Source organism: Myotis yumanensis, unplaced genomic scaffold (assembly GCF_028538775.1).
Source record: "Myotis yumanensis isolate MYYU_CA2020_CCGP unplaced genomic scaffold, mMyoYum1.0.hap1 SCAF_5, whole genome shotgun sequence".
Taxonomy (NCBI): domain Eukaryota; kingdom Metazoa; phylum Chordata; class Mammalia; order Chiroptera; family Vespertilionidae; genus Myotis; species Myotis yumanensis.
The window spans coordinates 72,588,725-72,659,829 of NW_027223756.1; the positions used below are offsets into that span (position 1 = coordinate 72,588,725).

A 71,105-nucleotide genomic window follows, 5' to 3' on the forward strand; every position below is an offset into this window, starting at 1 on the left:
AGTGGGAGTTGCTGCTGATAGTCTGAACTCCAGCCGCTGGTGGGTGGAGTGTGAGCTCTGGGCTTGGCGGTGCCCGACGGGGGTTCTGCCCCCTCCACGCAGGCAAATTGCTGACAGTGGCAAAGCCACGTTGCCATGCTTATGGGAACATTGCTTAGGTTTCGAGTTAAAAAAAAAAAAGAAGAAAGAAAGAAAGAAAGAAAAGGGTATTTGGATTTGGTTTCGTCTAGGCTAGGGTTTGGCAAATGCGTGTGGCGGGGCGGCCGCTCTGGTCCAGGTCTGGGCGGGGAGCGTGCAACTAGCGGGGCGTTAGGACCCGGTGCGCGTCTCCGACCCCGCGCGCCCAGGTCCCGGAGCCGCGGGAGGAGAGGCTTGAATGGGAGGCTGGAGGGGATCCGGCTGAAAGGGCTGCCGGCGGAATAGCTCTGCCGTCGCCAGGCAACCGCCCTGACGCAACGCAAAAAAAAAAAAAAAGTCCCTTAAAAAAAAAAAAAAAAGAATAGTGCTGAGAATTCACGAGCACGAGTGAAAGAGAGGCAGGAGCCGGCTTAGCCCCCGAGGCCGGGCCAGAGGCTGCGGAGCGGGGAGCCCGCGTCGAGAGTTGGAGGCGGGGACCTCGGTGACACCCCTGGAAGGGGCCTCTGAGCACCCCGGAAGGTGGGTTTGCGGCCGGGGCGGAGACGATCCCAGGGCTGGGAATCGGGCTGGGGGATGTGGCTGTGGCCGGCGGTGCTGGCCGGGAGGGGGCTCGGGGCGCGCAGGTCTCCCGGCGCCAGGGGCGGGAAGCAGCCTGCCTGGATCTGCGGGGAGCACTGATCTCAGGGCGCTGTAAGGGCACACCCCACCTCACCGGCCTCTGGGACTCTTCCCTCGGGGGGCGTGGGACAAGTGGCTGGATTCAATCTCCCAAATCGCAGCTGGCCACCTCCAGGGTTAAGATCTGCGTGGAGATTTGGGGGTACCGGGTCTGAGAGGGAGAAGCCCCACTCAGCCTCTCCAGACCGCTGGTCATCTCCAAGCCCACCCTGTCCGTTCTGTCTACTTCAGACTCAGTGACAAAGTTCCTGCCCCGAGCTGCATTTGTAACTCAGGAGACGTGACCAACCCACTGAGGGCACTTGGGCCCAAGGGTGCTCTGTAGGGCTGAGGCCCATGTGATGGGGGGGGGGGGGGGGGGGGGAAATGCACAGCCCAAAGGGCCCGCAGGAATGAGCAGGCCAGCCCTGAGGTTGGGAGAGGGCAGGGAGTTCTGTAGTCCCTGGGAGTGAACAGGTGTCTCCTCCCATCAAGGCAGGTGGGATGTTCTGCTTTAAAACACACACACACACACACACACACACACAACCCCCTATTGCCTGCATCTGGTTTTCATTCGCCTTGGTGTGTGTGGTTCCTCCTGAGAAGGTCTGGAAGGCAGGTTGGTTTCCACGAACTCCCAGCCATTCCTGGTGAGTCTCAGGTGGGATGAGCCCAGGTTCCCATCCACAGGGCCATCCCCAAAGTGCTCAGGGAGGCCAGGCTCTGAAGCAGCTTCCCTTCTGACCCAGGCAGTCCTGCTGCCCACCAGGCACAGATGGGGAGTGCAGAGTGTAGGCAAAGTCCTGGGAGAGCAGAGGTGGCGCGCACCTCTGGCCTGACCCCATCCGCAGGGTGGGAGCTGCTGCCAGCATGTCTGAGGGGCTTGGCAAAGCACCCTCGGGCTGTATTTAGAGGGGAAAGATGACAGCTCTTCTGTCCCGAGTGCATTTACCAGCCAGGCACTGCTTGAGACGCCTTCACATCTGTTGGTCATTTTATCTTCACAATTGTCCTTCCAGGGGACATACTATCCCCATTTTGCCAACCAGGCTGGAGAAATTTAGTAACTTGGTGCAGTTCACGTGGCTGCTGAAGAGCAGAGAGAGTCATTCAACCTCCAGTGCCTGACTCCTAACTAAGACAGTGCCCTTAAAGGATGGCTGCTTTAGCGATCCCAGGAAAGAGACCTAGAGGGGGGTGGAAGCCCGTCTCACCCAGAGCTGTGTGACTGGCTCGTCCTGTGACCTGGGAAGGTTCTTGCCATCTCCAGAGACCCTGTGGAGCCAGGAAAGCCATTGCTTGTACCAGGAGTCTGAAAGGGCCTGGCTCGCTTCTGCCCTGCTGACCTGAAGCAGAGAGAAGGGTCCTCTCCTCCCCCCCCCCCCCTTTTTCCCTTTGCCCATCTGAAGACCCTCAGGTTCTCGTGCACTTGTTCTCATCTCTCCTTGTTCTCTCAATTACATGCATGGATTTCCACTAGATTATCAGTCCCGCTCCCGTATTCACCAGTGTGGCCTCTAATAGGAACTCTGGCCGGGAAGTAAATCAAGGCAGAGCCTAAGAATTTCCTGAGGTAGATCCACAGAGGCCCAGGCCAACGAGGAAGAAACTGCTTGTTAGGCTGCTCACACACTGGGGTAGTTTTCCATAGGTAAATTTTGCTAGGGGAGAACTCCGTTGGCCCAAAAACAGCATCTGGAATTCCCAGGACACGCTGGGGGTGTGTTCTCCCCACAATGGCGCTTTGCTTGACTGGGAGGTTGAGCTATTTGCAAAGGTAGAAGATGAATGATAATCTGAGCAGTTTGCTCTCTGGTTTACAGACTAGGGGTGGGGGAGTCCTCACTGATGAATTGGAAACTCTTTAGGATTAACCAGGATGGCTCTTAAAATGAAAATGTAGCCTAGGATTTGGATAGGGGAGAGGAGTTAGGCAGGAAAGGCAAATTCTGAAGCAGACCTTGAAGGGGTGAGGATGCGTTGAATGAGGACAGTGGGTGACATGTAGGCCTGGCTAACTTTCTGATCAGCCTGCAGAATGTGAGCTGCTGCAGAGGGTCAAGCTACCAACTTGAGTTGGGAAGGATACACATATGAGCTTCTCCATGGTTAGGAGAGTGGCCCTGGAGCATGAAAGCCCAGCACTTCCCCGTCTTTATCCTTCCTCTCCCCCAAGACACACATACTTCTCTCATTGATGAGGAAGGAAAAAAGGGAGAAGGAAGGTGGGCAAGAGGAGAACTTAGAGGCTTGGGCTGCCCCAAGCCCATCTTCTTTCCTCCTGAATGCTGCCTGACCTTCCCACCTGCACCCTGCAACATGCTCACCCATGAAAAACTCCTTGGAGAAGGGAGTGCAAAGAGCAGCAGCCCATCTCCCAGTGGGCCCTGCCCATCAAGGAAGAGCTCTCCCATCTCTAGTGGTAGAGGGGTAGTGAGCTCTCCAGCATCAGGGGCCTCTTCACACCTGGGTCCCTGCCCAACAGGCTTTGCAGAGCCCCAGGAAGGTGTGGAAGTTCAGTTTCTCCCAGGGTGCAGACTGAGCCCCATTTCTTCAAGGCAATTTCTCTAGTATGGCCAGAAATTCTCCTCGGGTATTCTGGTCAAGTGTGGGAGTTGGTAATGGGTCCCCAAAGACTTCCTCACAGGGCTTGTCCTGTGGGAACTCGAAGGGAAGAACTGATTTTCCAGATACATCATGGGCCCAGACAGTGACCTTTGCCTCAGCCACAGTTTCAGGGTTTCTTGAAGATGGAGCAGCATTTCCTCATTCCAGAAAGCCAACAGAGCCTGTGAGTCTGACCCAGGGTGACCTGGAAGGCCAACTGGGGAGTTCTCAGGGGGATGAATACCCAGGAAGGTTCTGGATCAGGATCCTGGACTGGAGGCCAGTGAGGCCCTGGTGCCCCTGACCACCATCAAGTTAAAAGAGGCACTACCTCCCTCTCCTGTGAGCATTGACATGTGCTATGCTCTGGAGACAGCACCATACTGTGAACTGACCTGAATCCATTTGGTCACAACTCTCAGGTTTTGTTTGTGTTGGGTGTTTGGTTTATTTGTTTGACAGCAGCCACTGAAAACTTTGAGGACGTGAAGGCAGACCTCGTTATCAAGCCGAATAAAAGCAAGCCTTTGACCAAATTCTGCCACATATGCAGATATTTTCTGAGCAACTATTTACTTGCAAATGGGTCCAGCAGCGCTCACACAGCTTGTTCAGTGGGCTAGTTGCAGCCATCTGCGTCTCTAGATGCCCTGACTGCATATCCCTTGAGGTCTCACTGCATTCTTTCACCTGCTCTTACAAGAGTCAAGTGTGTCTCAGAATTCATTTGGCCAACCCACTGTCTTGAATACCTCTGCTTTCACCAAGGAGAATGCATTTCTAATGTTTACTCTGCTAATTATCAAATGCCTGGTATTGAGCCGACAGAAAGACAGCTAAAGTGCTGGCCATAGTCCACTGGAGTGGGGTGACAGGGTTATTAGAGGCCAAACTAAGAATTTGCATACACTCTACTTCACTGGATCCTTCCAAAGCTTTGAGGTAGGTTCCATTATGATCCCCAATTCATGGATGAAGAACCTGAGAACTATGGGGTTAAATCAATGACCCAAGGTCATAGAATTACTAAGTGTTCTTAGTAATGTGGAAGGAGGTCACACGTCCTGCTTTCTGTTCTGCTTGTGCGGTGCCTGAGCCAAATGTCCCCTCCAAGCCCCAGGGCCGGGGCACCTTGGGTGAGTGGCAGGCAGCACCAAATGTTGCTGGTCAGGCTGTGCCCAAGCTGGAACCACCCTCAACTCCCCATCCTGGAGTCATTAGGACGGGGCCCTGCCCACACACGGAAACTCCAAGGGCCCTTCAGCCGCCTGGGAGGCTGGCAGGTCCAGACATAGTATGAAAGCGAAGTGACTTGCATGAGCACGGAGCACACCATGAGACTACTTAGGAAGTCCTCGTGAAACCATTGAGTTGGAACTTGCAGAGTGAGCGAGAAAGCCAGTCATCAGAACAAACCCACTTGAGCTGGGACTTGTTGATTCTGCTCATTTGAAGTTGGAGCCAATTATCCTGTGGGTCGGGATAGTCCTAAATCGGTCTTGTTTGGGGGACTGAGACAAATGCCAGTCAGAAGACACCGTGTAGGCTGCATCCCGCTGCGGGAGGATTGTGCATCCTTGGTGTCCTGAGCCGTGAATGGTTCCGCAAGTTTTAGCCAGCTGTTCCCTGTTCTCATAGCCAGAATACCGGCTCAAACTGTGCCTACTTTGATCTCTGCAAATTGCTTTAAAGGCCACCCTGTGTCTACTTTCTGCTCCCTGATCCTTGCTGCCAGGGCCTTTGGACAGGAAGTTTCTATGGTCACATGCAGCCGTTGGCAGGGATGGCCACAGAGGCTGCCTCTGCCCTTCCCGGACATCTCTGCCTTGTCAGGTGTTTTCATGGAGGAAAACCTTGCTTCATATTCTTCCTTTCCCAGGGCTGATTCCGTGCCTCCCCACCCAACTCTCAGATTCCCAGGCACCTTTCTCCTGCCTGTCAGAGCAAAGCAACCCTTTTTTAGGGCCTCACAGCCTTGGAAAAGCCACCATGGCAGAGACTCTGGGTAGCCCGCAGCCCCCTCCCTGTAGCAGCCTGCACTTTCTCCTCTCCTTTCAGTGAGGCAATAAATTAGATTAGATCTATGGCTCCCGGGAGCCAGGGTCTCCCCCACACCAACAGGGAACACAACTTTTTCTTGGTGATTTCCTCGGCAAATTCTTTCACTGGGCAAAATGATGGGAAAGGTCTCCACGTTCCCAGCCTAAGGCAGAGGCCTGTGAATCTGCTCTAAGCAGCCAGGAGCAGCACCCATCAATTATTCAGCACAGACTGAGAGCTCTGAATGTGCAAAGGTCTTAACAAGTATTTTTTATAGATTCTAGCCTCACAATAGCTTAGTGAGACGAAGCAAGGTTTCCCTGTATTTGAGACAACAGAAGCTCAACCTGGAACCAAGATCAACCCAAGCCAGTCAGCCACACTAACGGTGCTGTGTGACCCTGGCAAGTCTGGCAACTTCTCTGGTTTGTGGTTGTTCTGTAATAACTCTCAGGAAGGTCTCTCCGGCCCAGGCCATCCTGTGTGTGTGTGTGTTGGGGGGGGGGGGGGGGGGGCGGGGGTACAAGGGGAGGCGGAATCTGTATACTGCAGTGTGATTTCAAAATGTTAGCGATTGCTCTTGTTGTTTCAGGTGTGGAAACAGATGTTTTGAATACGCTGAGGTACAGCCATTAGCACAGGATGTTGCAAACCCACCTGCACTGAGTGACACATCCAGGAGTACAGGTAGGTCGGTGCCTCTGCCTCTGCTCCCGGTGGGTGTGGCTCTGAGACGTGATGACAGAGTCTATGCTGTGGTTTAGAGTCTGTGCTTGGGGTACAAGGAAGTGTAAAGGCCATTGCACCAAAACACATTTCTGAGGGAGAGAAGTGGGAGCTTTCGAGGGGAAGTGAGTTGCCATAGTAACTGAAGGTGGGATGGGGCCTTGGGGCTGTCTCCCAGGCCAGGAGCTCTCCTCTCTCCTGCCCCTGGCTGGGTGTCCAAAAGGGTTGTCTCATTCCCATCTCCCAGCAGTAGTGCAGAAGGTGGCCTGGGGCTGTCTGGAGCAGGAGAATCAAGGGGAGTGAAGAGCTTTCTCCACGAGGCTAAGAAAGATGGACCCTGGAAACTTCAGGTTTAGATCCTTCCAGCTGAGCTACCTCATCTGAAAAGACACCCTGTTTCTATGCGTCTATATTTAAATCCTATGAAAATATCCAGATGGCCTTGCTTGGCCAGGTGTTCATCCAATGGACCAGTCACTCTTGCCAGAGTAAGACCTAAAAGGAATGTCTGTCTGGGTCACATGAGTGTTCCTGGGGGTGGTGGCAATGGGCAGGGAGCTATAACTCACAGTCCCTTCAGATCACCTGAAACAGGGGTGGTGCCCACAGAGGGATGCTAAACAAAGACATAGCTGACCGCCTAACAGGTACATCAGAAATGTAACTAAGTCATGCAACGTAGGAAGACGAGGGTCAGTACCCAAGACTGGTGTAGAAAAGTACTAAAATTTTGTTTGGAGAGGAAGTGGTCAGTTCCATTCAGAAAGAGCAATGACTGTAGAATGAGGTGGTGAACTAGGCTCAAAGACTTAGTAAAATTCAAACATGAGTTTATGGGGAAAGGATAAAGCATAGAGTTTAGACCAGCCTCCCCCAAATCCCTGTTCCCGCCCCCTAATTCAGACTCACTAGAAACATCTTGATCTTGCAAATCTTACCCATGAACCTGCAGGAGGTCTTCTGGGCAGGAAACCACCTGGATATGTGAACTATTCAGGCTAGAATTTGTTCACTGATTCACAACATTGCAGTCTCCAGCGTTCATTGAACATCTGCTGTTTGCAGAGGCCTGTGCTCAGGACACAAAAGAGAAAGTAATATCCTTCCCATTGAGGAGCTAGACATCTGGTCAAGGAGACAGGACACTCTCACAGTTCAAGGTCATACAGGCCAGTGAGCCATGAGCGTAATGGAAGCCAGTGCCAGAATTCAGACAAGGAATGGCCTGGAAGGTGGGGTGTCTTTGAGGGCTTAGGAGAGGAGGCAAGCCTTCAGTTAAGCCCTAAAGCAGAGCTTTAGAATTGGCGAGGATCAGGGAGTTCCCAAATGGGCGAATGACAAACAAAGGGATAAAAGTTCTCCTTTATTCATTCATCCATTCAATCACTCGTTCATTCATTCAACAAGTTTACTGAGCACCTACTATGTGCCAGGCACAGCAGTAAACACGAGAAAGTCACTGTCCTCAAGGAAAAGTCAGGTGAGAGAGCCAAGGCCTGAGGGCAGGGAACATAGCCTAGAAGAAATGGCTGGATTCTCACAATGGTTTGTTGCCGGGACAGGAGGAATAATCCATAGCTTCCAGGAAGTGGAAGTGGAGGGTTCTCCTTTGTGGGCAGCGTGCAGCCGGCAGGTGTGCTCTCCCCTGAGGTGTAGATCAAGGGCACATTTGGGAAAGACCTCACTATCATGTGCACTCTTGACACCACCCCACTTCTCTCACTAGCATCCCCCCTGCACATCATAATACAGACGCAGCATTGTAACCCACCCCTATCTTCCCACCCGTCCACAAGCACACACAATGTCCCAACACAATTCTCTCCCACCACGCACACGTAACTGGTGCCAAGGGTCTGGCCTCTGGATGTCCTTCCCCCCTCTCAGGCGCTCCCAGTACCAGCTCTGACCAAGACCTGGAATAAAGATGAGCCAGGATAGATGATCTGTGTAGAGCCAGACCAGCGGGTGTCTCCTCCTGCTTCGGTCACCATGGCAACCTCTGATGAGGAGAGAAAACACAATCTCTGGAAGCTCCTGGAAGCTCCCTGGCTCCTATGGGCAGCTCTGTGGGGCGCAGGCCTGTGTCCCCCAGCCTCTCAGCCCCAGCATTGGTGCTCCTTCAAGTCTGCAGAACACAGGCGGGGATTTCACTGCCTCCATCCAACGCCGCCGCCGGAGGTCAGTCCTGAGTCCTGGCCCTGAGCTCCCTCTTTTAGTTGAGCACCAGGATTTATGAGTAAACCCAGACCAGAAAGCCTGCCTTGTCACAGCTCCGAGTCAGAGTCCCTGGCCGAATGACCCCATATCCACCTGGGAGGAAAGCGTTATCTGCTTTAGAAAAGGAAAGTAAAAGACTGAGGTATGAGTGTGGCCTGAGCCACCCTGAATTTCTTTCTGTTTATAAAACAGGTTCTAGTCCACCGAGCCCTTCCCTCACTCTCATGCCTCTGCAGGGTGGATGCTGCATCACCCCATTTTCAAAAGAGGGGCAGAGACCCAGGCAGTGAGGCAAGGTGACTCCCCAAGTCTCACTGCTCCCACTGGAGGTGGTTCCGGTCTCAGAATGCAGACCCACAGCCTGGGGAGCTGGGGTCCCCCTTTGATATCAGCCTCTGAGCGGCTCTCCGTCACATGGGCCCTGCCTTGGTCTCAGGTAGGAGGTGGGAACATGCGGCTTTGCGGAGAGGAGGGGGGTGGCCTGGCCTGGCCAAGACTGGGAGTCAGAGTGGGGACTTCAGCTGCCTTTCCTGCAGCCGTCTGACTTCCCCCCGCCCCCCCCAAACAAGCTCTGGCTATGGATGGGGAAGGTGCTGCTTGTCCTTAGGCCACTCCTGAGCTCAGGGAATGACTCTCTCTAAGGAGGGTTTGAGGCTTAGTGACACAGGCAACATGCTCAACAGATGTGCTGGCTTTTGGGAGTGACCCCTGACCTGGTTGAGGAGCATGACAGCCTCAGAAGGGGGTGAATGCTCAGAGGTGGCAGAAGGCTCAGCAGCGGACACAGAGCCAGAGGCACTGTGCCCCCGGAGCAGGCCTGCTGCTGTGGTCTGTCTCCTGTGGGGACATTTCTGCTATGAAGCATTGGCCATACTGTGGTTAAGGATCCTGCAGGAGCTGAGTTTCCTCAGCAAGTCAGGCCCGGGGGATGGGATGTCTCCCTGCCTTCATGTGCCCACCATTGCCTCCTATCCACTGCTCTGTTGCTGGGAGCAGGGCCGGCCTGGACTGCAGGCAGGGCCTCACATGCCTGTGCAGAGCAGTCTGTGGCTCCTCTGCTGAGCGTACTGAGGGTGTCACCAAGCCTAAAACCAGAGTGTGTCAGTTTATGCACAAGGACCCATGGATGGCACTTCTGCTGGAAGGAAGAGTGTAAGTTCACATGCATGAAGTTGTTATATCCTCACCAAGCATTGCCTGGAGTAGACCATAAATTAGGAAACATAGCTATGAATGCAGATGGACTCCTGGTAAAAGCTTCTTTAAGAGGACAATGGTCACCACCCCGTGGTTCTCCCTGGAGGTGGCACCAGCCCCTCTGAAGGACACATGGAGTCGTGGGGAGGGGAGTCACCCTGTTTCATGACACTGCTCAGCCCTCAGTTATACATATTGCCTCCCCAAATGGGTTGTACGTTCCCCTAATTTCAGCCAGGGCTCTTGGTTGTAAGCATCAAAAGACAACTTATTGTAAGGTGTTCACAGAAGTGGCAGGAGGTAAAGACTCAAACAGGCAGAAGCAGGGCCGCTGGGAAACAGGAGAGAGTCCTGTGAGTGAAATGACCCTCTGAGACCGTTCAGAGAGGTGCTAGGTTGCTACCCACACAGCGCCCCACACCACTTTTGACACCAGGAGTGTGAGTTTCCACACCAACCGATTCCCCGGTTCTCTGCAGCCACCAACTGGGTAGCCAGCACTTTAACTCCATTGGACACTGTCTACCTAAAGCTGGCATCAGATTCCGCCAGCTAGGGGCTCAGTCCCACTAGACCAGTGATGACAAACCTATGAGACACGAACTCATTTTTTTGGTTGATTTTTCTTTGTTAAATGGCATTTAAATATATAAAATAAATATCAAAAATATAAGTCTTTGTTTTACTATGGTTGCAAAGATCAAAAAATTTCTATATGTGACACGGCACCAGAGTTAAGTTAGGGTTTTTCAAAATGCTGACACGCCGAGCTCAAAAGGTTCGCCATCACTGCACTAGACTGTCCCCCACATCACACATCAATCGCAAGTCCCAGGTTGTCACCTGTATTTCTAAATGACTGGCTATCAATCAGGTGTGAGGGAGGGGTGCAGAGCTCCCAAGCCCTCCGGGGCATGTTGCCCTCCCAGCACCCCCTGTCTTCCCCAACCTGGAAGCTCTCTGAATCCCTTCAGTTAGGCTTTTTTTGGAGGCCTCATTAGATAGGCATGATCTATCACCTGGTTATTTCCCCTGGTCACCAGCCCTATCCTGAGGGGCTATCCAAATGTCAGCTCATTGACATGAGCTCCAGTGGGGTCGAGAGAGCCTTGCTGTGAGTAACAAAAGATGCTTCTTTCATTTGTATCAGTATGCAGCTGTCTCAGAAGCTGGGGACAAAAAGCAGGCATTATAACACAGGTTTTCCTATCACTCTCGTCACCTAGAAGATTAAAAGCGTTTTTAGGAGCCCAGCAGTGGTAGCTCAGTGGTTAAGTGCCAACCTATGAACCAGGAGGTCACAGTTTGATTCTGGGTTAAGGCACATGCCCAAGTTGCAGGCTCAATGCCCAGTAGGGGGTGTGCAGGAGGCAGCCAGTCAATGATTTCTCATCATTGATGTTTCTATCTCTCTCTCCCTCTTCCTTTCTCTCTGAAATCAAATATAAATATAAAATGTAAATATACGTATATATTTTAAAAGGGAGCTCTGTTTCAGGAGCTGGGGATAGAGACCAAATATATTTCTTATTATATCACAACAGACCCCGAAACAGTCCTTTTCTGAGGATGGTTTAGCTAATCCCACCTTCCCCACAGGTCACATCTGCCTCCGAGGCTGGATATGGCTACAAATGAACCCCACCTGACCCTCCATTCTGCCCTCACACACCAGATTCAGAGGCCTGGGTCTGGGCACTTGATCGGCCAAGTTCAAATCACATGTTTACACCTGGTTGCCATGGAACCTGGTGGCCAGGGAGGAGGGAGAACGTGATCCTCTGGTTTCAGAGGGCAGGTGCCCGGCCTGTTTGCTCTCCCGCACAAAACAGGGAGTTCCCTACCAACAGTAAACGGCAAACAAACCAAAGACAGATATCAACAAATATTGGCCATGTTATTCTATATTCTTTGTCCAACACATGCTTGTGTTGGCTGCAAAGGTCAGAAACCCAGTCAAAGAAGCTTAAGCAAAGAGAGTATATATGCTATATAATCAAGGTCAGGTGGTGGCTTCCAACAGGGCTGAAGGCCTCTGGCTATCTCACACGCTTGGCTTGGTTCGTCAGGCAGCCTCTCTGCCTATGGTGAGCGAGATGGTGAGCCAGCAGCCCCAGCCAGCAGGGAACATGCAGCTCCAGGATGGTTCTGATGCAAAACCTCAGGAGGGCTCTGATTGGCTCAGCTTGAGTCATGTGACTGCCCTGAGGCCAGAGAGGGACTGTCAGTCCCCAGCAAGCACATGGAGGGGTTTTCTATAGGAAAAAAAATGCTCCTTCAAGAAAGAGGGAAGGGATGTTGAGTAGAAATTGCCTGATGATGCTGGACGGGGAGGAGGGCCTAGAGCTGTACGTGGGATACTGAATGGCCCTGTCTGTGTTCCAGCACCTAGTTCTGGCCCTTGATGCAGGGTGAGGCCACTCCTGTCTTCCTAGGGCAGGGGTGGGCAAACTTTTTGACTCGAGGGCCACAATGGATTCTTAAACTGGACCGGAGGGCCGGAACAAAAGCATGGATGGAGTGTTTGTGTGAACTAATATAAATTCAAAGTAAACATCATTAAGTAAAAGGGTACGGTCTTTTTTTTTTTTTTAGTTTTATTCATTTCAAACGGGCCGGATCCGGCCCACGGGACGTAGTTTGCCCACAGCTGGCCTAGGGCCTGACAGCCTGTGTCCAGGACTCTGAGGTCAGGGCAGGTCTGATAAGGACAGGTGATGAAGGTGCCATCGCAGGAAGTCCAGGTCCACTCTGCTTCCCTGAGCCTGTCCAGACCGTCTCAGACCTAAGCAAGGATAGGTCACAGTGAGTGAGAGTGTGTGTTGGGGGTGGGGTATAGGAGAGGGGAAATCTGTTCCATTTGCTCATTTAGCCCATGAACATTTAAAGAGAGCAGCACGGCGCTAAGTGCTGGAGGTTCCAGGATACAAAGCCTGGTTCTCACCTTCATGAAGCTCAGTCTGGTGGACGACACCATCAAGAAGGTCCTGGCCTGGATGGTGTGGCTCAGTTGGTTTGAGTGTCATCCCTTGCACTGAAAGGTCACTGGTTCAATTCCTGGTCAAGAGCACATACCCAGGGTGCAGGCTTAGTCCCAGGTTGGGGTGTGTACAGGAGGCAACAAATTGATGTTTCTCTCTCTCTATTCCCTTTCCCTTCCTCTCTAAAATCAACAGAAACATAAAAAGAAAGAAAAAGAAGGTCCCTGGTAGAAGTGCTGTGGCTTGAAAGGGCCAGTTAGCCTAGTGGTTACAAGCCAGGGTGGAGCCGGCTGCAGGGGTTCAAATCCCAGCTTCACCACTTAGTTCTGTGACCATGGGCAAGCTATTCAGTCGCTCCGTGCCTCGGTCTCCTTGTCTGTGCAATGGAGACAATGATGATACTTGCCCCAGAGGGTTGTTGTGGGGACTAAATCTGTTAGTGCATGTAAAGCTCTTAGAACAATGCCTGGCGTGGTGTGCTCTGAGTAAGCATTAGCTAATATTGTTGTGATGACATCATTGTTTCTCTGAAGTGCTGTTGTTGCACACACTGCTCCGGCAAGTTAAGGAAAACTTCCTGAAGGAGAAAATTCCTGAGAACTGAGGCGTAGAGGGGAGGGAAGGGCATTGCAGGCTGAGGGAACAGCTGGTACAAAGTCACAGGGCCTGAGAGAGCGTGGAATTCAGTGGGACGGGAGTGCTGGACAGGTGGGCCTTTATGGAGCAGAAATGGAACGGTTCTAGCGAAGAGCCTAAGACCGGAAGGAGCAGGCACAGGCCCGTAGGTCCAAACAGAGAGCGGGCAGCTTTCTAGTTTCTCAGAAGAATGTAGGGCCACAGGTCTGAGAGAGACAGACAGACAGAGACAGAAAATGGGCCAGCAGCCCCCTGTACCATTCCCTGCCCTCGGAGCCCATCTAGGAAGTGGGTTTGAAAGTTGTCCAAGTGAACAGATTAGGTCATCATGGGGCGAGGTGTTGGCTGAGTGACTGAGCTGCACCCACATGGCTCCTCCGGCAGCCAGAGGAATTAGCTCATGGCTGGCACAGCCCTTCCCTCCCACAGCCACCGTGGTCTGGAGCGAGCCAGGCAGCCTGCTTGAACAGCAGCCGCTGTGTGCAGAAAGGCATGTCCACACTGCAAAAAAGGCCCACATGCCCCGGGTCTGGTCCCTTGCAGGGGGTGGGTGGACTGCCTGGTGGGCCTCACCTGGGCCTGAGGGGACTATGGTCTGACCTTGTTTTTCTGGCTGCCCCAGGTCCCAGGCCTGGCTTTCCTTCTCAGGCTCTGGCATATGCAAAGCCGAGTGAGAGAAAGTGTGTAGGAAGGACTTAGGTTAGGCGTAAAGAAAGCCTGACTGTCCAGGCATTAGAGGGTCCCTCCTCCAGAGCCCACACCCTGGAAGTTCCTGGTTTGTCCAGATAAGTGGAAGCCCCTACTGCCCTTCGGCCCAGGAAGCTGGCCAGCGCTCCTCTGTCCCCTGCACCTGGCTGGCACGTCTCCTGCAGCTCAGACTGGGTCCATCTCAGTCATGCCTGGCTTGGCCTGCATGGGCGACATTCTAGCTGGGAGGGAGGGAGAAACCCCACTGGGCCCTGGGGCACTGGGACATCCAGAGAGGCAGTGCTCCCTGGTTCAGTGACCAGGAGGACAGATTCGGTTTCAGCAAATCCCGGGGAGTGCTGGGGGCGATAGGAGGCGGTCGAGGACTTGGTCCCTGCAGGCTGCACGTGACCACACCTCCTGAAGGGCTGAGTTCCTGGTCCACCACACGTGCCGTGATGATAGTAATAATCCTCAGGTGGGTACCGCTCTTTACAGTGTGCAGAGAGCTTTCACAGGTGAGTCCAGCTGATTCTCACGGCATCCTTGAGAGGCAGATGGGGAGGGGGGTGCCAGTGCACAGATTAGGAAGCTGAGGCTAAGAGGAGAGGGCTGATTCCAGGGGCTTGCATCCCACCCCAGTCCTTGCTCTCATCTCATGGCTAACACAGTCAAACCTGGGTCACCTGGGTCACCTGGGGCCCCAGGCCATGAGCTGGGGTGTTTACTAGTAAAATGTGAGCTGGAAGGGAAGGGAGTGGATATATTGTGGTGATTTTGTAAACTGGGCTTTTTCCTCTTCGCTATGGCAGACCTCGTCTGGCATGATGAAAACGCAATCGAGACCTGAAAATTGGGTGGGAGGGGGGAGGTGGGGTCCACCGACTTCATCTCAGTTGGCTTTCCAGGAAGGGAAGGGTGCGGAGATGGGCTCAGGTCAGGGGCCACCAGGATGACTGCTCAGGGCAGCCCAAAGGGGCCATCTGGGGCTATGACTGATGTGGCACGGATAGGTCTTATCATCTTAAGGATAATATTTTTTAAATTAAATTTATTGGGGTGACATTGGTTAATAAAATTGTAAAGGTTAAGAATAATACTTTTTAAAGTGTCACTTTAGAGGTATACTTTTTTGAAGTATACCACTCACCAGGTTAAGGACTCGCTATTTGCTACTTTAATCCTCACAATGACGGATGAAGCCCACAGTATTACCCCAGGGTCTGCTTCATGAGCGAGGGACCTAGGCAGTCCCGCAGGGCCCTGCGCCTGGGTTAACCCTCTGCTGTTGCCATCTTAAAAGTCTTCGTTCTTTTTAAAAGGAGCCCTGCATTCTCATTTTGCACCGAGTCGGGCAAATTCCATAGCCGGTCCTGGTGACCCCCACTTCTCAGAAGAGGACGCAGAAGCAGCGTGGTCATAACACAATATGCCCACGATCAGAGAGTTGGCTGCTCCGGAGTCTGACCCAAAGGCCCACACTCTCTGGAGTAGAAAGAGGCTGATTAGAGTCTGAAGACTGAGCCTAAGTCCTACTCCTGCCACCTGCCCGGGGCTAGGGGTGGGCCCTTCAGCCCTCTCAGCTGTGAAATGGGGTGATCCCTCCTGCTGCTCAGGGCTATTGGGAGGAGCAGTGGTGTGCACAGGGATGCTTTTATACACTCCCTAAGGCTCAGCGGATTGAAGGATCATCATTAGCTGACTCACAGTGTGCTGGTGCTCCTGTTAATGCCCCAAGTTGCCCTGACGTTGTCTTCACAGGCCTTCTCTGAATTGATTTAGAAACTGATAATTAACATAACCTCCCCCTTCCCAAGGAGGCAGCCTCATAAAGTCATCCAGTCATAACTCGCCCACCCCAAATGGGGAGACCCTTCCCTAACAGGTTCTCCCTCCGCCGTAGATGCCCTGCTGTCTTCCGTGGGTATGTAGCTGGGGGAGACGGAGGGCACATAAGACTTCCCATTAGTTTCATCGGCTCATGGTTGCCTGCAACTAGATCCTCTCCAAAAAGCATTGCTGGAAATAATCAGAGCTCCTGTGTCAGTGGGAAGAAGCCTTTCTGGGGTGAAGCCGCCCCAAGGCACACTCAAAACAGATTCTGGCATCTCAACAAAGAGGTAGACGGCGCCTGGGAGTGGCCCCAGAAAGCGACTAATTGGTCTTTACTAGAAGAGATTCTAAAGACGCCTGTGTGACCACGTGACTGCACAGAAAGACACCCATGAGAACACCACACCTAAGCCTACAGAATACATGGACCAACCTTAGTTCTGCCAATGCCCCAAACCCAGGAGATTGGTATTATGGCCCCATTTTACAGGCAGGGAAACGGAGGCTCAGCCAGCCTGACAGCACCCTCAGCGAAGGCAGTCTGATTCCACATCTGGTGTTTCTATCTAGGAACCCCGGCCTCACTCAGACCCCTTGGGGAGCTTTAATATACACGGAGTTCCACTCCAGATTAACTGAGTTCCCACCCCCAGGAGTGCGGCCTGGCAATGCACCATTTGTGGAAATTCCTCAGGGGATCCCCACCTGCGTAGTTGGAGGTGAGATCCAGGTTTCTCTGCCATCAATTGGGGTGGAATAGTCCTCTTCGTTCCTCAGGGGTGCCCCAAAGCAGGGGCAGCAGAGCATGGGAAAAGGGCAGCCAGTCTTCCTCTGGGAAGGTTACAGCACAGGCGGGCATTGTAGAAACATCTGGAACAGACAGCAAGCTCTGCTCTTCTTGAGCACCTCCATGCCCGTGTGGGAGAGAAGCCGCACCGCCTCCCTGAGTGGCCCCGCCTGTGTTTTCATTTTGCTCCCCTCCAATTCTGCCGATGCTGGGGTCCAACCCCAGTGGGTCCATGGGTCCCCAAAGGTGTGGACGGAGTCGGCGAAGAGGGAATGACACGGAGACAGCCTTCAGTTGGTCAGCAGCCTAGCCAGGATCTCTAGCCAAGTTCTGGTTAGGATCCAGCAAAGTTCTGGTCAGGATCTCCAGCCAAGTTCTGGTTCAGATCTCCAACAAAGTTCTGGTCAGGATCTCCAACCAAGTTCTGGTGCCATGTTCTCTCGCTAGGTTCTCCAGCCATGTTCTCCAGGTTCTCCAGCCAGGTTCTATCCAGGTTCTTTTGCCATGTTCTGTCTAGGTTCTCCAGCCAAGTTCTGTAGCCAGGTTCTGTCCAGGATCTTTTGCCATGTTCTCTCACTAGGTTCTGTCTCTATGTTCTGTATAGGATCTCCAGCCAAGTCCTGTCTCTAGGTTCTGTCTCTAGGTTCTTCAGCCAGCTTCTCTCGCTAGGTTCTGTTTCTAGGTTCTGTGTGTAGGTTCTGCCTCTAGGTTCTTCAGCCAGGTTCTCTAGGTTCTGTCTCTAGGTTCTGTCTAGGATCTCCAGCCAAGTCCTGTCTCTAGGTTCTGTCCCTAGGTTCTGTTCCTAGGTTCTGTCTTCTGTTGTTTTGTTACATCTGTATTTATACCAGTTGATTTTAATCCTGTCAATTTCTATTGCAAAGGTTAGGGTATTTCTTATCTCCATTCCAGGGAGTAAAGATTATGTAGCTTAAGCTGATTGTTTGTAGTTAAAGTGATTAACTACCCGCCTGGCACTTAGTTAAGGGGTTTTATCCCCTCCCTAACTTCAGGGAAAAATCCCTATCTGGGGAAACAACCTTTCTCGGAGAGGTGACCTTGGTTAAAACACATAGCGCTAAGGGGAGCAAACATATTAAGAACAGTATGCTATATACACCAGGTCCCTTGAAACATATTCTGTGCAGATGTTTCTTTCCTGCAGCGACTGTGTCAAGCAGCAAGGATGGACCGGCTTCTGGCATGCCTCGTCCTATGCCTGCCCACCATCACCCAGTGCCCAGTCCCCTCACCCCAGACAAGCAAGCACACTCTCAGTTCCAGTTTTATTTTCCTTGCAGAGACCTTTTAAAAGGCACCTACAAGTCAATAAAAGTCTCTTCCTTCCTCCTCCCCCACTTCCACACCAAGGTGGCACCCTCTCTAGGCTGCAAATGCCCTGTGTTTTCCAGGGAAGCTGTGTCTTGGACGTTGTTCCAGATCCCTTCATTCTTTTTCACAGCTTGCCTCAGCACAAATTTTTCAAACACTCCGAAAGCCAAGAAATTCCCTCCATGGTCTGAGTCAAATGGTCCTGCTCTGATAGAGCTTGTGGGTGCAGAGATGTGGTGGGAGGGGCAAGGTCTAACTCCAGGTCACTTCTCTACCCTGTGCCCTGATATTATGGGGCGAGCACCTTGGCTCAACCTTCTCCCCAGAGGTGGAGAGGCCAAGTCAGATGAGGGAGCTGGAGCCCTTGCCCAGGAGGCACTGCTGTATGGGCAGGACCATGATAACCATCTTCCCAGAATGGTGAGTCACCCTGAATTCATCGCTCTTCCTGGGCTGCAGGTCTATTTGCTTCCTCCTCTGAAGAGTGAAGTAGGTGTTGTTTTGGGAGGAAGCAGCTGAGAGTGGCTGTAGGACTGGCCTTGAGGAGCTGGTGCCTGAGGACAGGTGCTGTGGTGGGTGGGGTGGGCGGGGTCAGTGGTTCCTGGCCCCCAGGCACACCTGCGCTGCTTGGGGACCCTCAGGCAGCTGCCCTCATGGAGACCTGGAGACCTGAGCGCTCAGAATCCAACCACCTGCCCCTGTCCTGGCTAATTGCTGGGAGCTCTTTGGTGAGTCATTTAACCCCTGAGAGACTCAGGTATCTCACATGTAAAATGGGGACAAAAGCAAGGAATCACAGACTTGCAGTTAGGACGATGAACTAACAGAGGTGCAGTCACTTCATAAATCGTGAAACCCTGTACAAAGTATTGACTTATTATGAACTCCTCTGCACCAGGTTAAGGTATTAAAGTCGCCTCATGTCTAGTCCTGAAGTCGCAATTAGCAGCCTTGTCACTGAACCTGTCAGTGTCCCCTGCCCAGGAGCGCGCAGGCCCTGCTCACAGCCTTTACTGACATTGTTCGCATCCTTCCTCAGGGCCTCCCTGGACTGGCCAGCAGCTTCTCGCCACCTGCCCTTCCCCACAAGGAGGGAGCTGTTTCCCCGCCCATCTCTGATCCGCCTGCATCTCCGGGACTGATAGATCTTCTTGGCAAAGCTGCCCCAAAGATTCCTGCTAATGCCTGTCTGTTCCTGCCTTGTGCGGAGCACGGCGCCCACAGGACTCCGGAGAGAATCTTAAACCCAAAGCTTTACCGTTGCTCTGGACGGCACCCTGTGCGCTCCTGCCTAGTCCCTCTCGGCTCCGGGAGCTGCTCACACCCCAGCGATGCCCACGGGAGCCTTGGCCCCAGCTGGGTGAGACCATTCCAGAGTGGGCCCCAACCTTACCAGCCTCCAGGACTCCCTCATCACCTCCACCACCTCCCATGTCCGACCGCCCAGCAGGCTCTAGGATGTCTGTGCCCCAGATCCAGGTGGAAGAAGTGGTGGTGGGGGAAGAGGTGCTGGCGGGAGCAGCCCCGCCTCCTGATGACCATCTCCGGAGCCTGAAGGCCCTGACTGAGAAACTGAGGCTGGAGACCCGCAGGCCCTCCTACCTGGAATGGCAGGCAAGGCTGGAGGAGCAGGCCTGGCCCTTCCCCAGGCCGGCTGCTGAGCAGCGGGAGTGTGGGGAGGAAGAGCCCTCCCTGCCGCCCAGAGAGCCCAGGCAGCACCCCCCACCTAATGCCAGTGCCAGCCAGGATGCCGGGACCAGGTCCACGGGCAAGCTGGAAGGCTTTGAGAATATCGACGAGGCCATAGCCTGGCTCAGGAAGGAACTGGTAAGTGGCTGCCCCTGCAAGGATCCCAAGATGCCATTCTCTGTGTGTGTGTCTGTCTCTGTCTCTGTCCCCCTCTCTCTGTTTCTGCCCCATCTCTACCTCTCCCAAGTGCACATCTGACATTTCCTATTAAGTCAAATGTAAGCTTTATTGCCATGTAGTTACATGACATCCATGCATCAATAAGCCCCTGATCACAGGTACTTATGAAGCAAGTGTTGCCCATGAGAACCTGAGCCCATGAAGGTGTCCCCCGCCTTCCCCAGTGCCACTCCTGACGTTAGTCTATGTAGGCAGAGCCTGTTTGGTTGTCCTGCACAATCCCCAAAAAACACATCCCCACTGGGGCCTGGGATTCCCCATGAGTTGAAATAACCGTGGCTGGGGCCGGGGATGTTCTTTTTTTTTGGTTTTAATTTTCGATATTGAGACTGCTCCTTAAAACGCGCCATTCCTCTATGTCAGCGGCTCTCAATCTTTCACAGGGGTCGCCTAAGACCATCCTGCATATCAGATATTTACATTACGATTCATAACAGTAGCAACAGTACAGTTATGAAGTAGCAACGAAAATAATGTTATGGTTGGGTCACAACATGAGGAACTGTATTTAAAGGGCCAGAAGGTTGAGAACCACTGCTCTATGTCTTTAGTAACGGGGATGTAAGTTGATTTGCATAAAAGATGGGGCATCTGTGGGTTCTTTGTGTCACTGGGTGCTCAAGGGGGTACAGGTGGGGAGGGGAGATGGACCCACGGTGGCCAGGGCAGACCCTGGAAGTTGCCCTTTCAATTCCTGAGGCTGAACTGCTTTCATTTGTTTTCATAAAGAGGAACAAAAAATTATTTCCATTAATCAAGGACTCAATTTGTTGGGTTAGGGTTCATTTGAGGTTCTATTGCTTTGGGGAGCAGAGGCTTTTACTTTCTAAGTGAGCATTCCCCATTGGCTCCCTTTGGGGTAGAGAGCAGAAACAGAATTCCCTGTGTGTAAACCAGTAGGGAGTTCTTTAGAGCTTGTCCTCATCCTGTAGCATCAGAGAGAGGCGCCTCTCAACCCAGGCTGCATATTAGAATCCCCACAGAAACCTGGAAACTTCCCAAATCCTAGACCACATCCCAGACCAATCAAATGAACACCTTGGGGGGGGGGGGGGGGTAAGGACCCAGGAATCAGTGGTTCTTAAAGCTCCCAGGTACTTCACAAGCACAACCTAGGCCAGTGATGGCGAACCTTTTGAGCTCAGCGTGTCAGCATTTTGAAAAACCCTAACTTAACTCTGGTGCCGTGTCACATATAGAAATTTTTTGATATTTGCAACCAGAGTAAAACAAAGACTTATATTTTTGATATTTATTTTATATATTTAAATGCCATTTAACAAAGAAAAATCAACCAAAAAAATGAGTTCGTGTGTCACCTCTGACACGCGTGTCATAGGTTCGCCATCACTGACCTAGGGGATGGACCATTGCCACAGGCCATGCTCATATTTGTTGCCAAGCCATTGCAAGCCAAGCAGAACAAGTTGTCTGGCCAGAGTATGCTAGCAGAGAGGAGGAAGGTGAGCCAGGTCGAGGACAACCGTCGGTAATGGACAGAGTAATCCTCCATAGGTGGAGGGAGGAACATTAATTGTTAGGACTATCTTGGCTGTCAAAGGCTGTGTTGGGTGCAAGTTCCTCAGCCAGGGAATTGACCCCTCTGGGTGCAGGAAATTGGAAGAACAGATGAGTGACAGTAGGTAAGTGGGACATGCTTTATTACGAGCAAAGCAGCCAGCAACTGGCTGGTCAGTGGCAGCTTATATACACCCTCAAACAAAAGCAGCCTCATGCCAATTAGTGACGCTCGCTTGCTCGTGCTATATTAACATAAACAGGTTATCTAAGAATGCGTGGGTGTGGGGGCAAAAGGAGAAACAAGATTGGAGGGAGTCCCAGCCCTCACTCCATTACCTCTTTGATTTTTACAACAGGCCTGTGTGACTACAGTGATTGTGCCCCTTTTACAGATGCGTAAACCAAGGCTCATAGAAATCAGACGACTTGCCTAGAATCATATGATTAGTAGGTGGCAGAGCCAGAGCTTGAACTCAGCCTTCCCCACTGGGAGTAGAGCACTCTGGGGAGAGAGAGCCAGGAGATGAAGCTGGAGAGATAGCCCTCCTGCAGAGGGCGCTGCTCAGACATGCCACCCTGGCTGCAGGGTAGAGAATCGCTTAGAGCAGCGACTCAGACTCTAATGTGCATGCAGGTCACTAGGGTCTCTTGTTCAAATAAAGATTCTAATCCTAAAGATCTGAGATGGGGTCCATGATTCTGAATTGCCACCAAACTCGAAGGTGATGCTACCTTGCTGGTCCACAGACCACACTTTGAGAATCAGGACTGATAGGCAGGCAAGACTGGGGCTAAGGGACTAAGAAGGTACCTCAGAGGGAATCCCAGGGATCCCCAAGCCTGTACCTTGTGCCCTGTCCCTTTTGGCGTGGGGCTCGGCCAGTGAATGGGGTTCTTGGACCCTCTGCACTGAGGGTCCAAGAACCCAGTTCTTTCAGAAGAGGGTATGACTAAGGTCAAAAGCAACCCAAACACCAAAGGGCAATTCTGCCCTTTTAGGAGATTAAACAGTAACAAGGCAACTCGTAAAATCCTGATTGATTTAAAAACAAGATTTCAACATTTGAATAATAAACCCATTCTTCTGTTTTTAAGTCTCAGTCAAAACATTAAACTCCGTGTCATTGTTTTTTCTAATTTATCATCTGTTAACTCATTCAAGGTATTACTTCAAATTACCAATTTTTTTTAACTCAATGAAAGTAGTTGCAAATCACTTTTAAGCCCAGAATCAAGTGTTCTCTCCACCTGAGCAAGCCCTCTCTGCTGATTTGTCCGGCTCAGGTGCAGATTTGTTTTTCCCCCTGAAGTGGCCGAGAAAACAGACTAGAAATCTGTAATTCCGTCACGTGTGGCTGTTTTCCCTACAGAGAGCCAAACACTCAATATGACCGGTGTTTTGGCTCAGTTGTGGGTTTGTGCCCAGTGGTTCTCTGACCTTCATGAGGCGGTCCCAGCAGCAGTTACCGCAACCAGCAAGGCGTTGGTTGTCAATGTTGACCCTTTTAGAGGCAGGCCACGTTGGTCTGGAAAGATCGGCTTGTCCACCCCCTGCCTCTTTAAAGGCTCCCAATTGCTCCCTCAGGGGTCTCCTTTCCCTCTCACTTTCCACCAAAGGAAATGACAGTCACTCTTGACTGCCCCCAGGGACTTTCAAGTAGAATGGGTGTGTGTTTTTTTCAGGCTCCTGTGTGGGGAGATACAAGGAAGGTGTTGCTCATCAAGGTGTAGCTATTGGCATTGCCCCTCCAGGTAGGAAGACCTGAGTATTCAGACAGGGCTGCCACCTCTGCCCTAGGTGGCTTTGGGCCACCTGGCTCCTCCAGGCCGACATCCAGCTCTGCTGTTCATGGGAGACAGACTCAGAACCTGGTTATGTGGCCATTGTGCTACTCTGATATTTCCAGACTGCTCACCTGGCCAGAAGGTCGCAGCCTTCAGCTTCCCACCTTCGGTCAAGTGGCCTGGGCTGGGGTGGGGGCAATGTTCCAGGAAAGGGGAGCTAGAGAGAGCACGGCCCTGACACTGTGGAACTGAACCCACTGGCTGAATTCAGAAAATATCACAAATGCATCTGAGTGTGTGTGATTTCAGAGCTAGCGGGGAAGCGGGAGGGGGGGGGGGGGGAAGCTCCCTCTGTCTCCTCTTTTTAATCCTGCTGCAGTGTCCCCCTTGCCAACCTATAAGGCAAAGAAAAGGGAGAAATCTTCTGCTTGGCCCGTGTGATGCCAAATGAAAACAAAGCATTCCAGCTTCCTCCTAAGGGGTTGTGTTTGTAGCGATAATCCCTGGGTGTGGGCAGATGTTTTTCTTTTAGCTTCACGCAAAGTGTTGGATCCCTGTAGACAGAGCCCCTCAAAGGTGTTTATGGTTGTTAGAGAGAACAAAAGGAAACCTGACAAGTTTTCATCATTCCAGGGCCTGCTGTGGCAGGAGGCTGTAGCCCTGGACTCCACTGGCCCCTCCGTGGTGGCAGCTTGAGTTGCTCCTCCCCTGGTTAACCCTCTCCTGCCTGTGCTTGGCAAGCAGATGACGGGGCTGTCCAAGCCCAGCCCTCTGAGGCCAGTCATTTCTGCTGAATGAGATGGCCGAATGACAGTTCAAACTCACCGAGCATCTTTCGAGGGGGACGGAGGTGAGAAATGTGAAGATGGCGGCCACTTTAATGCCTTCCATCTAAGGAGCATTTTGTGGTCCCAGAGGCCTGATACATACCATTTTCTGTGAGTGGCTCGGAGGTATTTGCTATTCCCATTTTACAGATAGGAAGGCTGAGATTCAGAAACGATGAGCCCGAGGGTCACAGATGTTGACTTGCCCAAGGTCAGATGCAAGGGTGTGGCTAAACCAAGACATAGGCCTGCATGTCCTGGCTCTGGCTCCAGAGATTTTTCCTTGGTACGAGGTATAGATACATCAAATGCCTGAGTCAGGGTGGATATGATTTGTCAAAAAGCCCACATTTGAAACCCTGCAGTTGTAGAAAGGGACGTGTGTAAAGGGTTACAGAGTGCTATTAGCAATGTCTCATGACAGCCTTTAGCAGGGACAGGGCAGCCATGCCCATTCTATGATGAAAATAATAACTTGTTCAGAGCCACCAGGTGCTGGCTGAGCTGGGTCCGATCCACAAGAGAATTTCTAGTCCAGGTGACCCTTTGCTCCAGGTGAAGTCTTTTCAGTCTGTGTCGAGCCTCTCAGCCTGTCCACACCAGCGAGCCGCAGGAGGAAAACAGTGTTCTGTTCCTCTGACCAGAGGCTGGCCCTTTCGTGGTTACTACAGAATGTATAGACCAGCGGTTCTCAACCTGTGGGTCGCGACCCCTTTGGCGGTCGAAAGACCCTTTCACAGGGGTCGCCTAAGACCATCCTGCATATCAGATATTTACATTACGATTCATAACAGTAGCAACATTATAGCTATGAAGTAGCAATAAAAATAATTTTATGGTTGGGTCACAACATGAGGAACTGTATTTAAAGGACCAGAAGGTTGAGAGCCACTGGGCTAATGAAAAGAAAATAGGATTCCACCGAGTCTCCTATCTATCTACTCCAGGATTTCTGTGAGGATCAAATGAGATGAGGCACGGGAAAACGCTTCACAGACATTTGGTTATAGTGTAAACTGTTTCCACCTGGGTATAAAACAAGTCGTGTTCCTGGGCTGAAGAAACTGCAAGGAGGCTAGTCGTAGCTAGGGAGAGGAAGCTGGGTATTGCTAATTGACGTCATTACCTGGATGGAGGGAAGGACAATTAGCATATTAACCCTTTATATCAGTGGTTCTCAACCTTGGCTGCACATTAGAATCACCTGGGAATCTTTTCAAAATCCTGATTTCTGGGCCTCATCCTCTGGAAATTCTGTTTCTTTGTTAATGGGTCGAGGCTACAACATTAGTAACAAAGAAACAGAATTTCCAGAGGATGAGGCCCAGAAATCAGGATTTTTAAAAAGATTCCCAGGTGATTCTAATGTGCAGCCAAGGTTGAGAACCACTAGTGGGTATTGTGGGTGAGGCTCCAGGACATGTGTTAAAAATACAGAGCCCGCCCCGACTCTCCTTAGAAATTCTGATCCGGTACACCTGCAGTGGTGTCAGGAGTTTAACAGGTGCCTGCGGGTGATTCTTGGGCCATTGGCTCATTAACTGGTCACAGGCAGAGTGGGGAAAAGTGTAAAATTTCTAACTAGATTAGACTTCCAATTAGGTTCTACCACATCTTAGCTGGGTGACTTTTGGAAAACCAACTAGCCTAGCCCTAGGCTTTGTCATTGGAAAATGGGGTAATAAATACCCACCTGGCAGGGAGTTATGAGAGGACAGTGAGGAGGGCAGGAGAAAGGCACTGAACACCTGCCAAGGAACTAGGTTATGCGCATTCTCACACATCACATCATTCAGTAGGCACTATCACTACCCCCATTGTACAGAAGAGAAAACTGAGGTGAAGCAATTCCCTATGATCAACCAGCAGAGCATGGATTTGAACCCAGATCCGCCTGACCTCTGAACCCCTGCCTTGAACGGCTGCTACCAGCCAATTGCTCCTGTGAGCAAATGAGTAGGAGTACACTTTGTATTTCATAAAGTTTTATGCTCATTCAACACGTTCTCTCAATTCCTGAAACTCTGGGCCATTACTCTCCAAAGTTTAGTCAATTTAGCTCTCTTTCTAAGAACTCCCCCTCTCTCTTCCTTATTATAATTGAAGGCCAGGTCTGGTGGCAGATGGGTTCAGAAGGGACTGTCCAAGCCTGAGGCATGTCCTTGGCTGGGCAATTGCTTTCTGAGGATGTATTATTTTACAAGCTTCTGGACCCACCCCCTCTTCCCAGGCTGCTGCCAGGGTCTGAAAAACTGGGCACTGCCCAGTGGGTGTAGGTCATGCCCCTGTGTACGGGCCTGAACCAGTCACAGCCAGTGAGCAGACAGAAGCCGAGGAAAAGTCACAGAGAGGCTCACTCAAGGCGCCAAGTCCTTGGCAGCGTGGAGAAGGGCTCCATGTCTGTGCCAAGGGCCTGGCTTTCAGGAGCCACAGCTTTCGACTATCGAGCCAGAAGCTGCTTAGGAGAAGGCAGGTTCCAGGAGGCTGAGAAGCTTCTCTTCTCCCATCCAGCTCTCCCCTAAGGCAGGCACCCACCCAGCTCCCACCAGGGCAGGCACCCATCCAGCTCCCACCAGGGCAGGCACCCACCCAGCTCCCACCAGGGCAGGCACCCACCCAGCTCCCACCAGGCAGGCACTCATCCAGCACCCACCAGGGCAGGCACTCATCCAGCACCCACCAGGGCAGGCACCCATCCAGCTCCCACCAGGGCAGGCACCCATCCAGCTCCCACCAGGGCAGGCACCCATCCAGCTCCCACCAGGGCAGGCACCCACCCAGCTCCCACCAGGGCAGGCACCCACCCAGCTCCCACCAGGCAGGCACTCATCCAGCACCCACCAGGGCAGGCACTCATCCAGCACCCACCAGGGCAGGCACCCATCCAGCTCCCACCAGGGCAGGCACCCATCCAGCTCCCACCAGGGCAGGCACCCACCCAGCTCCAGTGACTGAGGAGGACAAAACCTCCCCTTTCTGATTGTGCTAATTCTAATAGTGCTAGTTAGAATTATGAGCAGAACCTTCAATCCTAGAGCAGGAAGGAACCAAAGGATGATCAGCCCTGAGTTCTCAATGAGGGAAGATGTGCGGAGAGATTCTATGAGGGCCCATCGGACAGCTGTTCTCCGGCTCCGGCCCAGCCCTCTCTTGTCTCACACTCATGTCAGCAGTCCCCATGGTCAGTGCTGGCCACATTTCACAGTACTCAACAGTTCCAGAGTCTTCCTGAGTGCCCAGGGTGGGCAGGGTGGGGGCGTGTTATCAAAGAAATGTGTGGATGGTCTTTCTCTGTTGCTATTGGAAGTGGGTTCTTGAAGTGCTGCTGGAATAAGTATTTCCGGAGGACACAAAAGAGGATGAGATGTGGTAGAAAGCTTTATTTGCTTGGAATTGCATCCTTTGGTTTCTAAAGTCCCATTTTCCTTAATCCAGTCCTGGAAAATGAACAGCGGGGGGTTCAGGAGAGCTAGAGGCAAAGCCAGTGTCCAGGTTTCCGTTCCATGGTGGAGCTGGGTCCAGCACAGCACCTTTTGTGTACCCATTCTCCCATCAATGGACACCTGGGTTATTGTGAATAATGCTGCTGTGAACAGGGGTGTACAAGTAGCTGTGTGAGTCCCTGCTTTCCTTTTTTTGTGAGTACACACCGGAAACAGAATTGCTGGATCGTATGGTAATTCTATGTTTCATTTATTGAGTAACTGTCATATGTCATCCTCGTCATTTTACTGCAGGCTTTGTCTTCATTTCACCAGCCTAGAGGCAGGAGTCAGCCCGTCTTCTAACTCCCTCTAAATCACCAGTGACTCACGAGACTTGACTAAAGAAACCTCACAGCAAACCACTTACACACTCATTTTAGATCTTCCTGCCTCTGAGTTTCCTGGCTGGCCTTCCTCCTGGGTGTCTCCTCTCCCCCCACCTGGGCCTCTCACCACCCGGACACCTCCCCAAGCCCAGCCAAGGCAATCTCCTCCTACAGAGCAGCTCAACTGCCGCCTTTACTTACGTAATCCTGCCCTGGGGGATTCACCTTCTACCTTAAAAAACAACTTGAGAAGCATTCTTGTCTGACACAGGAAACACACCTGTGTTGGCTACAGTCAAGCATAGACCACAAACACTGTTATTCCAAGAGACCACTGGTCACCCGCCAACCCTTTCATGTGCTTTCTCCCCTGATGGGAACACGCCCTGTCACCACAACGCACTGACAGCGAGGCAATGACATTTCTTGCTCTTTCACCAAGTGCTCTACCCTAATTACAGGATTGCTGGGATTACGGGCCACACCTCTGAGAATCCAGCAAGCGCCTTTCTCCCTGGGACGGGGCATTAGAAACAGTCACGTCCTGCAGTTGGGTGCTGGCCAGGGAATGCATTAAATCCACATTGTTAGTTGAGTCACTGGGCCCAGCATCTCAGTTTCTTTACTAAAGTCTTAAAACTGGGAGGCCCTGGCTGCTTTCCACATCCCACACCTTGGTCTGGAGAGAAAAGACTTAAGCTGTGAACTGCTTACCTTTATCTGACTGGCATTGTTCAGCTTAGTTGGTATATTGCTTACCATCTAATTTGCTTCTCACAGTCCTGGACTAGGCATTATGACTTTTCTGTAGATGAAGAGACAGAAATTCAAGGAGCATTAGTGACTTGCTCAAAGCCGCACAGCTAATGAGGAATAAGGTTCAGCATGAGCCCAGTTCTAACCCCAGAGCAATGAAGTTCCGTTTCTGCTGCCCCTGGGACCCAGCCCCCCTTCAGGTCGATAGAAGTCACAGAAAGGCCACCAGCTCTGGGCTCTGACAGGCCCCAGTGTGATCCCAGTGCCACCATGCGCGTCCCTTAACTTCTCTGAGTTTGCTTCCTCAACCATAAAGCAGATCAAAATACCTGCCATCTAGAGTTGTGGGAAGATGCAGTAAGTAATATATGGAAAGTGCATCTGGCATCATGTGGCAGGAGACAGGGTGTTGTCATCGCTGCCCCACGTGTCTCCTTGGCAGAAAAGAGAAAAAGGAAGGAGTTGCTCATCCCCAGACCCTGCTCTCGGGAACCATCCTCAGGAACTACCACTCTTCTGACCTACTCTACACAGGATCTGCAAAGACACGTTCATTACGTTTTCTGAAAATATTTAATTTATAAAAAGCTTCTTAACTGTGTGAACTGTGAGGACATTGTACTGAGTGAGATAAACTAGCCACAAAAAGACAAATATGGTAGCCCTAGCTGGTTTGGCTCAGTGGATAGAGCATCGGCCTGTGGACTGAAGGGTCCCAAGTTGGATTCCAGTCAAAGGCATATGCCTGTTGCTGGCTCAATCCCCAGGGGGGGTGTTCAGGAGGCAGCCAATCAATGATTCTCTCTCATCATTGATGTTTCTATCTTTCTCCCCCTCTCCCTTTCTCTCTGAAATAAATAGAAAATATATTAAAAAGAAAAAGAGAGACAAATACTGTAGATTTTATTCATATGAGGTTTCTAAAGTAGTCACCGTCATAGTGACAGAGAGTAGAATGGTGGTTGCCAGGGTTTGGAAACTGTTTAATGGGGACAGAGTGTCAGTTTTTTGTTGTTGTTGTTTTTTTAATTTATTTATTGATTTTAGAGAGAGGGGTAAGGGGAGAGAGACAGAGACAGATATAGATTTGTTGTTCCACTTAGTTAAGCATTCATTGAATTAATTGGTTGATTCTTGTATGTGCCCTGATTGAAGATCAAACCCACAACCTTGGCATATCGGAACAATGTTCTAACCAACTGAGCTATCCAGCCATGGCCCAGAGTTTCAGTTTTATAAGATGTAAAGAGTTCTGAAGATAGATGATGGTGGTGGCTGCACAACAATATAAATGTACTTAATGCTACTAAACTGTACACTTTAAAATGGTTAAGATGATAAGTTTTATGTTATTTGTATTTAATCACAATTGAAAAAAAAATTTTCTAGAAAAAATACCACCTCTGAGCCCTGCACATTTTGCTTAGGTTTCTGCAGGGGCGGTGGGAACTTTTTTTTCTATATGGTTACAGTCGGGTTACCTTATAACAGGGACTCAGTTAGTATTTAAGGCGCAAAGTCACCCTGGAAAACCCCTGTGTGGCCCACAGAGTAGGTGAGAATAGGCTAGCACTGCCGATTTTTCTTGTAGAATTGGAACAAACACTGTTCCTTTGAGCATCAAATGAAATAGCTGGTTTATGTTCGGGGGTCATAACAAAATATATATTCCGAGAGACTCCCAGGGTGGGACGCACACATTATGAGGGGCCCTCAGAGCCTAGACCTGCAGATTCCCCACCCCTCCTCATGTTGGAACACAAACCAGCAGGATGGGCAGTCACCAGCCCTACTGGATGTGTGACTTTTCTTTCTCTTCTGCAGAGTTGAATGGGTTCATGAGGTGGCTCCAGTGAGGTGGCCTTTGTCTGGTCAAAGGGAACTGGGCATGTGCCTTACTATCACCCTCTGACCAGCTGATTCTAATGGGTTTTCACAAGTTGCTCTAACTCATTGCTCTGGCCTTTGACCAGATCTATTGGTCATAGAAAAATGGCCCATTTCCCCCACCAGGTACCCACTGCAAGCCACATCGCATCTCAGACACCTGCTCAACCTGAAAGTCTCCAACTTTAAAGGACCTTTTCAGACCAAAGATCCAATTCCTGAGGCTAAAGTTCAAATCGAAATCATAGGGTTCTTAGCTTTTCACAGATTTCTCTTCAAATTATAAAATACCCGAAAAGAGAAGTGGTAGAGTAAAACTCTCAGAAGACCTTATCAAATTAAACAGTGGGTGTGAGCCAGCCTTGTCTTTCAGACAGATTTGAACACTGTCTCCTTCAAAGGGTTTGGGCAGCACCTAGCCCCGTTCCAGGCATGGCTAAGGCCTCCAAATGAATAAATGACCAGCTACCCTGGGCACACCTGCCTTCGTTAGTTTGGTGTTCGTCTAGAGCAGTGGTCAGCAAACTGTGGCTCGCGAGCCACATGCGGCCCTTTGGCCCCTTGAGTGTGGCTCTTCAACAAAATACCATGTGAGAACCGCTGGTCTAGAGCAATACATTCTGATTGGCAATAAATTTAGGTTGTTATGCCTAAGGGTTGAGAAGTACGCTACTTAAGTGAAGGCTGTAAACTTAAATCCTGGTTCTGCCATTAAATACAGTACTTTGCTATCCCCAAGCAAGACTTTCTATCTTGATTTCCCTCATGTATAAAATTGGAAGAGATCTGTAGAAGTACATAAAAATGAAAGAGAGAAAAAATGAAATGCTTACTAGTGAAGTCACTTATTTTTTACCCTGCAATGCACGTGATTCCAAATCTGAACAGGCAGAAGTGAGAACATTTGGATTTATTTACATAACCAGGGGGAGGGTCCCTCTGGGATCTCACAGTTGATTTTTCTAAATCAGTTTGGCTCCAAGCGCTGGACAAACGACACAGCTGAGGCACAAAACCATTAAAAAATACCCCCTTGCGAACACAGGCAGAGTAAAAGGTGAGAAGGAAGCAGGTGCAGCTGGTGACCTTGTGACAGTGTCGTTAATGGAAAACGCTCCGCACTAGGACCCTCGGGAGATCCCTCAGCTCCAGTCCCACCTCTGCCACCGCACAGCTGTGAAGCCGAGCAATCACGGAAGCTCCCCCGGATTTGTGAAACACTCAGACTGTCCTGGGGGAACCTCGGGGCTGGCTGTGCGGCTCCGACCAGGTTAACATGTAGATGAACGATGGAAACCATACATGTTAGATCAGGTGCGGAGTTACTATCACACCCCTTCCTAATGGGAAACACTGAGGCACTGGAAATATCAGGAGCCTCCTATGAGGTCCCTGAGCACAGAACTCACTCCATACCCCCACACTCCGACTCTCCCCGAAGAGGCACAGGACTTAGTTGCCAGTAGCGTGGGTTCCTGAGTCTCATTGTCTGAGTTCCTAATCCCAGCTCTGCCATGTGTGTGCTTTGGGACTTGACACAGTGACCTACTTGGCTGAGCCTCTACCTCTTCACATATAAATTGTGGAGATGACGGTGAAATTACTTAATGGAATTGTAGAAGATTGACTGTTGCATATTAATAAACCCTGTTATGGACTGAATGTCTGTGTCTCCCCCCACCTCCCCAAATTTACATGTTGAAGCTCCAATCCCCAGTATGATGGTATGTGAGGGTGGGACCTTTGGGAGGTGATTAGATTTCGAGGTCATGAGGGTGGGTCCCCATGACAGGATTAGTGTCCTTATGAAAAGAGAAAGAGAGATCTTTCTCTCCATCACGTGAGGACACAGTGAGAAAGTGTCCATCTGCAGACCAGGAAGAGGGTCCTCACTAGGAACTGAATCAGCTCGCAACTTCATCTTGGACTTCCTGACCTCTGGAGCTGTGAGAAATTAATGTCTGTTGTTTAAGCCTCCCAGTCTATGGTATTTTGTATGGCTGGCTAATACATACCCAAAGAGCTTAGAACAGTATCTGGCTTATAGGAAAATATTCAATAAATATTAGCATATATTTATGTTTGGCTCTTTTGAAACCTTATTAAGAAATATTGCAAGCATTCTAAAATGTTTAAAGTATAATAGAGCCCTAGCCAGTTGGCTGGGTTAGTTGGAGCATCTTCCCATCTGGTCAGGCCACATAACTAGGTTGTGGGTTTGATCTCTGGTCGGGGTGTGTACAGGAAGCAACCGATGGATGTTTCTCTCTCACATCCATGTTTCTCTCCCTCTCTCTGTCTAAAAAATAAAAATAAATCAATAAACTTATCCTCAGGTGTGGATAAAAAAAAATTTTTAAAGGAGAATATACCCACCACCCGACATAAGATATAAAACATTACCAATACAAGTGGAAGCCCCTGTATACCTTCTCTAATCACATTCCCTCCTTCCTGCCCAGAGGTGACCATGCTCCTGAATTTGGTATTTATCATTCCCATTAATTTCTTTATACGCTTACTCCATCTGTATGTATCTGTAACCAATGAGACTGGACTGGAAATACACCAGAACTGACATGTCCTTCTTCCAAAAGGATTTAGACAGGGTCTAGCATAGCACAAAGTGTTGTTTGGCAAGCACATTCTCATTTGTCACCTCCCTATGTTTGCCTTTTCACTTCCCTGAGCTGGGAACGTGTTAACATCTCCGAGTGGACCAATTGCTGAAACAAACCATTAGTTAAGTCTCCTATTAGCAGGTCTGTGCTTGTCAGAGGCTGTGGAGCTGCAGCCTTCCCCCTTCCTCGCTTCCCCTCATCCCTGCCCCTTCCAGCTCAGCCCTGACGCCCCCTCCTCCCTTCCAGACGGAGATGCGGCTGCAGGACCAGCAGCTGGCCAGACAGCTCATGCGCCTGCGCAGTGACATCAACAAGCTGAAGATAGAGCAGACCTGCGACCTCCACAGGCGGATGCTCAACGACGCCACCTATGAGCTGGAGGAGCGCGATGAGCTGTCAGACCTTTTCTGCGACTCCCCGCTGGCCTCCTCCTTCAGTCTCTCCACGCCACTCAAGCTCATTGGAGTCACCAAGATGAACATCAACTCCCGGAGGTTCTCCCTCTGCTGAGCAGCCCTACAACAGGGCAGAGGAGCCAGAACAGAGGGTTTGGGAAGTAGAGAGGGGGCGTAGGGAGAAGGGAAGTGAGGCTGAGATACCTCAAGTAGGTCTCCCCAGAGGCACAGCTTCCCTGAGACTGGTGAACCGTGGACTCCAGGGCCTGTCCGCAGGGGATCTCCCTGGGGCCCCAGCTTTGGAACCCAACATCCCCATGACTGGCTCTCACTTAATACCCAAAGAGTCCTGCAGAAGGGCCACTCCATCCCGATGATCAATGAGACTTGGGTTTCCAGCATGACACCTCTCAGTCCTCCCCTCAGTGATCCATGTTCCTGCTTCCTGGAATCACTGGTGCTATGAGAACTGGGATCCCAAAGTGGGGGTGGAGGAGGTGGGCAAAACAGTGATTATTACAGAAGGCTTCCCCACGGGCATGGAGCCCCCAGGCAGAGGCGATTAGACATATCAGATGTGCCCATCTTGCTGTGGCTGTCCTCTAAGTACTGGCTAGAATTCATCCTAAGTGGGTGACTCAGCAACCCCGACAGGGACCCACCAGGAAAGGAAAACCAAAAGGATACAATGTAAATTGTACCCAGCGGGTGCTGGGACACACCAGTCTAGCTTGGCTGGAGCAAGCATAGATGCCCTCTGTTGCCTGCCTGGCCACTTGTACAAGTGCCAACTTCCAAAGAGTCGCTTTGCCATCACACCATACCCTGGGGGAGTGCCTAGGAGACGACTGGTGACAGAACCAGGCAGGTCTGTCCATGGATTTCCCATAAATGAATTTTCCCTGGGCCCAGCAATGGCCTCCTGGTGGGTTCTGCCAGTGTCACCTACGTCACCTTCTTGCCCACCCAGAGAAACTGGAGGAAGCCCAGACGCTCACCCTGAGCTCCTCTGAGATTCTGTGCCTGACTTAAATGACGAATTTTAATGGAATCAGACTGTTACTAATCTGTCACTAACCTGTTAATAACTGTTTGATTTTTGTCCAAATGGCAAAGCCAGTCAGGTAGGTCAAATACAGAGGTTCAGGGTTTTGCATGAGGATCGCGAAGGTGAGGACAGAGACCTGAACAGGTTAGGAAAGTTAGCTCGATAGAGTGCCATGTGTCAGGTGTTCCCCAGCAGGCGGGAATTTTTAACCTTGGATGCCACCTAATCGAGGCCTCTCATTCACAAAGTAGTAAAGTGAAGCCAGGGAAGGAGAAAATGACTTCCCTCAGGTGACGCGGCTCATGAGTGGCTATACCATATTGATGTGTTAAATCATTATCGATAATGCCTAGACAGATAATGTATCAATGAACTTGAACTCCAAAGATGGTCCTAAATGCTTTGCCAAACCTACAAACTGCCAACCCTTCTACTCTCCACCTCACTCAGCCCTCACGTGCACCTCCCACCGTGCAATTCAGAATCTTTGGGTCAAACTCAGAGCAATGTCTGGACAGCAGACCCACAGAACACATATTACCAATCACAAGTCCATAGTCGAAGTAAGATGTCCTGCTGCCCTGACGTTCATGTTTTGTCTTCCTGTATAATCTCACTGGGGCTCATACACACACACACACACACACACACCAGGACCCATGTTAGGAAAAGGTTGCTTTTCTTTTGTGGCCAGGAGTAGGAAGATGCCAATGAATGGTCCCTAGTTGGACAGAAAAGAAGGTTGGTCTTGTGATTTCAAAGAGCCAGAGGGTTTATGCTTCCTTCAGAGAAGTTGTAACCACATAGCTGGATTTGTCTTGGCCCAACTCTGAGCAGTGACAAAAGTCTGAAGCCCAGAGGACTGGTCGATGGCGACCTCGGAGGAAGGCCATCCACCCCTCCCCCTCCCCCAGGCAGGAAACGGGGGAGATTTTCTCCACTCAGTAATAGCCTCTCCCCAGGAATACGTCCAAGCACTGCCAAGTCCTGCAGAGGCCTTCCTGCCAGGCTTCTCCCAGACGAGTCTTGAGGTCATGGGTGTCAGGAGGGCCTATGCACACCCACCACACACCCTACAGAAACACACACATATACCTACTCACACAGGAGAGCTCATTCCATATTCTAAAAAAACAAGAGCCAAACTGATTTTTTTTCTTTCTAGAAATCAGTCATCACAGTAACTGAGAAAGCTGGAATCAACTGAAGTTGAAGGATGTAGTTGAATTTCGTCAATCCAATTGAATCGGAATCAACTGGGCAATTTAGTTGCTCAGCCTACTTTTTTTGTTGTTTCAGGAAAGGAAACTGCACTCAAGACACACTTTTTTGGATAGGTTAGTTATTTCAGCTATTTTGTTTAGTTCATCCCAAGAGAACTTAATATTTGGGGATAAGGAAGGAGAAAGAAGAGAGGATCAGAGAAGAGAGGTGGAGGGGAAAAGACTGGTGTGTTTTCTTGTTGTCCAGTGTCTGTGACTTCCCCTACTTACACAGTGAACACAAATAACTAACCAAGTCCATTCAGCTTTGTGAAGCCCCTGCCTCGTGTGGGTCCATAGATGCCAGCTCCCCAGAGCAACCTTCTCGCTTACCATGTGTATACAATACTGTTTGCAGTTTTACTCATTATCTACCCATCTCCTTGCCACCCACAAGGACCCCTGGGTGTAAACTCGAAGTCTCCATTGACACTTCGTGTGCGGTAACATCTGATGCCTTCATGGGCTCAGCAGTGATCACAGAGGCCTGGAGAGCCTGGGCAGGCTTGAGACGGCCTGACCCAGCCCGGGCCTCCTCCTTGTAGCAATACCAAGTGCTATTACATAATCGATGGACAATTTATAATTTTATTTTTTACAATTATTTGTTTCTATATTGCTGTTAGAAAAAGTGAAATAAAAATATTTCAAAAGAAGATGTATATTGTTTCTGTTAAAGGATAGGGTCAAACACTTAATTGAGAAGAGAGAGAGAGAGAGAGAGAGAGAGAGAGAGAGAGAAGAAGAAGAAGAAGAAGAAGAAGAAGAAGAAGAAGAAGAAGAAGAAGAATTATTGAACAATCAACCATTGAATGGAGAAAAAGATTCACTATAATCCCTCTTTTCCTCTATGGTGCCTTCCCCAAGGGACTGCTTCTTGGTGGTTGCAGCCAGCGGCTTCCCAGTGTGGGCTAAGTGAGCTCAAGGGGTGGAATTAGGAGATGCAGTCATTATCCTGAATTTCACCAAGGCCAGCACCATGCTCTCACACAGTGGTCCCTTCCAGAGGTGACTCTGATTGAATTCAGAGTAACTGGGTCAGATTATACCAATGCCTGAACATGCAGCCACAGGACATGCATTTCAAATCACAGTTCCATCTTTGAAGTGTGGAGCTTAGCTTTGCCATGCTCTGAGAACTGTGCCTTAAACTTTTTCAACCTCTTAAAGCAGCAGTCCTCAAAATTAAGCGTGCATGAGGATCGCCCGGAGCACCCCTTGCAAATGCATATTGTCAGGGAAATTCCTGGGCTCCTCCGCAGGGATGGGAGCTCCAATATGGGGCCTAGGAACCTGTTTTCAACAAACGCCCCAGGAGACTGGCACAGGTTGTCCACAGGCCTTGGAGAAACCTTCCAAAGGATGGAGTGGGCAAGCGGAGATATGTTTGAATCACTCCCTATCTCAGGGGTCTCAGGAGAGGCCTAAGTCAGAGGGTCCAAACAGGTGTTAGTAGTCCCATTTTGTGGAAAGAACAGCCCAAAAGAAGCTGTCTGCAGTCCCCTGAGATTGATCCCCTGCCTACAACATGGGTGACTAGATCTGTTTCCCGCAAAGAGCGCACAGGATGGGTTGTGAGCTGAGGGGCAGCGTGGGCGCTTGGAAACCCGGCATCACCATTGGCCATGTGGTTCAGAGGGCACTCAGAAGCCATTGGGCTTTCCACTCCTCCAGATGGGACCACACGTGCACCTTTTTCACCTCTAATTTGGCCTCCAAATAAATTAAGCAATTTTTAAGTGCCGCAGAGAAGATAAAATGTGATGACAATGTGGGAGGGGCTGCTTTTCCCACGTGGTCAGGAAAGGCTTTGCTGAGAAGGTGCTGTTTCAGCTGCAAAGGCCACCATGCAAAGGTGAGGAGAGAGAGGGTTTTGGGTAGAAAACAGGGAGCCGGACCCTGAGGCAGGAAGGAGCACGGTCTGCGGTACAGCTGCGGTGCAGGCTGTGCTGGGAGTGAGCGGCCAGGCCCGGCAGGCCACATCAGCCTCGTGTTCTGAGTGAGGAGTCAGGGTTTTATTTGGGTTGTTCGAGAAGTGGTTTGAGGTTTTTGAGCGGGGAGGTGCTATACGATCTTATTTAAATGTTAGCAAGATCTACGCAGAACGTAAGGGGAGTGGGGCAGAGGTAGAGTCCAGCAGAAGAATTAGGAGGCGGTTACAGTGGACATGATGGCGACAGGGACTCAGATAATAGCTGAGGAGGGGTGACAGGTGGTCTCATTCGGGATTTACTTGGGGACATGCTTTGGGGGTAAAGCCACCAGGACACACTGCTAGCTTGGTGTGGAATTTGAAGGAAACAGAGGAATTAACGACAGCCCTCTGGCTATTTACTGAGATGGGGAAAGTTTGAGGGGACCATGACTACGGGTAGAGGGGCGGCATGGATAGTTCTGTTTGACATGTCGAATTAGACATCCAAGTGGGGAGGGAGCAGGTGGTGATATAAGGACTTGGACTTCAGGGGAAGGCCAACATTGGGGACAAACATTTGGGAATCTGGACTTGGATGTCTGGATACTATTAAAAACACCCTACTTGGATAAACTCTAAAGAGAGAATGTAGACATAAGAAAATGGGGGCTGAGAACAGCATCTCGGGGCCTCCCTAGAGTCCTGATGGAGAAGGAGGAGCAGGCTGGAGGCTGACAACAGCTCACCAAGTAGAAGGAAACTGAAATAGGCCTTAAAGAAGACGATGTTTCAAGAAGGAGAGTGTCATCAATATCAAATGCTGCTGAGAAACTGAGGAAGAATTGGACAATAAACAGAGGTTTCAGCAAGATAAAGATCTTTAGCCATTTATTACGGTGTGATAGGCATTTCAGTGCAGGGGTAAGCACGAAGTCCAGTGTGTGGGTTGAGGAGAACATGGGAGAGGAAGAAGTGGGGGCTGAGAAGAGAGACAGTCTTTCAAGGCAGTTTGCTACACAAGGAGCAGAGACTAGGAGCTGGGCAGACACACAGTCAGGACAACGATTTTTGGGTTGTTCTTTTGTAACAATCTATAATAAAATAAATGTCTAAAATAGTACCATTGTTTATTAACAATGCATAACAATAAAATTGTGCAATAAGAGTGTTGGCATCTGAGATCTGTCAGTGGGAATAACCCGTCGGAGAGGGAGAAATTGATGGTGCACAAGAGAGAAGGTAATTACAGCAGTGAAGTTCTTTTTTCTTTAATCTTATTTTTCAATTACAGTTTACAGTCCATATTATTTTGTATTAGTTTCAGGTATACAGCATAGTGGTTAGATAGTCCTATACTTTGCAAAGTGTTCCCCTTGATATTTCCACACCCACCTGGCACCACAGAGAGTTATCACAATGTCATTGACTGTATTCCCTATAGTCACATCCCCATGACTGTTTTGTAGCTGCCAATCTGTACTTCTTAATCCCTTCACCTCTTCACCCATTCCCCAAGCCCCTCCCCTCTGGCAACCAGCAGTGACGTCCTTAAGGAGGAGAGAAGGCAGGCGATGGAGTATGAGTAGGAGGTTGAGCCGGGAGGAGCAAGAATGCTTCTCCTGCTATAGCAGGAGGAAAGGCAGGGCCTGGGTGCAGGTGCTTGGACTAGGGAAACCTCTGCTGGGAAGAGGAGGAGAGTACCACTGGATCCTTCTTTTTTGTTGTTGTTGTTGTTGTTAATTCCTTTTTTAAAAATTTTTATTTATTTATTTAAATAATTATTTATTGTTGAAAGTATTACATATGTCCCTCTTCCCCCTACTCATTGGCCCCTCAGCCTGCCCCCACCACAAGCCCTCACCATCCCATATATGCAAGGCCTCATCTGTGCATTGGATCCTTCTTATGTTCTCTGTGAAATGAGAAAGTGACTTGGAGCAGATGGAATGTCAGAGGATTGAGGAGAAAGAAGTTTGAAATAATTATCTCAGAAAATAAATACGTTAATTTCTTAGAGAAGCATAAGTGGATCCTCCTCTTCCGGTGTGGGCTGCCCGTTTGAGGCTCTTGGTCCTCTGTGTGAAGCCAAGCCCGGGAGTGTGGGTGAGTGAGTTCTCTCTCAGCCATGGTTAGCTGTCCCAGTGCAGACGCAGACCAGGCGGACAGCAGAGGGGATGTGTCAGGCAGAGATGTGCAAGGATGGGGAAGGCAAACTTTGAACTGTTTTTGCAAAGGAGCCATTGCAGTGTTGGACCAAGGAATCCAAGCCGAGTGAGGAGAGAAGAGGGGACATGGGGATGGGGGTGACAACAGGGCTGGAGTGGGGGGGCCCTGGCTGGAGGTTACAGGGCCATCTGGGCGTTGCTGGGTGAGAGTACTGGTGGAGAAAAGGACACTGAATGGAAGGGGGAGGTGATGATCAGAGTGTGGGGGGAATGGAGGTGACATATCCAGGAGGGGGCAGCTTCCTATTTCACAGACACAGCGATGCTGCATTAGCTGCCCCATGACCTACGTGTGTGCCTCACATACTGGTGACCAGTCAAAACAGTGGCTCCCAGCCCTAACCGGTTTGGCTCAGTGGATAGAGCAGGGGTCCTCAAACTTTTTAAACAGGGGGCCAGTTCACTGTCCCTCAGACCGTTGGAGGGCCGGACTATAGTTTAAAAAAAAATCTATGAACAAATTCCTATGCACACTGCACATATCTTATTTTGAAGTAAAAAAACAAAACGGGAACAAATACAATATTTGTATTTGCATGTGGCCCGCGGGCCGTAGTTTGAGGACCCCTGGGATAGAGCGTCGGCCTTCGGACTGAAGGGTCCCGGGTTCGATTCCAGTCAGGGCATGTACCTTGGTTGCGGGCACATCCCCAGTAGGAGGTGTACAAGAGGCAGCTGATCGATGTTTCTCTCTCATCAATGTTTCTAACTCTCTATCCCTCTCCCTTCCTCTCTGTAAAAATTCAATAAAATATATTTTTAAAAACAAAACAAAAAAACAGTGGCTCCCAGAGCCTCCCATAGATCTTATCAACTTTATTTTAAAAGGGTGTTTTGAACTCCATTGACATCATTCCCTTGGGCTTCCCAGCAGGGGAAGATGTCCGGCCCTTCCTGACTCTCTATGTCAGCGCCCAAAGCCTGTGGTCTTGCCACCGCCTGGGGAAGAAGGCTGTGGCGGGTGGGCAGGCGGGCGGGCGGGGGAGAGAGACCATGGTGCGGCGAAGGGGCCCTGCCAACACAAACAGGCCTCGCAGGGCCGAGGGCCCTATCTGACAGAACCGCTCAGGCCCATGGAAGCTTTCAGGCTTGGCTATTTTTAAATCCCCTGTTCTCAGGCTCAAAGCAAACAGCGATGGAGACAGCTAGGCGGGCTGCAAAGGAAACTGATTCAGGAAGAGAAACCTCAAACGCTTGAGGGCTCTGGAAAGCAGTCGCCCACTGCTCCCTGCGAGGAGATAAGTTCTCTGCAGACACGTCCCCCGACCGGCAGGGACGGGCACCAGGAGGGTGTGGACATTCCCTGGGGACTAAACCCCAAAGGCGTGGTTCCGCTTTGCAGGACTGTGTGGATTTCCTACACCATTTTGTCAGACAGGGAGCCCCCGAGCGCCCTTCTTCCTACCCCCTTCTCCTCGCAGGGGCAACTGAAGCTCTGAGGAAGGACAACTTTCCAAAGGGCATCTGGAGTCCCAAGGTTAAGTCTCCTGGAGACTCACCTCCAGGTCCGCTGGCCGGCACCCGAGGGACGCCACCCATTGCCCTGCGAGCCTCTCCTGGAAGGGGTGCCCTGTTTGGGGCATCGCTGGACAAAACCTCTCAACCCTGCCCCACCTGCACGGCTTTCAGCATTGTAGCAGGGGAAGGACCTGTTCCAGGGGACTGGGGGTTTACAGAAGGATTGGAAGAGTCAGGGAAGTGTCTGCTAGAAGAGATGACTCACAGAACTCACCTGAAACCACCTGGATTTCAGCAAACTCAGCAGGCGCCTTTGGAGCTTCCTGCACCACCTACCCAGGTGAAGCTCCAGACACCTCGCCATCCTGTCTGCACCTCTGCCTGCCACTGCCGCTGGGAAATGACGCCGTCACCCGCTGTCCCAGACTGAACTGTGATCCCTCAAAATTTTTTATCTAGAAGCCCTACCCCCTGTACTTCAGAATGTGACTTTAGAGATCGGTCCTTTAAAGAGGTAATTAAGGTAAAACGAAGTCATGTGGGTGGGCCCTAATCCAGTACGACCGACATGCTTCTAAGAAGAGATTAGGACATAGACACACACAGAGGAAAGACCAAATGAAGACCCAGGGAGAAGACAGCCATCTACAAGCCAAGGAGGGAGGCCTCGGGAGAAACCAAGCCTGCTGACACCCTGGTCTCGGACTTCCAGCCTCCAGAACTGTGAGAAAATGCAGCTGTTACTGAAGCCACTAGTGTGGGGGTGTCCATGTGGCAGCCTGAGCAGACTAGCCCCCCTTTCCTCCAGCCCTGGCTCTGAAAGCATCCGCCTGGAAGTGATTCATGACACTTCTGCTCGCATTTCTTTGGCCAAAGCAAGTCACCAAACCTCCAGGGGTGAGCAAGTGCAAGCTGACCACGTGCCCAGGAGCAGAGAACGGGAATGTTTATGAACAGTTTATTAATGATCACCCGCCATTCTGCCCCACCTCACCCTGCCCGGCCTGCAAAACCCATAGGCTTGTAGCTCTAGGGACAGCTTGGCCAGTGGACTCTGATAGGCACCTGGGATTGTCCAGGTTGATGCGGTGGCATGTGAGAAGACAAGAGAACTATTCATAGTTTTAATTTCTTCCTCTCTGCTTTTAATTTGCTTTAAATGTGCATAATGTGCCGGTACAGTAATATATCATATGGCATGCAAATGTGTTGGGGGGATATGCGCAAACCTCATGATGGAGAGCAACATGACATGCGTGGAGACCTGGCCTTTGCCTGCAGAGTCATGGGCTGCATTTGGCCCTGCTGCTAGACCCAAGGCTGGGCCAGACCAAGAGACTGAGCCGCAGGCACTTCCCCAGCCAAACGTCTCCTCTGTGGCTACCAGGGGTCCCTCACGGTGCTTTAGTCTTTTAATAAAAGGCGTAACATTCATGCCAGCTGCCCTGGCTCTGCAACCCCCAACCTCGGAGCAGAAACCAGAAGGTGGAGAGGAAGAAGAGGGAAGAAGGAGGAGAGGAGAGGGGGAGGAAGCCAAGAAAGAAAGAAGGTGCAAGAAAGAGCAAAAGGGGCCAAGTTGGCACCAAATCAGAGAACATAAAATAGCCTTCCCTTCCTGCACTATGTCCCTAACTATTTTTTTATAATGTCCTGGTCAGGTCTTCAAACAAGACCCAGAAGTTACAGTTTCTGACTTTGAGACTCGGGGGGCAGGAGAAGATCCAAGGTCAGGCACCCACAGGACTGCCAGCCACCCCTCAGTCCATGCAAGCCCACCCCCAGCTGGAGCCAAGCCTGTGGGTCTCAGTGCCTGCTCTCCTTCCGCCCCACCCTTGGCAGGCCGCCTCCTGCAGGGGGCCCTTTCTGGGAATGGCCTGAGCTCAGGCCTCAGAGGGAGGGGCGCATGGAAACCCTGCAAGAATCTAGGGGCTGGATGCAGGGAGGGAGGAGGCCCCCATTGGCTTGCTTCCTATGGGAGACAAAGGGACACAAAATGTCATCTCCTGTATCCCCATGCAGCTTAAAGTTGCTTTCTCTCTCTCTCTCTCTCTCTCTCTCTAAAAGACTGAATGAACCATCATAAAAATGTTGCAGGGCCCCCCAGGAGGTGGAACTGGATTTTCTAAGAGCAACTTTTGTTCAAAGTTTCCAGCCATTTCTATTTCTAGCCGAGGAGACAGTGAGGCTCCCTGGGAAAAGCTGCCTGAGTGATCCTTTTCAGGGAAGTAGATAAAGGCAAGTCAGCAACTATTCTCCTGGGGGAGGATGAGCCAGGACTGCTGGCACTGGCCAACACTGCCCTCCCGATGGCTAGGCAGGGGTGGGCAAATGGGGCCAGGCCAAGAAGCCTTCATGGAGAAAGAGATCTCGACTCCTTAATAGAGTCAAAGCTATGAAAGCATCTCAGAAGCACCTCTACCTCCGGACCGACCGCCTGACTCCTTTCCAGGGAGGATGGTTGATGGATGCAATCGCAGACATGCGGGACTGTGTCACTGGGAGCCCGGCTGAGAGGAGGAGACGGCCTCCACTTCAAGGGGCTAAGCAGAGTACACAGTGCAGCCAGGGGAAGCGGTGGGGCTCAGGGAAGAAGGAGGAGAGACAGGCTTGCCATGGTAAAAATGCGGCTCAGAATTATGTCAGAGAAAATATTAAAGAAGCCATGACCTTATATTGACCCCAAGCTGCTGAGGTGTGGCAGGTCATATGTTCTCAGAGTCAGAGGGCTTTATCAATTGGATTTTTTTCTATGACAAAGAAGCAGATCTGAGAACTGACTCGGCCAGCCAAGGTCACTGTCCAGTTGGTGCAGAGCTGAGGACATCCATGGCCTCCTTACTGCTCATCCCAGCTCTTCCCAACACCCCCTCTTCCTGCAGGCCTTTGACCTCCACATTTTCCTCTCCAGAACCATGCAGAGAAGGAGGCCTGAGAAAACACATCTGTGAAGTTCCCCCTGTAAACAAATGGTTTTGTCAGACTTGTTAAAACCCATTGTGTTTAGGAAATCCTAAAGTGCCCCCTGCAGGAGAAACAGAGAAATCTCTTCACATGCAGATTTTTTTCAAATCCTTTATGGACACCAATAATTTACACCTTGATATTCTTGATATTTGCATTTTCTTGGCGTTTCCAATTGTCACCATTTTTCATATTTGTTGGAAAATTCAGAATTCAGATGCTATTCTCACCGCTCAAAAACAAAATCTCCAGTTGGAATATTCTGCCATAATTTATTTTAATTCTACACATACTTCTTACTACCTAGTACGTGCCAAGCACTGTGCCCACTCTAGGAAAGCAGGATGACTAGAAAATGAGGATATACACAATGCTTGTGTTTCATTCATGTCATCTAAATGGAAATTCATGTTTTATGTCAGTTCTGGAATGCAATTCTTTATAAAGGAAATAAGATAGCCGTTAATCTGAAAATAGTGGGATATGTTTTTTAGTCTATTGTTTAATTTGGTGCTTTTCTTCTCCATTATTAAAAGCTACAATTGAATGGACACAGACACCAGGGGGATGAGGGCATGAGTGGGGGGGGGTAATAGGGGGGGGATAAAGACAAATATGTAATACCTTAATCAACAAAGAAAAAAATATAGAAAAAATAATAAAAGCTACAATTAGTGTAGCCATTTCCCCCCCATTACAATTGAAAAGCAAGAAACACATCTTTCTATCACCTGTTCTTTCATATGAAAATGCCCGGCCTAGTCCAGAATTCCCCTCACTGGCTAAGCTCAGTTTCAAAGCCTCACAGTTTTTCTCAGCCTGCAGCTGAAGTCTGGCTTTCTCTTCCAGAAGGACAACTTTCTAAGACAGTGGCTCACATAATTCAGTTTGTCTCTTCCATCTCCACGTTGCCCATCTGTGTCTGTCTTGCCCAGGGTCTTCTTGTGTTTATTGTGAGTCCATGATTAGACTGGAAGCTTCCCACTTAAAGACCTAGGGCAGTGATGGCGAACCTTTTGAGCTCGGCGTGTCAGCATTTTGAAAAACCCTAACTTAACTCTGGTGCCGTGTCACATATAGAAATGTTTTGATATTTGCAACCATAGTAAAACAAAGACTTATATTTTTGATATTTATTTTATATATTTAAATGCCATTTGACAAAGAAAAATCAACCAAAAAAATGAGTTCACGTATCACCTCTGACACGCATGTCATAGGTTCGCCATCACTGACCTAGGACCTAACTCAGTACCCAGAGCAGCCAGGGCCCTCCGTACATGTGGGGAGGATGAGTAGAACTATTTTAAGTCTGAGCCACCTCAGGTGTTTGCAGAAAGGGACTCCTCGGAGTCTTGGGGCAGAATGGCACTGCTCCACAGTTAGGATCGAGCGGATCAGAATCGCGCATTCTAGAGCTGGGCAGTCTATGGCCCGAGTCTCTGGTGCTGCTCCTTCTAATGATCCATGAATAGGCAAGTCACCTGCAAATAAAACTTGGCCCATCCTGGCATGGCTGACCTCAAAGTGTCCTTGGCATGAAAACATCACACCTAGATCTCAAGAAAAAAAATCAGACACAGGAAAGAAAACATTAGAGGTAGCAGGTGGAAAGAAAGTCCTGGGTATACCAAGTCCTAGAGAGGAACCTGAGGTGTGAGAGGGGAACCAAGTGAGCCTATGCTAATCTCTCCTTTCTCTATTTGAAAAATCCCCAGATCAGTTTAGGAAATTAAACAATTTACTAAATAACTACTGAATACTACTATATAGCCTACAAGTCAAAGAAGAAATAAGAAAAGGAAATTAGAAAATATTTTAAGCCCGTTGAAATAGATCTATGATATACCCAAATTTATGATATTCCAGTAAATGCAATGATTAGAGAAAATTTTGCTTTAAATATTTATATTAAAAAGGAAGAAAAATCTAAAATGAATTCTCTAATCTTCTACCTTAAAAGCTTAGTATCCTGTCTGTTGTTACCTGTAGGTTTGGTTGACTTTTTCTCTGAGCCAATGGCCAGCTGTGCCTACACACAGTTACGATCAGCATCTGTGAGCCTTTTGTATCCACTCTGAATTGTATGATCGTGACCAGACATCTTCACTTGTGTTTCTCATGTAATCCTCACATCCGCTCTTGACTTAGATATTTTTGCCCATTACTACAGAAAGGAGACTGAGGCACAGAGAGATCAATGATGTTTCCAAGATCACACAGCCAATGACAGACCCGGGATTCAAGTCCAAGTGCAAGGAACTTTGCTTTCCAAATTCATCCATTCCCTATCCTCTTGACCCTGGGAAAAGGAACTCAGTTATTATGAAATGAACTGGAATCACCATGAGCAGTAACTATCACTGACAGAACAATAGCAGATCTAAGAAGCAGAACTGTAATGTAACATTTACTTTCTTGCTCAAACCATTCTACATGTGTCTCTCAAAGGATGGAGTGACTGTACCTATTTGTTGTGGTTACCTATGCTTTACTTATTTGCATTTCAACTCAACAAATATTTTTCGGATGAGGCACTGTTAGGAGATGGGAGTTCAGAAATGAATGAGGCACAGTCCTTGCCTTCCAGAAACTCAAACACCAGTGTGAAACCCTGTTCGGATCCTGTGTGTGGCCCTACTACCAACTGTGACTTCCTACTAAAATCCCATCGGATCACTCCTGGTGACTCACGGAATGGTGCGCGGTAGAGGCACCTTGTCTAGATTTTCTGTTTTCTGAGAAGCACAGTGGTGTTTCCCGAAGTCAAACAGAGGCAGCTCTGACAAGCACAAGGGCAGTGGGGGTCACACTAGGAAAGAGTAATTTAAACCAGGCCCGGCCTTCAGAATCCAGAACACAGTGCTGTTCCTTACAGGGCCATAAATCTGGAGCTTGACATCCCCAAGCTACCTGAGAACTGGTCATGTTATTTTAGAGTTTGGGGTTGTTTCAATGTAACCACCAAATCTAATAAGTCAAGCGAGCACAGTACCCGGTCTCCTTCTGTCTTTCCTTACAGATTGTAAAAGCCTCTTTCACATGGTATCACAGGTACCTCAAATCACACACAGTTCTCTGGGAGAGGGAGTGGTGCATGGAGGGGCAGCTCTGTGATAAGCACCATGCCTTTCATCAGTTCCCGGCCCATGGAGGGTAGGGGAAGGAACCCAGAGGCTGGTATTCCTTTCTCAAGACGACAGGCTCATGCACCAAGAGGCAGGAACATCAGGGACAAAACGGACACCCCTTGGGTTTGAGGGTCTCAATCCCTTTTCAAGTTTGGACATACTCATGTGTCATTCTCTTACACACTCATGTGAACAATTAAAGTGAACTACATCCAAACTTTTTTCATGTCATAACATGTAAAATTGATACTGTCATTGTATTTTGTTTATGTGTGTTTGTGGAGCAGAAAGAGTGACACAAACCTGATTCTTCATGTCCTCAGATACATGAGGCTCCCTACAGGTGCACCCTGGCACACAGGGTAACCTTTGCCTGCCATCTCCCAATCAACTCAGCCAACACCAACGCCTAAAATGCTTTCTCTAGTTGTGTCAGCCAGCCTGACATGGGGTGCCCTCTGGTGGCAGAGATTTGCATAACTTTCAAATACCAAAATTGTTCGATTTTTAAAAAATTACTCTGTACTTGATGATGTCTTCCCCCACGGTGTAAGGTCCATGAAAGACGGGATCTTTATCTTCTTCGCTCTCTGCAGTACCCCTAGCAGTGAAAACAGCACCTGGCACACTTTAGGTGTCCAATAAACATTTGTTGGATGAATGACTGAAACGAGTAAGCTCCCCTGCTCCACAGCACTAATTATTAGGAAAATGCAAATCAAACTATGATGAGATACCCCCTCACACCCACTAGGATGTCTATCACAGATAAACAGAGAATAGCAAGTGTTGGAGAGGATGTAGAGAAATTGAAATTCGTGCATTGCTGGTAGGAATGTAAAATGGTATAGCTGCTATGGAAAACAGTATGGAGGTTCCTCAAAAAATTAAAAACAGGACTAACATGTGATCCAGAAATCCCACTTCTGTGTATATAGCTAGAAGAGTTGAAAGCAGGGACTCAGATATTTGTACACCTATGTTCACAGGAGTACTTTTTCCAATAGCCAAAAGGTAGAAGTAGCCCAAGTGGCCATTGAAGATATAGGATAAACAAAATGTGACTATATTCATTCATAGAAATGAATATAATTCAGCCTTAAAAAGGGGGATGAAATTCAGACATCAGCTACAACATCGATGAAACTTGAGGACACTATGCTAAGTGAAATAAGCCAGATGCAAAAAGACAAATGCTATGATTTCCCTTATGAGGTTCCTAGAGTAGTCAGAGTCATAGAGACATAATTAGAATGGTGGTTGCCAGGGGCTGGGAGGAGGGAGAAATGGGGAGTTAGTCTCTAGGGCTGGGGTTTCAGTCTTGCAAGATCAAAAAAAAATCTAGGAAATGGATGGTGGTAATGGCTTCACAAAAAATTGAATGTACCTAACAACCCTAAACTGTACACTTAAAATGGTTAAGATGATAAGTTTTATGTGTGCTTTACCAATTTTTTTAAATGGGGGGGGGGGGGGGCGGGATGGGATGGGCCGAGAAGCAAGGTGCAAACCAGTATGTACAATAGGGATTTGCTGGGATGTGCATTTTTAAAGCTCTAGAAAGAAGCATAAGAAACTAGGACTAAAGTTGGCTTGGGAAGGTGTGGGAACTGAGCAGATGGAGGGCACGGGCAGGTGTGACACTTGTCACATACCCTTTGAACATTCCAATTCTATATCAACAGGTCTCAGAAACTCCCAGCTGCTGATGGAAAAGCAGAAATGTCCTCATTCAAAGGTTACCTGCTGGCCATGTGACCTCCTCAGAATAATGACTTTCTGGCGGGGTGCACCTTGACCTGCCATTTGGGTCTTATCTCACTTGAAACCTAGCATGACCCCTCAGGCCAACCAGCAGAGCATTTGCCTCTGCAGACAGTCCCACTCCCGAGAGCAGCAGGGCCGGGGCACTGAGCGGGGCAGTCCTACCATCTGCATGGAGGGTCTTTCATTCCCAGACCCTGCACTGCCCAGATCCCAGACCTGCTTCCCAAGCTCTTTGACTAAGAGAAAGATTCAGAGGCACCTTCTCACAAGCCCCCCGGAGGACCACCCTGGCACTGTCCGGGAGAGGTGGGACGCAACCCTGATGAGGATGAACACCTTTTGGGTGTGTGCTCCCTCCTCCCTTCATAGTAACTGCTCTTTACCTCTCCCCTCATCCTCCCCTGCTCGGGAGAGTTAACCCCACTCCCTCCCTGCCCACCTCCTCCAGTGCCTGGCCCTTCAGTCCTGCCCTCCCCACACCGCCCAGCAGTCAGACATAAGTGGGTTTCATTCCTGCTCTGCTGCTCACACACTGTGTGGCCCTGGGGGAGGTGGTTACGCCTCCCGAGTCTCCTCGTCCTCCTAGGTAAAATAAGGTCACAAATAAAGTAACACCTGTATGTGCAACCTCCTGCAAGGGGGTCCGCACTGCACACCTGTGCTGGGTGCTGGCCTGGTTCTGCCTCTTCGGCTGCTTGGTGGCTGCACAGGACTCTGCATCACGATTATCTGTTCAACTAGAAATTTTTGTTTTATGCACGTCTCTATATGTATGCTGTATTATACAGTGGCCAAGAGGTTGCATTTTTTTTTTTTAAGTAAACCTATAGAAGAAAATGTAGGTGCTGAATAAATGCTAATTTAGTTACCATCCCCAGTAGGGTCTCAGTTCTGTCCTTTCTTAAAAATCCCTCTGATTTGCTACTCTGACAAATCTCTTTCCTTTCCCAGCCATGCTCCTGAAATGGCTACATTAAACCTGTTGCCTCCACCTCTCTCTCCCCTGTCCTTCTGATGAACCTTCATGGGTGTCGGACTGTACCTTCCAAGTCTGACCTCCCACCGTGCTGCTGAGGGGCTGGCCCATTGCTCACTGCCGTGAGGAGTTCACAGTTTTCCCACTACAGGGAGTTCATTTTCCAACACTCATCAACCTCAACCCAGGCACAAAGGTGCTCTCCATGCACAATTCCAGGTGTTAGGTTCTGTAAATGACGCAAAGTAGTGTCTCCTGCCCTTGCATTAGAATTGCCTGGGAGCTTTAAAGACACCCATTCCTCAGCCCCACCCTGATCAATCTCCCAGGAAGGAAGTTCCAGAAAAAGAATTCTCACCCACCACCAAGCACCTGCTGTGCACCAGGCACTCTCGTACATCAGCCTATTTAATTCTTTCTTGGTCTTATCATGTGGGCACTGTGATTGTCTTGTTTTGCAGGTGAGGAAACTGAGGCTCAGAGAAGGTGGGTCCTATGGGGGAAGTGACAGAGTCAAGATTTGAAACTACAATTGTGTGGCCTCCTTGGCCATGCTTTTCCTCCCGAGACCACGCTTTTGCGCACATCACTAACTTAGCACCTGGTAGAGCAGCGTTTCTAGAAAGCGGTCAAGTGCACACAGGTCAGCTGGGATCTCGTTAATTCTGACTCAGCACGTCCTGGGTGGGGCCTGAAAGTCTGCCTTCCTAACAAACTTCATCACATCACTTCTTCCTCTGAGCAAAATATCCGCAGCTCTTTGCAAAGGTGTTTTGTGTTTGTTTTTCATGTAAACGCTATTTCTGCAGGCCCGAGAAAGAGACCAATCACAGTATTTATTTGCCACTCCCCAGCTTCCTCCAACGAATGGTCCTTCTCCTAAGGGCTTGGGTGGGGTTCTTTTTGGGGGCGTGGCTCTGGCTCAGGCTGGTCTCAGGGTCTCCCCACCTTTTGCAGCTGTGGCCTAGGAAGGAGGTGATCAAATATGTGCCACCTGCTGGAGTGCAGGAGACGGCAGCTGACACTGAGGCAGTGCGTGTGCCCTGAGGTCCCCAGGGTGGAGGGCGTCAGTGTCGCTGCACACCTGTGTGACGTTCACAGCACCCCAGTGGAGAGTCTTACCATCCCTCCTTCAGGACATGTGTTTCCCACACGTTCTAGTGATGCCGTCTGTCCTTATGGCAGGGACAGATGGCATTAGTAGAAATCATCGGAATAGCCTGGGGATGCTATGAACAGACCAGTGTTACTGGAGGGAGTCCAGCATCATTAGGGGTTTAAGGTGACTTGGAGGTGGGTTTGAATTCTGAGCTGGGTTCCCAAGTCGACCCCATGTCACCAAGAGCGTGCCCTGCCTGCTTTTGCCCCCCTCTAGGGTTGTGGCCTCTGCCAGGGAATCGTGAGCTCGCTCTCGCTCTCGCTCCCTTTCTGCCTGACTGTGCATCACTCTGGCCGCTGTGTTCCCTGACTGGAGGCCCAGGAGAATGCTCTCTGTGTCCGTGCAACTTACCATGAGGTGTGACACAGCAACAGGTGAAGTGTCCGCTCAGAGTCCCTGCAGCCCGTTTCTAAATCCACCCCACGCGGACCAAGGCCTGCGAATGCCAGGCTGAGTCCCTGTCCACCTGTTCTGCTCACAGGCCCATGTGCAGCCAGACTCCTCAACCAAAGCAGCAGACTGGTTCAGGGTTCAGAGGTGGGGACCCACTGATCTCCGCTCCCTGGGACTCTACCTATTCCATCTGACCCCCGGGAAACTGAATCACATCCGTTGTACCTGCCCCCCTCCAGTGCAAACTGGTGCCACCCATGTCGACCAGATTATTCGGTCTCATTTGCCAAGAACAATCAGAGTGGCCTCCTTTTCTCCTCTTGTGAAATTAGTTTCACAGGGAATGAGAAGCCAGGGCCGCTCGGGTCTCTAAGGTCCTTGGTATGTTTTTGCCATAAATCTCTCCTGTGATAACTTGCCCATCACCTGATGTGCTTCCCAGAATGCATAGCCTACACATCGATCAGATGCCTTTCTAGCCTGAACCATACGCAGGCCTTGCTTCTCTCCTCCCACGGTGCATGGTAGGAACCCTGGCATGGAATCCTCACAGCTCTCCACCGTGTGACATGGAGCTTGCCCGGCTCCCGAGGCCTCCGTGGCCCTGACATCACACAGGATTCCTGAGCCTGCAAATGTTCAGCTGATTGCCATCTCGTCTCCGACCCTGTCACAGTCCAGGGACATTTGCCAACCATGGGTTCCTAGCTTCTTGCCCGGGTGCTGGTACTGCATTCCTGCACATGGCTCTGGTTTCTGGAGACACAAGATCCTGCAAGGGTTCCTGCTGGTGAGACCGAATGTCGGTGGTGCCCATGATGGATCTAACTCGACAACAGATCCCAGAGAGCCCTAGACAAGGAAGAGATGCTGCCCTTGGATCCACTGTCCCAAATGACCGCTGCAAGGCCCTGGAGGAGGGGTGAGGAGGAGAGGAGTGAAAGGGGCCTACGGAGATGAAGGCCCCAAACACCCCAAACACCCCAAACACCTGCTAAACACACGTGGCACTCAATCCCCCCTCCTCCCCCCACCCTCCAGGAGCTGCCGCCAGCTTCACAGCCCCTGGCAGTGTTGACTCTGGCAAGCGGGGAGGATGCTATCAGCGCACAAGGTCTGAGCCTCAAGGCAAGGGCAGAGGAGCTGATAAGCTAAGTGGGGCCTGGGCACTGCTCCAGGCACAGCACACCACCCGCCTGCTTCCCTGGCTGATCACAGCTGGGGCGATGGAGCACTGCCCAGCTCCGGGAGAAGCCAGCCTGTGCCCCCAAACGTGAGCTGTCTGCATTTTCTCTCAAATGTATAGGTGAGGGCCTCCTAACACCATGGTCCTCTGTCTTTGGGGGAAGAAGGGGACCCCTTTGAGAATCTGATAAAAGCCAGAACCTTTGCCCTGAAAAATGTAGCATCTAGTGGAGGCTTTGGGTTTATATCCACCCGAGACCTGGTTGATGCACAGACAGGATCAGAGGATGGAAAGCTCCTTGGAGGACTGGGCGAGAAGCCGGCATAAAAGTCTCTGGGACCCTTGAGGATGGGGAGTGGGGCAGGGAGAAGTGGTAACTAGGTTAAACCCTGAGATGAAAGGGAAGGTGGGAAGCACCCGCAGAGTTGGCCGATGGGATAAAGGAAGAATGGTGGTCAGGTGTCAGCTGAGCATTTTCAGGTGGTCCTGACCTCATCGCCTGGCCAGGGAAGAACCCAGCTGGGGATCTAGAGCATAATTCATGAAAGGCTTTGGGAGCAGCATGGACAGTCCTCCCTTTTACAGTTGGGGTCTTAGTAAATAATTTTAACACATCATGGTGAGTTCTGTGCTGGCAGAGAGTGCTGGACAACTGTCAGACCTGGCCATTGTGAGAGACAGACTCTAGGGTGGTCTCACAGTCCCTGCCTCCTGATCTTAATTTCTTTGGGGAAGCCCCTCCCCCTTGGATGTAAGCAAGACCTCACCTGTAACCAAGAGAATATGGCAAAGGGGATGAATGTCACTCTCTTGATTAGGTTACGTCCTGTAAGATTTCATCTTGCTTGAGATTGTCTTTACTGGCTGAATGGAATAGGTGGCCATGTTGGGAAACCTATATGGCAAAAAAATTCTAGAAGCCCTGAGGAGCTGGGAGTGGCTTCTAGGAGTGAGGGCTCTCAGTGATATGAATTCTGCAGGCAACCTGAGGGAGCTTAGAAGCAGACTGTTCCCCAGTCAAGCTTTGGGATGAGACCGCAGCCCTGGATAACACCTTGATTGCTGCCTGTGAGACTCTAAGCAGAGAACTGCTTAGGACCTCTTAGGAGCTCTACCTGAACTCCTAGTCCATAGAAGCTATGAGATAATGTACACTGTTTCAAGTCACTAAATCTGTTACACATCAGTGGATAACTAATATAGCCATGGACCACAACATAGCTAAAGGGCTGTCTGTACCTGTGTTGGAGTGGTTTGGGGTGTTCATATCGATCAATGAAAGTAGAGAGGAGCCAGGACATAGATAAATGCTCTCTCCATTGTGTCTCGGGAGTCACTGTGTTTCCTTTGAGTTGAGCATTTACAAAGTCCTGGACAAAGAGGAATTCTTGTATTCTGTGAATTCATTCTGTACCTGAACCTTGTCCCTGGAAACTATTACAGTGAGCCACCATCTAGATGTCAGGGGATTCAGATTTGCTTCATCCTCTAAAGAACCCAACATAGAGACAAGGGATGTGCAGTTATTACTGACAGTTGCAAATGCAGGCCTGGCAAAACCTGTCCAGGTACTTCAGTGCTGCTCAGGCTGAGTAACTACTCATTTGGAGAGCTTTTACATAATTTTGGATTACTGTGTCAATCTGATTTCTGATTACCAAATCTTTCTGTGATTTTGCAGGTTTCCCCTAACTTTTTATTGATTGGTTGATTTTTAGAGAGGAAGGAAGAGAGAAAGAAATATTGACTTGTTGTTCCACTTAGTTATGCATTTATTGGTTGCGTCTTGTATGTGCCCTGACCTGGGATTGAACCCACAACATTGGCAGATGCTATATTAGAAGATGCTCTAACCAATTAAGCTTCCTGGCCAGGGCTCCCCTTACTTTTGCTGTGTCTTATTGTTTCATAATGCTAGCACTTGTGTAATCCTCAATGATATATTTCTACTCTTACATTCAACTACCATTTGCTAGGTAGCAACTGTGGTGCCAGTGACCACGAGAGTTGATAGGTGATACAAAGCAGCTCAGGTTGCTTAAGTGACTTGCTCAGTTATGTAAGTCACAAGTGATGGGGCCAACGCAGCAATCCAGTCTTCTGGCTGCAGAATGCTTCGGGCCTTAACCTGATGCAGCCCAGGCTGTGCGCCATGCTGGATGCTATGGGAGCGGGGAGTGGGCTCCTCCACTTTTCTTAAGGAATCCTGGTGTCTTGATTCCTCCAGCATTGAGTACAAGTCAGCTGTTCCCAAACAGTGGAGGTGGATAGATTGTCAGCATGGGGCCAAGGATAAAGGCTCTCAGTGAATGAGTAACCGGATCGACTTGTTTCCAGGGAGCTGCACAGATAAGAGCACAGCAAAGGCAACCTGTCGCTGAGGTCAGGCAGAAACAAATGCCTCCAGTCTCTGCTGCCACTGGCCCCGACTCTGAGTCTGTCCTTCTCATCCTGGCCATATCAGGTTCCTTGAGAGGCAAAGGGAAATGCCACTTTTGGATCCAGGGAGGCTGGTGAGAGTCCAGACTTGAAAAGAAGGAACACTTACGTGCCTCTATTCTGCTCTGGGCACTGCGCTTCCATAATATTCTTTCACTTCTTTCTCGCAGCAATCCTCAAACAAATACCGTCCCACACAATTTTCATATGCTCACTTGTTTTCTTGGCACCTGGGTCAGCCATGGACACATGTGTTTGGGTGAACTGAGCACCCTCAGCCATCAGAGGGCTCCTGGTCCTGTGGGGGCGGGGGGGGGGGGGCAGATGTGGAGGACAATGGCAGTCCTTAGGAAGAAGGGCACATGGGAGTCTGTGTCCTTTGAGCATCAGACACCAAAAAGGGATCAGATAAGTATTTGGAGAAAGTTCCCGTGAAAATGGGGGGTTCCTGCTTTGTGGTCTGCAGAGGTCCCCCAAAAGACTGAGAATCACTGCTTTAGAGAGAAAATAGTCTTCCTTGAAAAATAACAAAAGCCCATGCCTGGCCGGCATGGCTCAGTGGTTGAGTGTAGACCTATGAACCAGGAGATCACCATTCGATTCCCGGTCAGGGCACATGCCCGGGTTGCAGGCTCGATCCCCAGTGTGGAGCATGCAGAAGGCAGCTGATCAATGATTCTCTCTCATCATTGATGTTTCTATCTCTCCCTCTCCCTTATATATATTTATATTTATATATTGTCAAGCAATTTTATTTATTTCTGTCACTGGTTCTCCTTGTATAGCTCCAAACATCGTATTAACTTTAAGACTTTGACCCAAGTGCTTTCTTTCTATTTTACAGAGAAAACCGGGGAAGTAGATAAGGGAGACTGTCTGTCTCACCCAAGCCTTTTAGCAGAACAACAAAACTCATGACCACACATAACATGATATTCCACATGCCTCCTTTTACTTCTTAAATTGGCAAAAATGAAGGCAGTCATTAATATGACCCTAAGATAGTGCCTCTCCAGAGCATACAAATAAGCAATAGTATAGAAACCTAAAATGACATTAGTAATCAACATTTTGGTATTTTACAGTGTTTAGACATTGTCTAGGCATCCAAAGATTATCCATTAACTAACTCAACACTATCAGACCAAGGTTTTAGATTACCTTAAAATATTGGAACTTACCTTCCAGCTACAAAAGCATAATTACCATTGAAAGAAAAAGTTTGTCAGAATAATGACTGAATTTAGTCGAATACAAATTTGCTCATTTAATAATACTAAATGTTATGTAACATTAAGTATTAGCTAATTTGATTTTTAAGCCTGTCTACATTTGGGAAAGATAAAGTAAGTAAAATAGAATGTATGCTTGTGTTATGCCCTGGGTGATGGAAAAGCTGGCAATCTGGAATTGCTAATGGGCACAGGAAAGAAAAAACTCAAACTCTGCTCTTTCTAGCTAAATAATCAGGAAAGAGGCAACCTAACAAGACAAAGTTTTTAGGAAATAACCACTCTACTGCAACCAAGCACTACAGAAGAAACTGAGAATACCCACACCAGCAAATGTCAAGTTGGGGGCTTAGACTTCCATCCTTGTCAGGCTGTAAGGAGGCGCTCCAACCACCTTGATAAGTGTTAAGTAAGACTGAACACTACAACCCAGCATATGCTATAAACCCTGGGTCTTTAATCAACAAAAATGCAAACTTATATTCACCAAAAGATGTGTAAAAGAAGGCTCATGGCACTCCGGTTCATAATAGCACCAAACTGGAAGCAACCCAAATGTTCACCAAAATTAAAATGGGTATTTTTACATGGTTTTGTCATTCACTGGGTTTCTATGCAGCAGGAAAATGAACAAACTATGGCTTCACACACCATGTGGATGAATCTCACAAATATAATGTTGAACAAAAGAAGCCAGGCACCCACAAAAGGACTCTGTTATTTTACTATATGTAACTTCAAAACAAACAAACTTATCTATAGTGTTAGAAGTGAGGGTGTTGGTTACCTGTAGGATAGGATGGGCAGTGACAAAGAGGAGGCATGGGGGTCATGGGAGCTGACACATTCTATATCTTCATACTAGGTGGTAGTTACACAAATGTACATATCTGTCAAAATGAATCCATCTATACACATAAATTTGTATACCAATTATGTAATACTTTAGTAAAAAGTGTTTAAGAATATTGGGATCTAGTAAAATATGCATTTATCCTCACTAGAGTCAATAACATCATCAGACACAAAAGTGAATAGAGTGAAGGAAACAAGATTACAAATATGTATGCATCTTTAAAATATATATATATACACACTCACACACACACACTGAGTGGCCAGGTTATTATGACTGGCCAAATTATTATGACCACCCCATCAGTACTTTATTGACACTTCCAAAAATACTGAATATTGAAAACTTCCTAGGCAAATACTCTCAAGGTTTTATTATTATTTGCATAACTAATTCACTTCATTGTACTGATGGGGTGGTCATAATAATCTGGTCCGTCATAATAATTTGGCCACTCAGTGTGTGTGTGTGTATTGATTTCAGAGAAGGAAGAGACATAAACATCAATAATGAAAGAGAATCATTGATCAACTGCTTCCTGCACTCCCCCTACTAGGGATCGAGCCCGTAATCTGGGCATGTGCCCTGACTGGGAATTGAACCGTGACCTCTTGGTTCATAGGTCAATGTTCAACCACTGAGCCACACAAGCCTAGCTGCATGCATCTTTTAAGTGAATAGGGGAGAAATACCAAAACCAATGTTTTGACATTTATCTTGGATATAAGAGAGGTGAAAGTGATACACTTCTTTAAATTATGAAGTAATTTTAGGATCCCTGATATTTGTTGTGAAATGATAGCAAAAATAGAAGCATTTACAAATTGAGTATAAAATAATGAACATTGTCTGTTAGTGCAAAGAAGTCTTTCCAGGGAATTGTAAATTGTCTTTACTGAACAGAAGTCTTGAAAACAGTTTCCGTACAATTATATGAACTACCACATGATCAAAACTCAATATTAACAGGAACAGATTGTGAATCTTTTATTAAAACAGAAATATTCTTTAAAAATTGTTCATTTCTCCCTTTCAAACAGAATCCCATCTGTTTCAAGACTAAATAAATGTCAACACAGCAGTTCATTTCCAGAATGTAGTAAACATTGCAAAAGTAGTTTCAAAGCATATGGCAAAAAATTTTCCCCAAACAACTCTGTCTTAAGGAGAAAACTAGGAATTTTCAAACTGTTGAATTGTATGTGTTCTACTTATTTCACTGAATGAAAATCCAACATTCAGCCATTATATATTCCTCAGCAAGACAATTTTGCTTTAATATGAATGTGCTGAATATTTTTACAAAAATATTCTTTAAATGAAAGTATTTAGACACTAGTTTATTTAAAGGAAAAGAAGGAATGGAAATATTGACTCATCTTCTATTAGAATCTTAATGTCTCACCAGGGAAGGGAGGAAATATGCTCAAATGTACATATACATAGATATTTATTCTATGTATCTCTTTTCACCAAAAAATTTGGGTAAATATAATAATACTGTTTTGAGTTCTTGATACCCATTAATCAATTATTATGGTAGTAAAAAGGAATATTTGCCCTTTTAAGAACTTAGTTATTTGTATATAAAAAATCTGCCCTTCAAAAATCCGAGAAAGGGCCTTAGCCAGTTGGCTCAGTGGATAGAGTGCCGGCCTGTGGACTGAAGGGTCCCGGGTTCGATTTTAGTCAAGGACACATGCTCACTTGCAGGCTCGATCCCTAGTAGAGGGTGTGCAGGAGGCAACCAATCAATGATTCTCTCTCATCATTGATGTTTCAATCTCTCTCTCCCCCTTCCTCTCTAAAATCAATAAAAATAAAAATAAAAATAAACTGAATTCTAAACTAAAAAAAAACAAACAAACCTGAGAAAGTGACTTTGGTTCTTTCAGCCAATAAAAGTTTACCATATTTGCAGTGATGTTCTTTGCAGCATTATTTGTAACAGTGAAAGACTAGAAAGAATCTAAATATCCATCATTAGGAAATCAGCTAAATATATTTTTGTAAACCATACAACGAAAAGTGATGCAACTTTTAAAATAAGTGAGGTAGATCCAAATTGAAAAGTCTTCTAAGTTACTAAGTGAAAAGGCATTATATATATATATATATATATATTGCTGAATATGAAAATATGCAACCAAGCATCATTGCCTCTAGCAATGGCAACTTAGAGACATACTTTACACTGTATTTACCCATTCATGTTGCTTGAATTTTACCACGAGCATGTTTTTTTAATTGAGGTACAAGTGACATATAACATTCATATTAGTTTCAGGTGTACAATGTAATGGTTCAATAGTTGTATGTTGTGAAATGATAGCCACAATAAGTCTAGTTAACATCTGAAGATTTTTAATTAATTAAAAACTTTCTAAAAAGTAGGTAGAAACCTAAAATGGAACCTCAACGTCTATGGTTAGCAGCTAACGTGAAAAAAAAAACTATGCAGTATATGTTTTTCTTTTATGAAAATGTATGGTATCTTGGGCATATATTAAAGTATTAGTGACAATACTTAATATATATGACTATTATACTGTGAACAAATTATTCTACAAATAATGAAAGTTTTTTCTCTTCTTATTCCAGACTCTTACTTTCCTAATTTGGAAGATGCTGGTATATTCAAGACACAGGGCTTGAAGGCTCACACTGCACCCTCCCACTCTACCCATGCCCTGTGAGCCATTCCCAGCCTTAATGGCAGCACGGCCACTCCAAATATTGCAACCTCATTAATGGAAAATTGAAATTTCACCTAAAATTTTATAGAACAAAGGGGATAAATCATATTAGGGACCATGACCCTACTGTGATTTAACCACCCTCTCCTTGGACAATCTGTTCTTTCACCAAAGCTCTCTCATGTCAGCTCAAATCAATCTTCTCTCCTCCTCTGTAGGTTTACACATCCTGACATTTTGCTACCATCCTTAGCAACTTTTCTAGTGCCCACCTTACCGGTTAGCCCATCCAGCGATGTAAAAGGCAGGTAGCGAGCCAGCTACGGTAAATGAGTGGCCAACTATTGCACAGCAAACTGCTTCATGTCTTCAGCCTTCAAATGGCAGCCTGGGCAGGGTAGATGCTGCCCTTGGACTCCAGTGAGTACAAATGCAACCATATCTAACTACCTATGCTAAGATCACATATCTTCCACACTTGAACATCTTTGAAATCAGGCTGTATCTTATCATCGCTGCTGACCAGATGGTGATCATAATGTTGGCACCCCCTACCCAGGCACCATCAAAACAACAGTACCTACACCTGTAGGATGGGTGTCAGCTTTTTATTTCCTAGGAACCAGAGTTGTAAGTTTGGGGTGAAGCCAATATACTTAGCCACATTCCTGAAGTAGGTGCTCCAACAAGTGAACCACACCAGCCAGGGCTAAATGCCTTTTAATCCTTGACACCTATTGTCTAATGTACCCAGGATTCTTTCTAGTGATTTCACATGTAGCACATCCTGAGGCAGCTGAAAAAAAAGTAAGTCTGCATATATTTATACAGTAACTAGAGACCTGGTGCATGAAATTTGTGCATGGGGGGAGGGTGGTAGGTGGCCCCTCAGCCCCGCCTGCATCCTCTCGAAATCTGGGACCCCTCAGGGGATGATGGGACATTCCTCTCGCAATCCGGGACGCTGCATGCACCAGTGACCATATTTTTCATACAGGTGAAAGGCATCTTGCTGTTGTATGGGCAGCTACATTTTTTTGCCCTGATTATAAAAAGTGGTACATAACATGATCCTTCTGAGGCAGAAGTACCATTTTCCCCATATTATGAGTGGAAAAACTAAAGCAGAAAGAAGTTAAGTAATTGCCTTTGTCACATAGTTATAAATGTCAGAATCAGGGATGACCACAAAATGCACAAGCCAGCCCTACCTGGTTTGGCTCAGTGGATAGAACATCAGCCTGTGGACTGAAGGGTCCCAGGTTTGATTTCGGTCAAGGGCATGTACCTTGGTTGCTGCAGGCACATCCCTAGTAGGGAGTGTGCAGGAGGCAGCTGATGGATGTTTCTCTCTCATTGATATCTATCCCTCTCCCTTCCTCTCTGTAAAAAATCAATAAAATATATATTTTTAAAAATGTACAAGCCACAGCATGCATGTCATTGCTGCATCATCTTGTTTTTTCCGTGTTAAAGTAGCCTTGACAGATTTTAACTTTTAAATCTAAGAGATTGTTCCCAATATATAGGGTAGGGTCCCTAGGCCTAGCCGGAGATCAGGGCCATCTGTGGGGTGATGGGGCAGGGGGGAGGCGTGCAGCTGGCACCCTTTTTGGCTGGCTGCCTGGCCCCGCCTGCTGGCCAGCCCCACCCCCTGATCAATGCTGCTGGTCACCTCTGGGCGGGGGTGGTGGGGGGGCACATGCTTAATGCCTGCATGCATCATAGTGACCAGTTGTTCCACCATTCAGTTGATTTGCATATTAGGTTTTTATTATATAGGATGGCTTCAGAGTAGCTCTTCTGAAGCCTCGATCTAAGAGTGCATAAAACAAAGGCTGTAACAAAAAGTTCTCAGAAAATAGTGTTTGAAATTGGTATAAACTAGTGGGCCTGAGCTGCAATAGGACAACTGGCAGCACTTAGATGCCCACCCCCATTTGAGCCAGTTGAAGAGGTGAGCCCAGAAACCTGAATATTTAGATAAGCTCCTCTGGGAGATAGACATTGCCAGGTAAGGGAATTATACTCCTGCTAATTACCACTTAGCTCACTAACAGGAAGGCAATCAAAATAAGAGAGGCACTACCCTTCACTGGTTACATCGTCTTTGCTATCCTTAATTTCCTACAGATATACCTTTTTAAAGAAATATATGAGAAGTGATAATTTTTGAAGAAGTGTTAAAATCTTTTGAACACTATAAACATGGGATTAATAAACATATCAAACATGTTTTATATTCTGATGGGATAGTAAAGAGTACTTTTAAATATGGGGATCATCTTTGATATAGTCTTTAAAATATAATTTTTGGTCTCTAGTCCAAAAGAGAATAGAGACTTAGAAGTGATATTTAAATTGAATTTAATTAAACACAAAGTGTCACATACTTCCACCTTCCCAGAAATAGTCATTTCATCTTATTTAAGGAAATGGAAATTATTATGACTTAAGTATTCATTCTGTGATATGAGTGTTTGGACACGTTTAGGTACACAGCAAAGATTTAGAAGTTCAACCACCAGAGCAATATTTTGAAAATGCTAAAGCCAACTCAATTCTCCATCCAGCAATTCAATATGAACTTAGTTTAATTAGGCCTCAGCTCTGGATACACTAGGTCCTTGGTTTTATGACCTTGGGGTCATTATGGTCTTCCCTGGAAAGCTGTCCAGGATACACAAGCTCTTCCTTCCGAGTCCTTCATTTAGCTTTGGCAACTCTACTATGGGAACCAATGAAGCTCAACATTGTCATCACCAGCTGTGGAAGGTCAAAATAATGTTTCCATCCCCAGTCCTTACGGGCATTGCTGTCATCGAAGTTCATCGGCCAACTATCCGCTAGGAAAAGGTACAGAAGAGTAGCTTAAGTTTTCAGGCTCTAGAATTTCAAAAAGGTCTAGAATCCTATATAATAATAGACAACCATGGTAATTGACCGTACCTTCACTACGCCTCCCATGGGCTAATCAGCATGATATGCAAATTAGCTGCCAACAAAGATGGTGGCTAATTTGCATACTGTGGGCAGATCCTGCTGCACCGCCCTGCCTGGGGCTGGCAGCAGTGCGATTCCCAGCCGATGGCCGCCCCAGCGGGAGATCCTGGCCTGCCGTGTGCAGGGTGGGCGGCAGCGCAATCCCAAGCCGCTGCCCACCCCAGCGCGGGATCCGGGCCTACCATGTGCGGCCCAGGGTGGGCAGCAGGGCGATCCCTGGCCTGCCATGTGTGGGGTGGGGTGGGCGGGGTAGGCAGGAGCACGATCTGACTGGCCACCTGACCCACTGCGGGATCTGGGCCTGCCATCTGCGACCGGGGGACACGGGGCAGACACTGCGGGATTGGGCGTGCCCTCTGCCACCAGGGGACCAGGCCTAAGCCAGCAAGTGGTTATCTCCTGAGGGGTCCCAGACTGTGAGAGGGCGCAGGTTGGGCTGAGGGACCCTCCCCTCCCCCTGCCAGTGCACAAATTATTGTGCACCGGGCTTCTAGTACTTTATATAATGGTCTATCATACAAGATACCATAAAATAAATTGCCTCTTTGAAATTCCCCCTTTGAGCAAACCAGAGCAGCTACTATGTGCATACACAGTCACCCTCTTAGATTAGAAGATTGTATTATACGTCTACAATCAGGCACTGTGAATTGTCACACTCTATTAAAATCTCATGCAAACTCATAAGGTAGGAATCTTACAGGCAAAGGTGCTCAGAGCTACAGAGTGGCACGGTCACAGGATTTGCTCCTTTCCTACTATGTCTGCTTGTTTTATGTTCAAACTGTAAAATGGTGAAATGCTGACAAGCTGTTTATTTGGAATGAAACTATTCCACCCACTTTAGATATAATTTCCCAAAATTGCAGCCTCTGTGGGCTATGGCTCAACAACTCCTTCTCCAAAAGGTGCCAAGCCCCTCAGGAAGGCTTCAAGCTCTACTTGTCCTCCACTGATTACTAGTATGTCGTCAAGGGACTCAGTGCAGAGTGAAGCATAGCCTTGGTTTGACGGGGTTTGCAATGATGTACCAACCTATGGCCTGTCGAACAGAATCCACGTTGTACGTGATCTGGAATTCTGGTATGTGCTTAAGAACCTCCTGGGCCAGCTCCTCGGGGCAGAAGCTCATGGCATTGATGTTGTAAGTCCGACTAGAGAGGGACTCTATCGGGGCCTCCATGAATTCCAGGGTGGCCCTGAGGCAGTCATCAATGTACATCATCGGGAGCCTCGTGCTGGGTTTCAGGTTGCACTCAAATTTGCCATTCTTGATTGCATTGTGGAAAATCTGGACTGCGTAGTCTGAAAGAAAATCCTGTCAGTGGGTCTTCTTAGAAAAAAATCATGAATGAGCTTCTTGGATTAAGGCAGTGGTTCTCAAACATCTTAGTCTCTGAACCTCTCTATGCTCTTTCTCTTTTTTTAATGTATTTTTATTGATTTCAAAGAGGAAGGGAGAGGGAGAGAGGGACAGAAACATCAATGATGAGAGAGACTCATTGGTCAGCTGCCTCCTGCACACCTCACACTAGGGATCGAGCCCACAACCCAGGCATGTACCAAACACTGAAGACCTCCAATGAGATATTTATCATGTGAATTATATTAATATTGACTGTATCAGGAATTAACTGAGAAAAAATGCTTAAATATTACATTTTAAAATGACAATAACAGACCATTATATATTCACATGTATGACATTTTAAATGAAAAAGGACATATTTTCCAAACAAAAGAAAATTTAGTGAGAAGAATGGCATGTTTTATGCTTTGAAAAATCTCTTTACTGTTTGGTTAAGAGAAGACTACTGTCCCCTATCTGCTTCTGCATTCGGTCTGCTGTGCTAGCATACATCACGCAGCCCCTGGAAAACTCCACAGTGCACTTGGAAAGGAGAGTGAAAAGGGCAAATAACAGCTTACGATTGATATGAAAATAGTTTCGACCTCTTGGACCCTTCGAAAAGGTCTCAGGGATACACAGGGGTTCCCATACTTGGAGAAGCACCACACTAAGGCAAAAGTGTTTTATTTTAATTATTAATTAATTAAAATTAGTAATTAATGTTAATATTGACTTGTTCCACCTAGCTATGCGTTCATTGGAATGTGCTTTGACTGGAGATTGAACCGCCAACCAACTGAGCTATCCCAGCCAGGACTAGGAAAAACTTTTAAAAAAAACCTTTTTAACAAAAACCAAAGCCTCTTTTTAAATCCCTCAGATTTTTCAAGTATCTTTTATAGTGTTTCTCAGGACCCTTCGTATGGGAAGGATTTCTAATGTAGGAGTTAGGAAATATAATGTGTGCTTGGGTCCAAATTAATAATAATAATGATAAATGCTTATGTTCCTTTTAAATATGTCTCCCTACACTGTGGGTAACAAATTTGTTCTTGACTATGAACTGTTTGATTCCAGCACTGTGCACCCAGTGGCCCATCCTGAGCTGGATTTCCAACACCGGCTTAGCTGCCCTCGGCAAGTGTGAGTCAATTGTGTTCGGTGAGCTTCTCAGATGCACTTCCTGGAGAGGACGCAGAAACTCCAGTCAGCATATGTCTGACTGCAGAACCATCACCCTATTCCCCATCTTACAAACAAAAGAAATAGGAACCCTGCCTGTGTGGCTCAGTTGGATGAGTATCATCGCATGCACCAAACGGTCTCTGATTCCCCATCAGGGCACATGCCTGGGTTGCAGGCTCAATCTTCAGTAGTGGGCATGCAGGAGGCAGCCGACCGACCTACGTTTCTCTTCTCACATTGATGTTCCTCTCTCACTCTTTCCCTTCCTCTCTCTTTCTAAAAATCGATACCCTCGCCTTTTTTTTTTTCTTAAAAAGAACGAAATAGGAAGCAACACTTACCAGTTGTTCCTCCTCCAGGTTCGGAGTCAGCCGAAATGATGCCAGGATATCTCAGGCATCGGAAATCTAACCCATACCGGTGATAGTAATACTACAAAAGAAAGGAAACTTAGTTTAAAAAGAATCTTTTAAATCAGATAGAGCAATACAAAGAAATAACAGCCTTTTTCTGAAATATCATCCTAATCAGTAATATTAAAATTCCCCTGAAGGAAAGGAAGACTCTAGAATTTCTAACAGACTCTCATTTTTCTTTGACCGTTTGAGTCCCAAGCAGCACGATTGCGCTGCTGAGATTTTATGTCGAGAAAACATACAATTTGTTTGAGTCCCAGGGGGTATTGAAAAAACACTGTCGAAGAATCCCAAACAGCGCAACCGCGCTTTCTCTAAATGAGTACGAAAAGACCCAAACAGCGTGATAGCGCTTGTTTTATTTTATGTCGAGAAATACCAAGCAGCGCGATCGGGCTGCTTGGGACTCACATTAATAAATAACTTCATCGCCGAAACCGGTTTGGCTCAGTGGATAGAGTGTCGGCCTGCAGACTGAAAGGTCCCAGGTTCGATTCCGGTCAAGGGCATGTACCTGGGTTGCGGGCACATCCCCAGTAGGAGATGTGCAGGAGGCAGCTGGTCGATGTTCCTCTCTCATCGATGTTTCTAACTCTCTATCTCTCTCTCCCTTCCTCTCTGTAAAAAATCAATAAAATATATTTTTAAAAAATAAATAAATAAATAAATAAATAACTTCATCTTGTATCTTCAAAGAATCATCATCCTGGGGTTACATCAACATAGTAAATAATAACTCAGCCCCCAGTAGGGATTTCCACCCTTTCTTTGGGAGGGAGTCTCTGCTCATTGTCCTGCACAGCAGCACTGGAAAGAGTACAGGGGAGGACAGTGGGTGACTGGAGAGCAACGACTGTGACATCAGCTGAAGGATCAGACACCAACTAAAATTTGCTATAGAGTACAAAAAAGACACAGAGTATGAAAGAATAAAACCAGCCCTGAGTTTGCTCAGCTGATTGGAGCATCATCCCATATATCAAAAGGTTATGGGTTTGATTGGTGATTAGGGCACATACCTAGGTTGTGGTTTCCATCCCCAGTTGGGCCCGGCCGGCATGGCTCAGTGGCTGAGCATCAACCTATGAACCAGGTCACGATTCGATTCCTGGCCAGGGCACATGCCCAGGTTGCAGGCTCCATCACTGAGGGTTGTGCATGAGGCAGCCAATCAATGATTCTCTCTCATCATTGATGTTTCTATCTTTCTCTCTTTCTCCCTTCCTCTCTGAAATCAATAATGTAATATTTTAAAAAAAAAATTCCCCAGTTGGGCCCCTGTAGGAGGCAAGAATCATTGTTTCTCTCTCCCTCTCTCTAAAAATGAATAAATAAATAAAATAAAAAACATATCCTCAGGTGAAGATTAAAAAAATTATTGGAAGTTACCAACAATAACTACCAATAATGGGAGAACAAACAAAAGGGCAGCAAATGCCACTTGAGGGGCCTCTAGGAAGTGTTGAGTGGTACCATATGGCTGAGGGCTGAGTTCTTCTGGAGCTATCTGAACATGCTGTTTTGCAATCATAACCAGTTTATGAGCATTTCTGGGGGCTGGGATGGGGGAAGGGGAAGCCCCCCAATGATAAACCAGCAGGCGTCTGAGGCAAAAGAACAAAAAAGAAAACACTGAGTCATCTTGCCAAACCATACGTACTTCTCCCATGAGCTCGGCGTGGACCTTGGACACCCCGTAGATCGTCCTGGGTCTCTGAATGCAGAGATCAGGGGTTGGGTCCCGGGGAGAAGTAGGTCCGAAAGCTCCGATCGTGCTGGGCACAAACAATCGCAAATTGTGTTCCAAGGCAACATCCAGAACATTATGCACTCCTGAAACCAACAGACAGTATCACAACTGAACAACCCCTTGCTGAGGAACTGGAAACATCGACAAATACTGGGCAAGATCCAGAGACTTACCTGTGATATTTACCGCTTTTGCCAAGGGTACGTTTGCTTCTCCGACAGCACTGAGCACAGCGCTATAGTGGATCAGCCAGGTGATACGGTGGTTTACCACTATCTCTCGAAGATGCTTGTAATCCAGAACGTCAGAATGAATAAATGGGCCTACAGGGAACATGGTGAAACCACAAAAGTGAGAAGTTGGAGGTTTGAAAAGCTAAATGGTCCTCCTCACCCCTTGAGCTGTGAATCCCATTAATACCAACCTGGTAACTGAACCACTTCGACACTATTGGGCATTTTACCATGGAGGAATCACCAACTACAACCACCTCACAGTTGACAACAGCTAATGCTTATAAGGACTTAGACTTGCAGGCACTGCTCTAAGGGCTTTCTGTATATGTAGCTCTCACACGGCCTCTGAGGTAGATACATTTTACTGATGAGGAAACTGAGGCACAGAGAGGTTAAGAACTTGCCAGAATCAAACAGAGTAAGTGGGAGAAATATGGTCACAACCAGGCAATTGGATCCACTCAGCATTGTTAACACCAACCCTACATGCAGAGTGATTGCACTCTGCTTAAAAGTTACGTATCTTTAAAGGAAGAGAGAAATGAGTTTAAAAACCCAAACAAAATACGTGGTACAGAATAGTGGTTTTCAACCAATATGCCACAAGAAATTTTAAAACATGCAACACCTGACTATTTAGTCTGGGGCACTGATCTCTTTTCCCTTAGATTGTCAAATAAAAAAAATGGCCCTATTCGGTTTGGCTCAATGGATAGAGTATCAGCCTGTAGACTGAAGGGTCCTGGGTTTGATTACAGTCAAGGGCACATACCAGGGTTATTTGGGGGCATGCAAGAGGCAGCCAATCAGTGATTCTCTCTCATCATTGATGTTTCTATCTCTCTCTCCCCTCTCCCTTCCTCGCTCTGAAATCAATAAAAATATATTTTTTAAAAAGGCAACAGCCAACACAATAGCCATCTAGTGTGAATGAATGAAAACTATACCTATTTTTTTTGTCAGATAGGCAAAAATATATATTTTGGAGTGTCACAGAATTTTAGTAATTAGTTTATGTGTACAATGAGATGTAAAAGGTTGAAAATCACTGGTATAGAAGAACCACAAATCATGAATTTATAATACCCGGTTAATTTGGAGGTAAAGCTGATTTTATTCAATGCCAATTTTCCCATTATAGCAAATTACCATTCTTCCCCACCATAAACAGCAAAAGGATGGTATTGAACCAGAAAGGACTAGAAGACATTATAAAAACATTTCTGATTTAGTGGAGTTAGAGGAGTTAGAGATTTGTATTTGTGTGTGTGCATGTGTGTGTGTACACAGTAGTTTAAGAGCAACTCTATGTTGAAATATGAGGATTAATTTCTCCAAATTTTTAAAGTTCCTCATTATAGGATTTTAGTTTTGTTCGCTAGCTCTCTGAGCCAATAAGTTTACTAAAAACTCAAAAAGACAGGAATTGCCCAGCCGGTGTGGCTCAGTGGTTGTGTGTAGATCTATGAACCAGAAGGTTGCAGTTAGATTCCCAGTTAGGGCACATGCCCGTGTTGCACGCTCGATCCCCAATAGGGGGTGTGCAGGAGGCAGCTGATCAATGATTCTCATCATTGATGTTTCTATCTCTCTCCCTCTCTCTTCCTCTCTAAAATCAATAAAATACATCTATTAAAAAGACAGTAATCAATGTTTTTATACCAAAGAGACTACGCCACATGATAGCCAAAGATGTTATTCCAAAACTTTACATTCAGAACTCTCCTATTCTTGTCACACTTGAATGAGCAGCAGCGTAACTATAGACATTTTACAGAACTACCAAGGACACATCTGTGCCTCAATACTTCTCCTTCTTTAATGCACACTCCTGGTTAAGAGCTGTGGCACACAGATTCCATGAGCTGCTTCTTTAACTGCATTTTGAAAAGTAAAGATAAAAACAAAAGCAATGATCTCTTACCACTATGGAACACCTGGTCGGAGGGTTTTTTTATGTCAGACAAAATCACATTGTCCTTCCCAAATTGTTTCCTAAAGGGAAAATCAATACACATGAGTTGGTACAGCGAGGATATAATTGGTTCTATGAAAACAGTCTTTCAGCCAAAACCGGTTTGGCTCAATGGATAGAGCGTCGGCCTGCGACTGAAAGGTCCCAGGTTCGATTCCGGTCAAGGGCATGTACCTGGGTTGCGGGCACATCCCCAGTAGGAGATGTGCAGGAGGCAGCTGATGGATGTTACTCTCTCATCAATGTTTCTAACTCTCTATCTCTCTCCCTTCCTCTCTGTAAAAAATCAATAAAATATATTTAAAAAAAAAAAAAAAGAAAACAGTCTTTCAAATAAGAACTGTAACTTGCGGTAAGCCTCTGAATCCCTTTTTTTTTCTTCATGCCTTTTATCCCTCTTCTTCCCAAACACACACACCCTCAGTTCTGACCACACTCAAGCCTCTATCTCCCTTTTCACACCCCCATCTTCTGTTCCTACTTTCACCCCTTATCATCCCTATATTTGCCATCAATTTCTTCCCTGTACCCATAAATTTTTACCTCTCCCTCCCCTTTCTTCTTTCCTTGCTCTTATTTTTTCATCCCACTCCCTCTAAATCCCACACTGTTCCTTGTCAGTTTCTACACATACTTCCCTCTGCCCCCAAACATCTAAAAATCAAGTGATTCATTTGGAGTTAGGTGTCTTACTCTGTCTAAGTGAGAAAAGAGAGGGCGCAAAGGACCAGTGTGGGAGATGTTGAGCCAGATGCCTATGATATTAAGAGGCCAAATGAAATGTATTCTAAACAGCCACTGTTGATATGGTATCTTCAAAACAGGAAGGGGAGGGAAACGATTAAATGGTTAAATGGTACCAAAGACAAACATCCTATACTGAAGAACTCAGATTTCAACTTTCAGCTTTTAAGGCTCTTACCTTAACAACTTAGCAAGCCCCACTCCAAGCTGGCCAAGACCCCCTAGATAAAGGGGAGAAAAAGTAAAACTTTAATCCAAATCTAACCAAAGCAATTATTCCCAGAATGGAATAATGGAATAGGCTATAGTTATAATCTTATCTAATTAGATAAAGTCCCAGGTTGGCCTGATAGAATTGAATTACCTCC

The 71,105-nt window shown here is 48.0% G+C and overlaps 2 protein-coding genes across 2 annotated transcripts in view; one reads left to right on the plus strand and one right to left on the minus strand.

Annotated features, from left to right (window-relative positions):
* Positions 1-292: 292 nt before the first annotated feature.
* FAM167A (family with sequence similarity 167 member A) lies at positions 293-36,352 on the plus strand. Its single transcript, XM_070415495.1, has 4 exons — positions 293-657; positions 6,038-6,132; positions 18,881-19,668; positions 33,225-36,352. The coding sequence occupies exons 3-4, from the start codon at positions 19,273-19,275 to the stop codon at positions 33,486-33,488; spliced, it is 660 nt and encodes a 219-aa protein (XP_070271596.1). The 5' UTR covers positions 293-657; positions 6,038-6,132; positions 18,881-19,272; the 3' UTR covers positions 33,489-36,352.
* A 26,431-nt stretch (positions 36,353-62,783) lies between these two features.
* The window catches only part of LOC139011407 (L-threonine 3-dehydrogenase, mitochondrial-like), a 10,218-nt gene continuing 1,896 nt past the window's right edge, over positions 62,784-71,105 (minus strand). Inside the window, exons 2-8 of the mRNA XM_070416952.1 lie at positions 70,916-70,958; positions 69,943-70,013; positions 67,956-68,105; positions 67,693-67,865; positions 65,958-66,048; positions 64,116-64,385; positions 62,784-62,923 (exon numbers count right to left, since the gene is read on the minus strand). Of these exons, the coding sequence (XP_070273053.1) occupies positions 62,784-62,923; positions 64,116-64,385; positions 65,958-66,048; positions 67,693-67,865; positions 67,956-68,105; positions 69,943-70,013; positions 70,916-70,958 (938 nt within the window). The remainder of the gene's footprint in view (positions 62,924-64,115; positions 64,386-65,957; positions 66,049-67,692; positions 67,866-67,955; positions 68,106-69,942; positions 70,014-70,915; positions 70,959-71,105) is intronic.

What these genes read in the sequence shown, in the direction of transcription:
- FAM167A (XM_070415495.1), top strand. Translation starts at nt 19,273, where the DNA reads ATGTCCGACCGCCCAGCAGGCTCTAGGATGTCTGTGCCCCAGATCCAG. An exon ending in CCTGGCTCAGGAAGGAACTG is followed by an intron (nt 19,669 to 33,224) that starts GTAAGTGGCTGC and finishes CCTCCCTTCCAG; the next exon opens with ACGGAGATGCGGCTGCAGGA.